The following is a 72089-nucleotide window of genomic DNA, read 5'->3' on the forward strand; positions in this document are numbered from 1 at the left end:
AGAAAGCCGAGTTTTTGAATTAGAGAGTGAGGATCAAGGTAAGAACTATGTTCTTTATTAATTTTTCTTATTAGAAACCCTAAAACACGAATTATGTGATCTTAAAAAGATGAAAGCTAATGTTTGATTTCATTTGAGATGTGCTTTAGGACTGATCTCGGGTTCTTTAGGATTCTCTTTGTTATGGAATCCTTAACAAGCCCAAGATCGTATCGTTTTGATTTTTAGAAAAGTTTGTCTTGAAGGGTTGAACCTAAAAGTTTAGATTATTTTTACAATAATTATATGTGTAAAATTCGATTGTGAAATTAGATTAGATGAATTCCTCTCATCAATACGATTCCAACGGATTTGACTGCGCGCGAATATGAGCTAAAACGAGAAAGTTATGGTACGTAGAAGTTTTGGTAAGACCGGGGACGAATATGGAATTATCGCAAAAATTTGTGAAACTTCGAAAAGTCATAAATTCTTCGTTTCTTGTCCGTTTTCGAAGCTCTTATACTCTACGGACATGCTGCAAACACGTACTATTTGTTAAAAATAGTTTCAAAATTTTTTGAAGACTCTATAATGAAGATAATTCTAAGATACTAAAAAGCACCCTATGACGGTTTACCGATTCTTTTTCAATGGGGCACCAAAGGGTGTCTTGTGTCAGTAGGAGGATATATATGCCTGATAAGATTGAAATTAATGATGAAACTCATGGAGAATATTTACTCTTGATTGTAGGTGATTATGAAAAGGAAAGTAGTTCGATATCAAGGTACATAATTTCGTACTACTTTAGTGATATGATTTGTCATTAAATGATATGCCCTTTAGATTTGTAACTCTCTATTCTCTTTGAATATAGGAAACCTCTGCCTTAGACTTTGATTTGGGTCTGGCATGCTTATCCCCCATTGACTATAATCTATTGAATTTTGTACTCATTGATGACCTACGATTTTCACTTTGAATATGTGACCCTTTTGATATAAGAACCTTTTAATCATTGTATACCCAACTATTCTGAAAAATCTTATGGAACCAATGTGACACACAATCTTTGGAACTTTGAACGTACCTTTGGACCTTTTGTACATGTGGACACATTTTTTGGAAGCTTAGGTTTATATGTGAACTATAAGGGCCCGCACCAAAGGGGTTTATATGTTGGCTTTTAGCTCCCGTCAGTGGGTGCTATTCGCTGACCCTATCGACAGGTATATGAACTTAGAAACTAGTTTCGAACTGCGGGCAGTCAGGTAAAATAACTTGCTTTTTGGGCTAAGCCGATGACCTTTGGTTGATTGTACCTTTTGATTGCTTTCAGTAATCTCTTGAGACTTTGTAACTTCCCTCTATTGGGACCCTCTTTGATGTGACTCTTTGAGATACAATTTTATGGACTTTGTTTCTCAGTTATTGTAATTGTACCAAGTACCTCATGTGTAGCTTTTGTCATCTTCGCTTATCTATTGACCCTCTCTTTGTAGCATGTTTGACCCCACTTTTGTAGTGCATTATTATGTACTGAGCTTTTCAGCTAACTGTGGTTATATTAACATTTTCAGAGTTTGATCCTCGTGAGATGAACGTGGAAGAAGAAGCTTAGCTTCAGAACCGTAGGAGCTTGGAGATTTTATTTAGCTTATTTGCTTTTGTTTCAGACAGTGAGTATTGGTAAACAAATGTGTAAGACTATGTTTATACTTGTTCATTTTGGTTCATGGGAGAGTTGAGATTGGATTTGGTTATCTTGGGTCCACATTATTTGAGAATTTGATATTTTAATTATAGAATGCCAGGTTTATTTCTGTTATTACTTTGTAGCCTTGTATACTTGTGGGATTTATCTTGCAGGTGTACGGCGCTGCCACATCCTACGCCCAGGGTGGGGTTTGGGGCGTGACAGAAAAATGGTATCAGAGCCTAGGCTTTAGGTCCTAAGTGTTAGAAATTTGAAAAGTGAGGTTGACTAGAAATTTTAGATGTTAGAACCTAGAAAGTTCTTAGCAGATTTTTGAGAGAATAATTTGTGACATTTTGAGACTTAAGGTGTCATCGATGACTTTGTAAGCCAAGAGAATCTTAGGCACGACCTAGTGCATTATGAAAACCTAGATAAATAGTAGATGAATCATGAACACAGTTGATGACACTAGAAAGTAGTGAGTTACTAGATTTGATTATGTACACTATGAGAGTTAAAACTAATAACCCTGTAAGCTATTGAAAGCTAATCTTTGAACTTTTATGGATTTTGAGGAACCGGTTTGTGACATTGAGGGCTAATAAGTCCTAATTTGACTCAAATAATTATCTGAGAGTGTAGAAAATGTGAAATGTTTATTCGATTATGGGAGAATCAAATAACTATCGACTATGATTTTGTAAAAGTTGAAGATCTAGATTTTAAGAAAATTATCGTTTATGTTGAGGATATTAGCATCAATGATGAATAACTAAGAGGATGGCATGATAGACTTGTGTGCACCGGGGACGCCTGGTTGCACATGAGTTAGTTGTGCTATTTAGAAACCACATGATAGACTCACGTGCACCGGGGACGCTTGGTTCAGCATGTGGGTTGGTCGTGTTAGAATGAGATGAGATGGTACGACAAGTTCGAATGCACCAGGGACGCTTGGTTCAGCATGTGGATTAGTTGTAGTTGTGTGAGATAGCATAGTCTCTCATAAGCATTTAGAGTCTTTGGTTTCACAAGTGAGTTGGCCGTGTTGGTATGGGACAACATGGTGAGCTTGTATGCATCTGGAGTGCTTAGTTCGACATGCGAATTAGCTATTTTTTGGGATAAGACAATATAGTCAGCTCATTTGGACTAGGGGCATTGGTGTAGCATATAAGTTAACCACGCTGGTATGGGACGATATGGTGAGTGGTGTGCACTAGAAGCCGTTAGTTGAATTTGTGATTCAGCGTATTGGTGTGAGAAGATATCCAGTGTTCTAAGACAAAGCTAGAGAATGAGAATGAGTTAAGAATTTGACTTTATCTGTGACAGGCACCGTTTGATTTTGCTCTATGATTTCTTCAAATCACAAATATACACCTTATTCATCTTGTAATCCTCTTTGATTGGGAATCTAGTTGATTTGCCCTATCTTGAGTACATCCTCGCCAAGATATTGTTAATTGTTATCCTATTTAGCGAAACATCACCGATCCGATAAGAATTTTGAATCTTCCTTACATTTTCCTACCATACGTGGTACAGTTTCGATTGGTTTTCGATAAACCTCTTTAATCGAATAAGATCAAAGATCATTAGTGTGGCATCTGAATAAATTCCGTGAAAATTTTGCCCTTGAAATTAGGGAAACCGAATTCGGTTCGTATCAATCTCATGTGATATTATGTGTGTTACTGTAATATGAATCTGGCCCTAAGTTTTACCTCAACCTTAGTTGGTCAAATTGAAAAGATAAATTTGGTACTCTGTAAATCTGACGTATATGTCTTTCGAATTTCAACTTTAGAGTAAGTCATTGTAATACGGCAATCGTTACACTCCTTAGGTAGCCATTTTGTCTTCGCTTGTCAGTGGAAAATTTCAAGATAAAAGAAACCTCAGGATAAATAAATTTAGTATTGAACTTGTTTTACAAAGCCTCCAATTTGAAAATTTCAATACTCAGCTACCCAAAAAAAAAACTCAGCTCCCTTGAGGAAACTAAACAACTTGCGCAATTGTACATCGTCATCGATTCTAAAACTAGAAGAGTGCTTCGATTACAAGAGCTCATTGGCAGTCGAGTCTTAAACTATATGTAATACTAATGATCACCAAAATTTTGTTTGAAACCTATAAGTGCATTGTCAAACTGTACGTTTGAAGGTTGGAAATAATTACCTTAGCAAAGGAATTAAAGGAAATTGAATAGAGCAAACTCAATAAATATCATATGAATCCTAGCCTAGGGCTACCTATTATCCCTAGGATATCATATGTCGGCCTTATGATAAGGCCCCCTTAGTAATTGTCCAGTGTGTGAAGTGAATAGGAAAAAAAAATCAAGTATGGAATTATACCTACTTGTCTATTACAACTTAGCTTAAGAATTGTTCAAAATAAGAAGCTAAAGTAGTGAGTAAATTTCGAAGACGAAATTTTTGTAAGGAGGGTAGGATGTAAATACCCGAATTATCTCCTTTCAAAAATTCATTCCCCTCTAAAAATGAAGGGCGTTTTTGTCCATGAGAATTAGACTAAAATTAGGGCTTCTTTAAGAAAGCCTATAAATACACATCTTAGAAGAATTTATAGCCATTAAGAAACCCTAAACTGTTTTTCTACAGCCCTAAGAGAAAATTTTCGTGTGGGAAAAGAAGAAAGCCAAGTTTTGGAATTAGAGAGTAGAGATCAAGGTAAGAACTATGTTCTTTATTGATTTATGTTATTAGAAACCCTAAAACATGAATTCTGTGATCTTAAAAAGATGAAACCGAAGGTTTGATTTCGTTTGATATGTGCCTTAGAACTGATCTCGGGTTCCTTAAGATTCTCTTTGTTATGGAATCCCTAACGAGCCCAAGATCACATCGTTTTGGTTTATAGAAAAGTTCATCTTGAAGGGTTGAACCTAACAGTTTAGATTATTTTTACAATAATTATGTGTCGAATTCGAGCATGAAATTAGATTAGATGGATTCCTCTCATCGAATCGGAGCTAAAACGAGAAAGTTATGGTCCGTAGAAGTTTTGGTAAAATCGGGGACGAATCTGGAATTATCGCAAAAATTTGTGAAACTTCGAAAATTCATAACTTCTTCGTTTCTTTTCCATTTTCGACGCTCTTATACTCTACGGACATACCGAAAACGCGTACTTTCTGTTAAAAATAATTTAAAATTTTTTTGGAGACTCTATAATAATGATAATTCAAAAATACTAAAAAGCATCCTAGGACGGTTTACCGATTCTTTTCCGATGGGGCACTAAAGGGTGTCTTGTGTTAGCAGGAGGATATATATGCCTGATTAGATTGAAATTAATGACGAAACTCATAGAGAATATTCACTCTTGATTATAGGTGATTATGAAAAGGAAAATAGTTCGATATCAAGGTAAATAATTTCGTACTACTTTAGTGATATAATTTGTCATTGCATGATATGCCCTTTAGATTTGTAACTCTTTATTCTCTTCGATTATATGAAACCTCTGATAGCCTTAGACTTTGATTTAGGTCATGCATGCTTATCCCTCATTTGCTACAATCTATTGAATTTTGTACTCATTGATGACCTACAATTTTCGCATTGAATATGTGACCCTTTTGATATAAGAACCTTTTGATCATTGTATACCCAACTATTCTGGAAAATCTTGTCGAACCAATGTAAATCATAATCTTTGGAACTTTGAACGTACCTTTGGACTTTGTGTATATGTGGACACCTTTTGTGGAGGCTTAGGTCTATATGTGAACTATAAGGGCCCGCACCAATGGGGGTTATATGTTGGGTTTTGAGTCCTGTCAGTAGGAACTATTCGTTGACCCTGTCGACAGGTATATGAACTTAGAAAGTAGTTTTAAACTGCGGGCAGCCGGATAAAATAACTTGCATTTTAGGCCAAGCCAATGAACTTTGGGTGACTTTGTACCTTTTGATTGCTTTCAGTAATCTCTTGAGAGTTTATGACTTCCCTCTATTGAGATCCTCTTTGATGTGACTCTTTGAGATACAACTTTGTGGACTTTGTTTCTCAGTTATTGTAATTGTACCAAGTACCTCATGTGTAGCTTTTGTCATCTTCTCTTATCCATTGACCCTCTCTTTGTAGCATGTTTTGACCCCACTTTTGTAGTGCATTATTATGTATTGACCTTTTCAGCTGACTGTGGTTATATTGACATTTTCAGAGTTTGATCGTCATGAGATGAACGAGGAAGAAGAAGCTTAGTTACAGAACCGTAGGAGCTTGGGGATTTTATTTAGCTTATTTGCTTTTGTTTCAAACAGTGAGTATTGGAAACAAATGTGTAAGACTACATCTATACTTGTTCATTTGGTTCATGGGAGAGTTGAGATTTGATTTGGTTATCTTGGGTCCACATTATTTGAGAATTTGATATTTTAATTATGGAATGCCAGGTTTATTTCTGTTATTGCTTTGTAGCATTGTATACTTGTGGGATTTATCTTGCAGGTGTATGGCGTTGTCACGTCCTACGCCCAGTGTGGGGTTTGGGGCGTGACAGTATTAAATCAACATTGGAAATTGCAATGAGTTTTCATGAAACAAGATACAAAAACAACCAAGTACTCACTAATCATAGCTATGGCCACTGTCACCTCCTAACTAATGGACAAGTAGACTCCCGCTTCACATATCCTATTAGCAACAGGTTGGCGATCAGTCCAATGTAGTCACAACCAGTTTCACAGCCCCTACTGGCAAAGGTTGTGTCTAGTTTCATAACCCCTACTAGACGAGATAAAGATCCAATTTCATAGCCCCTACTAGATGAGTTGGGGGACCGATCTCTCGTGATCATGCACCAGTTTCATAGCCCCTACCGTCGGACCCAACACATGTCCACGGAAAAGCTCTCGAAAACATCAACACTATTAACAACACGCAACCATGCACAACAAAAATCATACTTGATCCATAATTTTAAGAAAGTAAAGCTATGCTAAGACATACATTCAAAAGAAACTCATCAACATATGAGAATTCCAAATAACTTCCAACAATCCATAAACATCGTTTAAAAACATGACTCATATGCAAGAATAAAAAATGTGGGAAAAACACCAATATAGGAATACAAGTTACGTACGTAGATCAAATTTCTCCACAATGGATATCAAAATTGATTGACGGTGTATGCCACGCTACAATCAGACACTACAATCAGATTACCCTTAAATCAATATTCAACTACAAATACATAATATTTAGCACGAGATTGTGCCCCAGAAACCACCCCTCAAAAGTCTGAATCGTGAACAAAACAAAACCGGGTTCGATCGACCAGACATGGCTTGATCGACCGGCTTCGATCAACTAGGACCTCGTCGACCAACGTCAAAATTCTGGAAATTTTCGAGAACCCATTCGGTAGGGTTCGGTCGACTAACCCACAATTTTGGGTTTTCTCCCAAAACACGGAGTTCAATTTTTCTCTCCCAAAACCCTGAGTTTCATCATAAAACATATGAAAAACACTCTAAATATTAATCTTCCTCTCCCCAAGTATTCCCTTTTCTAATTGGGGTAGACAAACATGGATTCACCGGATCTTTGAAGTGCAAAGATCCCCACGAGTCCATCAATGCATCGAAATCTCTTCAGACTTCCGTCGTCAATATAACTACACCGTTAATTATAGTTTATAATATGGAAATAACTTTTTATGTTAACTATCATGGTTTTCTTTCCTAAACTAGGAATAAGTTGGAGTTTTCTTAGCTCGAAGAACATTCTCTCATGTGCCAAAACCTCCTCTGGCCCAGGATCTCCCTTCTTCAAGGTTCCCTCCGGTTTGGAAGGTACAAGGGATTATTATTCTAGAAGTATGAGTAGGGCCAATCGTTTATGACTAATGAATCAAGTATACTTAAGCTCATTCGAGTGCCACTATCAGTAATTAAGTGAAACCTTCTTCGGGCAGCGGAGTTTCAGTTACCTACTCTCATTGTGTTCGCCCATCACACCTGGACCCACTAAAAAATATTTTGCATTACAGAAGCAAAATATTCACCTCTTTTTCTACCTTGGCCCATCTCACTCTAGTTTATTTGACTGTTCTTTTCACAATGCAAGGGGTGGTCCGGGGAAGATAAGGAGTGAATATATCATTGCACTTGTATTAATAAACAATTATTGCATTGCTTTTCTTTTATGGTTCTTCCACAACTAGGGCTGCAAACGAGCCGAGCCAAGCTTTGGGGTGTTCGGGCTCGGTTCGTTTAGTTTTTATGAAGGCTCGTGTTCGGCTCGGCTCGTTTAGTTTTTGAAAAGGCTCGGCTCAGCTCGGCTCGTGAAATATTCGAGAAAGCTCGGCTCGGGCTCAGCTCGGCTTGTTAAGTGGAACGAACCGAGCTTAAGCTCGACTCGGCTCGTCTCAAGAATGATGAAAACATACATCTGTGGGATTTGAACCCAAGCCCCCTTTAAATCCAGCGCCTTAACCACTCGGCCAAACTTTCATTTCAGATAAACAACCCACATTCTTTTATTTTATATATAAAAAACAAACATAATCCAAGCTTTAAAGCTCGGCTCGGCTCTGGAACCAAGCCTAAAAAGGTCGCGAGCTTTTTCCGAGCCGAACTATACAAAGCTCAAGTTCGACTCGTTTATTTGGCGAGCCTAATTTTTAGGCTCGGGTTCGGCTCGTTTAGTAAACGAACAAGCCCGAGCCGAGCTTTTAACGAGCTGAACCCAAACATGTCCGCGAGCCGGCTCGGTTCATTTGCAGCCCTATCCACAACCCTCCGTCTTTGTTTATTACTAGTAAAAAGGCACGTGCACTGCACGTGTGGTGTCTTAATGAACTGTTTCGATTGCATATGAATTTAATAATAATATTTAAGGAAGAAAGGCAACTTCATGAAGCTGGCACAATTTTTGAAAAGTATGACTACCGGTTTATAAAAATACAAGGACCTATTATTATTTTCATAAAGGAAATAGAAGCATAGAGCTGTACAAATTTTAGTTTATAACTATACTGAGATTTCAAGAATGTTTGAGTGTGAAACGACAGTTCATGTTACAATGTTCAATATATAAGTAGTAAACAGAAGCTTACATGTTGTAGCTTACATGTTGTAGTAAACACAAGCTTACATGTTGCTCCTGTTATTATTTTTTCATTTTGGGCAATAAATATCCTTAACTTTTTTCTTCCATACTTAAGCCTAAATCTCATCCATATCCCACTAACTTTCCCTTATCTCATCATGTTCTTTGTTTGACATTTTATTTTGGGAAATGATTTATGCGCTCCAATGTTTTGATAAATATGCGCTCCAAACTTTGTCGTGTAGTATTTAAACGGCTGTTAGAGGAATATTATGGTTCTCGAAAAGCTCTTCAAGCCCTTTAAGCACTACACAACAAGCATGTGGAGCGCATGTTTATCAAAACATTGGAGCGCAGAAATCGCTTCCCTTTATTATTAGATTAAGAGTATTCTTGTCATTTTACGTCAACTTTACCCCTCAAGAGATGGTCAAAACTTGCCTCAGTTGTAGCCATTCCATGTCTCACAGTTGTAGTCTTCACCTTACAATCCAGTGTACAATTGTTCTCAAAGCTTTAACTTTTTTTATTTCCTTCTTTGCACCTCAAAAGATCCATTCATTTCCTCTTTTATGTTGACAGTCGTACATTCAAGCGGCAAGCCATTTCACGGCTCACTTTTGTGAGTTTTATATGGTGTAAGCCCTTATAGTCTCGTATTTTTCAAAAATTATTGTATAGACCACATTATAGGATGATCCAAATCGTCCATCTGATGGGACGAAAGGTAAATAGGTTGTGCACAAAAAATCATTTCTATAGGATGAATCCAACCCTCCGATCTATAGAGGAACTACATATTATGAAACCTTTATAGATCGGAGGGCTAGGATCATCCTATGGAATTGATTTTTGGGTAACAACCTATTTACGTTGTGTTCTATACTTCTATTAAATGGACAGTTTGGAACATCCTATGTGTGGTCCGTACAGTACTTTTGAAAAATTACGGGACTATTAGGGCTTACACCATATAAAATCTCAGCTCTTGCATATGACAACAGCCACCTCAGATGAATTAACTGACTAAGTCAGAAACTGTCAAAAACTTAACCTATGTGGCTATTGTGATCTACAAAATTCATAGCGAAATAGCTTCCTCGCTAAATTGCGTAGAAAATCCCTAAGCCATTACACGGCTCGCTTTTGCATGTGAGAACAGCCACCTCACATGAATTAAAATAATAAGACAATATTTAGGAAAGAAAAATAAAGAAAGATCAAACCAAGTAAAAAAACCCAAGAATGATATGAGGAGTGCTTTTTTCTGTTTTTTTTTTCATAATGAAATTTATCTAGGGTGATGATAAATTCGAACCCCCTTAAGGATAATGCACACCCCTTGTAATCTGATTGGATGTCGAAAAGCATTAAAGTCTGCAACAACGGAAGGGGTGCGAATTTATCATCTCCTTATTTATTGCCGAAAAATGCTAAATGTGAAAAAAGCTAAAGTACGGTTAAGGAAATAGCAACAGCTGGCATTTTGTTTTTGGACGCTTGCACAGGGTATTTGTTGCCAAAATGACAAAAATACCCTAAAGAAGCACGAAATTTCATAAAGGTTTATCTTAAAGGACACGCATAATACAAATGGGATATAGTTGGGATTTAGGCTAAAGGGGGGAAGAAAGTAACCCATGATTTGGACACTTGCACAGGGTATTTGTTGTTGTTGAGAGAAAGAATTAGAGAAGAGAAAGTGAGTTAGAGAGATGATCTCCCCCTCACTAATATATTTATTAATAATGGAGAAGCATAATTACTTCTATGCCTTCAGGCTTATTACATATATCCAACTATATCCAACACTCCCCCTCAAGCTGGAATGTAGATATTGTACATTCCTAGCTTGCTACAAATATCATTCAACTTTGACTTAGGCAAGGGTTTCGTAATATATGTCAGCTAACTGGTCCACAGATCGAGTAAAAGAAACCTGTATCTCTCCTTTATGAATTTTTTTACGAATAAAGTGGCAATCCACCTCTATATGCTTGGTTCTCTCATGAAAAACAAGATTGGTTCTCTCATGAATTGCAGCTTTATTATCACAATAAAGCTGAGCGGAAGAAGAATAAGGAAAACCAATCTCTGCCATGAGGAAACGTAACCAAAGGAGCTCCCCACTAGTATAGGACATAGCTCGATATTCTGCCTCAGCACTTAACTTCGAAACTACTTCTTGCTTTTAACTTTTCCAAGACACCAGATTGCCCCCAACAAATGTACAGTAGCCAGTGGTTGATCTCCTATCTGCTGGAGATTCTGCCCAATCTGCATCACAATAGCCTTCTATTCTGACATGTCCATTTTTCTTGAATAGTAGTCCTTTCCCTGGTGCTCCTTTCAAGTAACGGAGAATCTGAACTACTACCGCAGGAGGAGTCGAAGGCCCAAAAAAAGGTTCTGATTCAAAGAATGTTAAGTCAGCGGAGACAAACCATCGTCGTAAACGATGACTCTAGCAACGATAACATTTCTGAGTTCTAGAATAACCAAGAAAGACACAACGCTCTGACCGAGGATCAAGTTTGTCCCTACTAGGTCCAAGAAGGTGAACGAAACAGGCACACCCAAAAATGCGAGGGAGGAGAGGAAACGACTCCTGTTGAGGATACAAGATGAAAAGGAGAGGAACCACGAAGGACAGAAGATGGGAGACGATTTGCAAGAAAACATGACGTCAACACGGCCTCTCCCCAAAAAGATTTAGGGACTCACATTTGAAACAAGAGCGTGCGAGTAACTTCAAGTAGGTATCTCAATTTTCTTTCTGCGACACCATTTTGCTGCGATGTGTAGGCACACGAAGATTGATGAATAATTTCATGACCTGTAAGATAATCCTCAAAACCATGTGTAGAAGAGAAATATTCGCGAGCAATATCAGTACGGAGACATTTGATATTGCAATTAAATTGGTTATTTATTTCAACATGAAATTTCTGAAAAGCACTGAAGACCTGGGAGCGGTCTTTCAACAAATAGAGCCATGTCATACGTGAATAATCATCAATAAAAACAACGAAATACCTAAAATCATTATTGGACACGACCCTAGAGGGCCCCCATACATCAGAATGAACTAAACTAAAAGGACTATCGACACGACTAAGGACTCGAGAAGGAAAACACACCTGGTGATGCTTCCCAAGTTCACACGACTCGCACTGGAATGGAGAAATAGAAGATGGAACATAAAATGTCTGCTGAAGGCGCTGAAGAGACGGATGACCAAGATGGCAGTGCCACTGAAATGCATCGACGGATGTATGCAGGACTGTAGGAGAACGACTGCAGTCAGGGCGGTAGAGACCATCTACCTCACGACTCGATCCAATCGTCTTCCCAGTCGAAAGATCCTGAAAAACACAACACGATGGATAAAATGAGATGGAGCACTGAAGATTTTTCATTAATTGGCTAACAGACAATAAGCTAAAAGGAGATTTTGGAACACATAAAACATATGATAAAGAAATATTATGTGAAGGACAAATTGTGCCAATACCAGTGATGGGGGAAGTGGACCCATCAGCAAGAGTAATGGTCTGAGTTCCTGTCGAAATGGAATGAAAAGAAGCAAGTTGAGAAGAGTTACCAGTAATGTGATTGGAGGCTCCCGAGGCAATAATCCAAGACCCGGAGCTAGAAAGTAAGGTCGTGGGTGAGCTACCTGGCTGAGCAAACCCAGCAATATGATGTGAGGCATTCTGTCTGAACCGCTGCAGCTCCTCATAATCTGATATCGTGAATGTGAAAGGTTCATCAGCAGAAATAGAGACAGGTAAAGAGGGCACACTGTCAGACGGACCGGTCACAGTGAGATGAGCTGACCGGCATGTGCGAAGCTCTGGATGTAGAGTGTAGCATGTTTCAATCTGGTGGCAATCCCTATGACAATAAGTACAATAAGGATGACCACGGGCAGCACCAACCCGGCCACCGCCACGGCCATGGACATGAGCCCAAGTAGAGTAGCCACCTCCTCTAAGTGGTCGAGACCCACCAGAACTGTCAGAAGAAACTAGAGCTGCATTCTCATACAGAAGGCTGGGAGATGGATCATCAAGACACTATTGTGCTCGTAAATAAGTCTTCGTAATGAGGGAATAGTGCCCAAGCCAAGGACCTGCTGACGGAAGGAAGCAAACTCAGGGCCTAAGCTCTCAAGATAGTGAACAACCTGGATCTGCTCTTGCTGGTAGCGAAGAACATTAATATCAGACGTGAGGGGTAAGTAGATGTCAAGCTGCTGACATAAGGATAGAAACTGGCCATAATGAGTCTCTAGGGATAGATCACCACGGCGAAGACGCATCCACTCAGAGTAAGTAGAGCAAATACGTCGGATATTCTCAACCCCAGAGTAAGTGTCAGTGGTATGATCCCAAATCTCCTTCGCAGTGGGAAGGAGAATCATTGTGGATGAAATGACAGGCGTCATGCTCTGCCATAGAAGACTGCGAATCAAGGCATCTTCTATTTCCCAACGGGTGAAGGACGGGTCCGTACATGGAGGGGGGTCCTAACGAAGAAAACTGACCTTACCTCTCCCAAGGAGATAGGTTTCAATTGCAACTTTCTAGGGGAGGTAGTTAGTTCCATCAAACTTGGCAATATTCAACTGTGGGTATGAACCCTCCACAGGTGCCAAGGTAGGGTGAGACGATGAAGAAGGAACCGACGGTGTGGTAGAAGCATGAGTCTCAGTGGTCATGCCAAGAGATGGATCAACGATGACAGGAGGTTCCATCAAGACAACAAAGATCAAGAAACAAAGAAACCACAACCAAGGGCTCAAACGAGGAGGCGTAGAGAAGAAGAATAAGAACTAACTAATCCACCAGGAAGCTCATAGAAAAAGCGCACAAGAAAGGACCAAGTGCATAGAGAGACCCATACAGAGACTAGAAAGATGCCGAAGATGTAGTAAGAAGAGAGACATCTAACACATCAAAGAAATAGGGTAAGCTATAGGACTTTTAACAAAGAAATCCAAACACTGCTTGGGTTTCAGGGGGTGCGGGTGGGCTTGAGGGGGGGCAACATGCTGGACTGATTAGGTTTTCAGGGGCGCGAGTGGGTTTGAGGGGGGGCAAAAAGATGAAATCTGTTTTGGATATGGGGAAGGTTAGGGTTAGATTTAGGGCGTGGGAGAGATGAAGATGAGAATAAGGAAGGGGTTAGGGAGAGATGAAGATGAGGATGAGGAAAGGGGTTAGGGTTAGGGTTAGGGTTGAGGAATAGAGAAGATGGAAGCTAAGGGGTTTCCCTAGGGATAAAAAATCATAGGGCTTTGATACCATGTTGAGAGAAAGAATTAGAGAAGAGAAAGTGAGTTAGAGAGATAATCTTCCCCTCACTAATATATTTCTTAATAATGGAGAAGCATAATTACATTTATGGCTTCAGGCTTATTACATATATCCAACTATATCAAACAGTTGTCAAAATGGCAAAAATACCCTAAAGGAATCGTGAAATTTCATAAAGGTTTATATTAAAGGACAGATATAGTTGGGAATTAGGCTAAAGGGGGGAAGAAAATAACCCATGATTCTCGCTTTATATAGTATAAGGATTAACAACATGAACTTATAGAAGGTATATTTTTTTTAGTTTTGTATCTCTCATTTTACACGTGCACACCTACCGGGTAGATTTATGAGTCAAAACTCCGTATTTCCACAAAGTTTTTAAGGGAATTAAGGGAATGATATTTTCACCCCTTTTCATCTTTCCAGGAGAAACTAAAAATGGGGAGAAATATGCAGTCATTGTTTTAGTGAAAATACTAACTGAAGAGGGTCTAAGAGAAAGGGTGTAAATATAAACTAAGCAATGCCTAAGTAATTAAGAGGGGCACGATGAAGTTTAATTTCTAAAAGGGTAAATGATATTTCCACTCACTTAAAATACGAGAAATCAGAAATACAATAATTCTTAGGAGAAAACAAACCAAAGTGGGTCTAAGAGGAAATGGCTGTTAGGAAAGAGCCTAAAAGCCACCCATCTTTTCACATTTTTAAAAATTCTACAGAAATGCCATATTCAATCCCCCCTCTCCCCACCCCCTTCTTTAGTTGGGACAACCTCCTCTAATGTAAAAGATAGTCATAAATACACTAGAGGGGGCTGTCCCACGATAGAATGCGAATAAGTCACTTCCCAAAATCTATTGCATGAGAAACTATCCTAGACGTTTGTCTCCTTTTGGCATTTTTCTCTCTACTAAGTTCTAACTTCTAAATAGGGGTGTAAACGAGCCGAGCCGAGCTTGGCCAGGCTTGGCTCGGCTCGTTAAGCTCAAAAGCTCGGCTCGGGTCGAACCAGGCTCGGGCTCGGTCAGGCTCGCGAGCCTTACCGAGCTTGGGTTATATTAAGTTCACACCCCTCATCTTCCCTGGACAGCCCTATATAGTGTAATTTCACTACTTTTTTTACACTATGGGGGGTGGTCCAAGTAACAAATGGGGTTCCTAAAATGAAGTGACATATTTTGCCTCCCCTTTCACTCCCTGGACAACCCTTTTAGTGTGTATATTAATATATAATATATATATTTAAATATATTAAATTATTAACGAGCCTTAGCGAGCCGAGCCGAGCCTGGCCTAAATCGGGCTCGGCTCGGCTCATTAAGGATTCGAGCCGAGCTCGAGCGAGCTTCCGAGCCAGAGCCAAAATTGACACCCCTACTTCTAAACATAGCAACGCAATGGGCCTACTAGAAAGTCGAGAAAGATCAACTACAGCTTCTCATTGTGATTTTGATTTTTCCACCCCTTTATTTAGGGAAGGTTCATTGATTGAAGATAAGGTTTTTGGGGAACGAAGGCCACACACTAACAACTTGAAACGCTCAGCTTTGGATCTATCTATCTATCCAATCAATATTTTTTTGGCATACCTAAGTATAAAGGTACATTTTATATATTTTTATGGGTGATGTTAAATGCCTCCAATATTTTTAATCATGAACGCTTTTTTTTTTTTTTAGTTTAAGAAGGGGTGTTCCCCCCAAACAAAGGGGGCACATTTAAATTCTCTCTATTTTGAAAAGGGAATGATACATCTTTCCCTTTTTCTTCCCGGGACAGCAGCCAGCCTCTAGTGTATTTATGAAACTCTTTTTAGTTTTTACTCTCAAAGGGCTGTCCTGGTGAAGAAAAGGAGACGAATATATCATTTCCCTTATAAAAATGCTAAAAAGACCGGTTGTTATGTTCTTTCCTAACAACCACTTTTTGGGCGCCACGTGTTGCATGTAGAAGCGTTGAGATCCATTGATCAGATCAACCATAATAAGTTTAGCTATTGATGTAGACCCTACCTTAATCCAATCTTTCGGAGCCTCACGGACTTCCGTTTGGTTGCCGTTTTTTTTTTCTTTTCCTGGGATTTATGTGGGTAAAGGTAGGAGACAAAAGAGGGGACAAGCATAAATTAGAGAAAGATATTATGATGAGGGGAGAGAGGGTAGAGGGTAGAGAGAGAAAGAGAGACCACCATTTTCAAGACAGGATTTTGCTGATGTCACCAAGAAAAAGCTGATGTGACCACTAAATATTCTCCCACATAAATCCTAGGAAAAAAAAAAGCCAGCAACCAAACGGAGCGGGGCCAAGAAAATTCACATCGTTGATTTGGTGTGTACATTACAGATTAGTGACCTCACTCAATTGATTTGAATTATTCATCTAATAGGCTTTACTTGTACTTTAAGAACAAAATACAGTGGGATCCACATAACTTTGATGGTCAAACCATTCATTTCTTGGGCCCCAACTTAGATAATTCTTGCCCCCCGAAACCATCTCCTTGGGATGATCCTAATCCTCCGATCAATAGAGGTTTCTATAATGTGTCATCCATCTACAAATCGGAGCGTTAGAATAATCTTATGGGGAGGATTTTCGGGGCACTATTGTTTGAAGAAGTAGCCCCGAAAATAAATCGCTTGGAACATTGAACCATGTGGCACCCACTAGTAAAAAAAAAAAATTGATCCCACCAACAACTAACTTTGGATCACCAAGGATCCAAATGTTATGTCAATCATTTAATTCTAACACCTGCGTTAAAGTTCAAATTTAATGACAAAAAATACACAATATTTGATATTACAATCACATGGTTAGTTTCATTTTTGGCTAGATTTCTTACTCAACTCAACTCAATAAAGCCTTTGTCCAAACTAGTTGGGGTCGGCTAAATGAATATCCTTTAGAAAAATTTCATGAAGAAGGTAAAAGGAATTTACCCGGCTCTAATTCTAGTTCTAGTTGATATTACAATTACATGGTTAGTTTCATTTTTGGCTAGATTTCTTACTCAACTCAACAAAGCCTTTGTCCAACTAGTTGGGGTCGGCTGAATGAATATCCTTTAGAAAATTTTTATGAAGAAGGTAAAAGGAATTTACCCGGCTCTAATTCTAGTTCTAGTTGGATTCTTCTACGTAGATCATTTTCTTTCATTCTATCCTGTCCAAGGCTAGATCTCTTAAGAGCCAAAAATGAAGCTTACCATGCAAGAGATCCACGAGACTAAGCCGAGTAAATCTTTTCACATTCTTCATGAAACTTTTCTAAATGATTCATTAGCCGACCCCAACTAGTTCGGGACAAAGGCTTAGTTGAGTTAAGTTGAGAAGAGATGTCCAAGACTACCAAAATCAAGGGTTTAATTTTTCTTAGTAAAAACGTAAATTAGACTTAATTAATGAAGGGCTAGGATCATCTGATCGACAGTGAGGTCAACAACAATGGCAGCCAATTTGTAATGCGGGTCAGATCATTGTATCTAGTCAAGTACATGTGGGGCCCAAAAGGTGACTGTCAGGAACGAGCCTAACAGCCACCATATTTTTAACAGGTATTCATTTCTCCTACCATTTTTGATACGTACACTCCTACTTAATCTCTATACGACCTCACCCTGGAATCATCGATTCCGGGTAAGGGGAAGAGAGAGGTGTGTTTGTTGGTGCAGATTTCTTGTGTATGGTCTGAAAGAGTTGAGAAACCAAAAAACATGGCTCTTAGGATAGGAGTGGGAGCCACCCCCGTCACTCCTCCGCCCCTCTCCACCTTCTCCAAATCCGATATCTTCCTCTTTCGTAGCTCCCCAACTCGAACCCATAGCCCCTTTGGTTCCCTCTTGGGTCGGACCCACCGACCCATTTGTTCCTCTCTCACTGTGGACTCGGACGAGGTCACCACCTCTTTAGGTTACCCATCTAATCTCTACTACTTTTTTTTTTTTTTTTCTATGTCTCGATTTTTGCTTTTGTTGTTGTTATTCTATTTTTTTCTTCTTCTTTGAATGGTATTGTTGTTCCATTTGTTGTTTTTCTGCTTTTTGGTGTCTTTATTTATGTAATTGCTTTGGTTGTTATTCCAATTTCTTGAATTATAATATGGAATTATGTAGGGGCAGACCGAAAACAACTTGGGTAGAAACAGTGAGGAAAGACTTGATGGCTAGGAACATAACAGAGAACATGACCTTGGATAGGATAGAATGGAAGAAAATGATCCATTAGGATGAACCCAACTAGTGTCAGGCTTAGACTTAGTTAATTTAAGCCGGGTAGATTCTTTCACCTTCATCATGAAATTTTTCTAAAGGATTCATTAGCCGACCCCTACTGGTTTGGGACAAAGGATTCATTAGCCGACCCCGGGTATATTTCTAAAATTTCTTACTTTTTTTTACACATGAAAATGATAACTCGAACCCCAGAATCTGGAATTTCTCACTGACTATTCCTCAAGGAAATGAAGACTTGAAGGAATTTCGAAATAGTACAAATGATTGATGGATGAAACTGACTCTCGAATCGAGAGTTTCTCACTGGCGCGAAAAGGATTTGTTAGTTAGATGGGTCCCTGATACGTCTCACCATGCTAACTTCAAGAAAAACCTTATTCTATTTTCTTTTAGAGGGACCTTCAATTTATGGTGATATTCCTCAAAATTAACTATAATAATACTAAATTGTGGAAAGAAAAATTTCCTTCACAAATGTTTTTCTTGCAATCCAAAAAGGGCCTAAAGTAATAAGTAATACCTTCCCTATGAATTGGGATTCACCCACCCCGACAGTGTTACTTCATTCGAATGTTTTTAATATGCAGAAAGAACTACGTATGTCCTTTCTTTGTCTGTAATTTAACATGGGTTTCTATCGCAGAAGGTTTTGATGGGGTTGGGATCGTAATTTGTCAAATATTGTTAAAGTATAAAAGAATAAATAACGCCTTTCTCCAATAGCTTAAGCTTTTGGAGTAACTGGTAGTTTCACATGGTATCAAAGCTTTAGGTTTTAGAGAAGAGCTACGATTCTCTTCTCCTAGACAAAAGTCCTTTTCTCTTCCAATAGACGTTCTTCTCGTTCTTGCTCGCATTGGAGACGAGCCGATCCATTTGACCATTGTCTTGGTACTGCTTCCAAGTCTTATAATTAGGTATTTTCTGTTAGTTTCACATGGCTCTTGTACCAGTAGACTCTATTGAAAACAATTCCCAAGTGGATTCTTCATCTCTATCGGATACCACACAAGGTACCCCTAGTATCGATTCTTCTTCCCCTTATTTTTTGCATCATTCTGATCATCCGGGAAATGTTCTAGTTTCTCAAGTTTTTAAGGGAGGAAATTTTTCACATTGGTCTAGAGCCATGAGCATGGCTCTAGAGGGCAAAAAATTTTCACACCTCGTATTTTCCAAATCCTTCGTTCTCTTACGAATCATCATCAATAGTCTAGCTCCATTGTTGCTTACTACACCATATTGAAATCTCTTCTTGATGAGTTTGATTCTTATAATACATTCCCTGCTTGCACTTATGGATCCGTTAAAGTCATCCTTGAATTACAACATCGTTTGAAAGTCATGTATTTCTTGATGGGACTGAATGATACTTACTCAGCCATTAGAAGTCAGGTTCTGCTCATGAATCCTTTTCCTACTTTATCTAAAACTTATGCTCATCTCATTCATGAAGAGAAACAACGAGAACTGCATATTCCACGACAATCTTTTGTGCATTTTTCTTTCTTTAGTGCATTTTCTTTTATTATGGTATCAGAGCAAATGCCTGGTTTCAAACCTCCTTGATAGCTAAATCCACATGCAATGGCCAAACCCAAAAGAGGGGCCACATGTGACACGTGTAGGCCGACCCTAAAAAGGAGGGGCCACACGTGAGAGGGAGTGTTAAAGTATAAAAGAATAAATAACGCCTTTCTCCTATAGCTTAATCTTTTGGAGTAATTGGTAGTTCCACAAATATAGAACTATATGGTCCTTTCGTTGTCTTCAATTTGATGGAACAGGGATTACTATTGTGTATTGTTTGTGACTGGGGGTTTGGGATCGTAATTTGTTAGACCATATTGAATCCAACGTAAACTATTGAAGGGAGAGCTTGCTGTTTTCGTGGACCTTGCTGGCATGTTGCTGCCCCTTTCAATATTTTGGAAATGGATTCAGGCGTCTTTGTATCCTCAAGCTCCTTCCATTGAATGACTTGCGTTTCCACACTAAATTGGAAGTTCTGGATGAGTATGCCTGGTTTCAATTCCCTTGCGGATTGGATGGACAAGGCATGGATGAATCAAGTCATTCTCTTCTTTGGAGAATGGCTTGTTTGTTGTTTAGATTTCTAAATCGGGGGAAACGATTGTTATTGCTGCTATAATTCTTCTAGGCATGAGATAGGAGATGCTTTTCCTTTCAATGTGGATGAAAAACTTTTCGTAGTGGGACTCGGACTCTTGTCATGTTTGTTGTTTTTACATCAATGGGCTTTAAGGTTGGTATAGATCAATTGCTATCCTGTTCGTGACCGTTATTTGTGTTGATCAGTTGTTACCCTGTTTATGATGATTATTTGTGTGGATCAGCTGTTACCCACCCTATTTGTAGAATCTCAATAATGAGTAGAACTAAACATAATTTCTCAAACACTGTGGATATATCAGGTATGCAGCTTACATCTAATAAATTGAATGGACCCAATTATCTCATATTGGGTCAAGACGTGTAAGTTGAATGAACCCAACTTACATCTCGGTGCGAAGGAAAAGTTGAATTTGTTTGGTTGAAAGTGGACCTAGTGAAAATTTAAAGAATGACTTAGAGAAAATTATCAAATTATGACTTGGTTGTGGAATAATATGGAAGCACAAGTTAGTGCAAGTGTGATGTTCCTTGACATGACTAGAGAAGTATAGGAAACAATATGTCAAATTTACTCTTCATAATAAACATATCACCGTTATATGATATGTTTGCGAAAATATTCTTGTTTCAGCAAGTAAATATTATCTTGTGTGAGTATGATTATACTCGTAGAGTCATTTGGGAAGAGTTGAATAGGTACAGACCATAGTTGTCAATTCCGTTCCCTGTAAGCCGAAACAGACGAAACATTTCATTCCGGTCCGGAAAATGGAACAAAACACTATATTATTCTGTTTCATCACGAATTCCAGTCGGTTCCAGTCCAGTCCACCCTATTCCACCCTGTTTCCGCTGGAACTCACTAATTTTTTAAATTACAAAATTGACCTGCAATGGATGTATTTTGTTTCTTGACTGTTTTACAATTAATTTATGTCTGTTTGGACCATTATATAGTCGTTTGAAGGGTATCTTTCATCCTTTTTGACTCAACAAACTATATTAGCCTATCTAAGCCTCCCATTTTCTTCACTTCTACACATTATCTCTCTCTCAATCCCTTGTAAGTTCTACTCATCACTACTCATCTCACTTCTACTCATCTCTTCTCATCTCTGAGGGTATTCAATATCCAAAAACTTCTGAAAGTATTTTCAACATTCTTAGCATTTTTTATGATTAACATTTCTTACTTTTATTGATATATTATAATAAATGAGAAAAAAGATTAGACGCTCAAGCGTTCCTTCCTTTGGTATGCTAGAGTTTTAAAGAGAGATTCTATTGGCTGATATTTGGACCCCACAGAAGCCTTACGATTGAAAAAAGAAAAGACTGAAAAGGAAGGTCGAAACCTAAACCCATTCTCTCTTCTCCGACTCTCTCTTCTCCACTTCTCCCCGACGCTCTCCGCCGTTGACGTGGGCCCCATAGGGCTCCGCCACTCACTTCTCCGCCGCTCTCCGCCGCCGAAGCTCTCTCTTCTCCACACAGGTATGCTTTTTGCTTTTTTGGGTAACATGCTATCTAGGGTTTTGTTTTTTGATTTTTTATGGATTAAAGACATGTAGTAACTAGATCTGTGTGGATTTGAGGTTCTTCTTACTGATTTTGTATGGATTGAATACATGGATTGAAACAAATGACATATAGGGTGTCACAGGGACCCTAAACCATTGAAAAAAATGCTAAATAGGGTGTGACAAACTGGAACCCTAAATCCAGCCCTAAAAAAATGCTAAAGAAAAAGGAAACCTAGATTTTTAGGGTCTCTTTTGAAAACAAAAACCCTAAATCTGTGTCTTCAATCCATACAAAATCAGTAACCCTAAACAATCAGTGAAGAAAAAGAGTAAGAAAACCTAGATTTTTTGGGTTTATTGTGAAAAAAAAAAACACTAAATCCATGTCTTCAATCCATACAAAATCAGTAAGAAGAACCTCAAATCCACACAGATCTAGTTCCTACATATATCTTTAATCCATAAAAAATAAAAAAACAAAACCCTACATAGCATTTTACCCAAAAAAAAAGCAAAAAAATACCTGTGTGGAGAAGAGAGAGCGTCGACGGCGGAGAGCGTTGGAGAAGGGAGTGGCGGAGCCCTGTGGGGCCCTCGTCGACGGCGGAGAGCGTCGGGGGAGAAGCGGAGAAGAGAGAGTTAGAGAAAAGAGAATGGGTTTAGGTTTCGACCTTCCTTTTCAGTCTTTTCTTTTTTCAATCGTAAGGCTTCTGTGGGGCCCAAATATCAGCCAATAGAATCTCTCTTTAAAACTCTAGCGTACCAAAGGAAGGAATGCTTGAGCGTCTAATCTTTTTTCTCATAATAAATTTAATATTTTAATTAATAAATATGCTTTTATTAAATTTGGTTGCTATAATGGTTTTTACATTTTTTTTTAGATTCTTTAAATTTCAACTATTAATTTTTTTTCTCCGTTCGTAGTAGTTTTTTCGAAATGGTCAAAACACCGGAACGTCCTGTTTTACTGACCAAAATGGAATGCCGAACAAAACAGTATTGACAACTAAGGTACAAACCCTTGATACTAGACTTAGTTCTATTGAAAGCTGTAACAAGAATAGTTTAGGGTTGCAAAGTTTCTTTCGAGATTCAATCTAGAGTTTTATTCAGTATGTGGACAGATTCTTCGTAGTAAATAGCTTCCCTCTTTGAATAAAATTTATTATCAGCTGCAGCATGTTGAGATTTTTATGTCCTCACATCTCAGTGCTAGAGAGAAGGCAGGCGTGAATTGTAATGGTTTTGGCAAAGGACTTGGCCACAATGTTTCAAAATGCATATGCGGGGCAAAATGTGGCCAAAGCAAATCGTAGTCGACTTGCCACGACGTGATCGAGTACTCAGTTGATGCGGTCATAACTCGGGAGAGTCAAATGACTTTTGGTCGACTTTGTAGTGCAAAATGCGGACTTGGACAAGAATGCGACCAAGGTAAAAGGGGGACTTGAGGAAGTCCACGATGACACGGGGGAGTTTCGAAACTATGCGTGGCCATGAGTCGGGAGGAAAATGTGGTGGTGGTAGACAACGTGGTGTTGTGGGAGAGCCAATCACACTTCTAAAAAGTGTTGGGACATGTTTGGAAAATCAAGGTGGGCTAATTGGGTTTCATATACAATTACAATTGTTGGAGATGATGTATCTTAGAATGTTCCCATTGGAAATTAGCTGCGCAGTCTCCGTCGGATGATTTAGTTTTTATCTCACATGAGGATAATAAAAGGTTTATGAAAAGTGCCAACAAAAGTGAATTGTCCTTCCTCATCTGTTACTACATTAGCTCATTTAGGTAATAACTCTTTTCTTGTCTATAGCTAATCTTCTCCTTTGGTAATTGACTGTAGAGTCTACGCCCTTACAAATTTAGATACGTGTAACTCCTCACGTTGCTTCCTAAGTAGCTTCAAGTTGATAGAAAGAGGCTGATATATATGTAACTCTTCCCACATCCCCTTGAGGCTGCTATAGTACTCACTCAAGGATTTGTCTTGTTGTTTTAGCATAAGAATATCCTCGTAGAACTGATAAATCCTAGAAATTTTTTTACCTTGAGAATATTGCTCTTCCAAGACTTGTCACAACTTTAGCAGTGGTACAAAAATAACCGTGGAGCTAATTGAGGGCTTCATACTATTGAGCAACCATGTCATACTCAAATAATTATTGTTTATGGTGTTCTGTATGCTGCAAAGCAATATGCCTTTCTTTTTGCAGTGCTGTTTTTGAAGTCAACCATGCATCTTTAATATGTGTAATGTTGATTTTAGCTAGTTATAATTTCCACCATATCTTATATTTGATTTTTTTCCATGCGGCTACTATACAGTCTAATACAAGTGGAAAGTTTGTTTGCATTGCAGTTACAGGTAGGGGTGTTGAGAATTTGGTTATCATAGGTTCTGGTCCTGCTGGATATACTGCGGCTATTTATGCTGGACGTGCCAATTTGAAGCCTCTAGTATTTGAAGGGTATCAAGTAGGTGGGGTTCCTGGAGGGCAGTTGATGACTACCACTGAAGTTGAGAATTTTCCTGGGTTTCCTGATGGAATAACTGGCCCTGATTTGATGGATCGGTAAGAAATTATGAGAACAAAATTCCTATTTCCTTTGCATTACCCTCATTTCACATCTGTATTGGCTTTTCTCCATGTCCTTGTTGAACCCTATGTCACAAATATATGTGATTTTCAAAATTTAGCAATTTTATCGCAACATTTTGATAAAACAACAAAATCCCCAAATAATTCCAAGAATTTAAAATATAGCGATATTTTCATTTACCACGATAATATCATGATATTTTTTATTAGGAAATGATACCAGCACAACCATGTTTTGTTATATGCATGGTCCTAGCTTGTTTTTTCTTTATTAATTGGCTTGTGATAGCTTTTTGGGAACTGTAATAACCTTTTGACGGCTCTTTAAATGCTAAAAGACAAGCTAGGACCGTGCATATAACAAAGCATGGTTGTGCTGATGTCATTTCCCTTTTTATTTTATCTTGGTTTATATATTTTTATTTGTTTTTAAATAATTTTATTTTTATCGTTTTTTTCCTGATATAAACCCAAAAAAATAAAACAAATTTAATATATCCCGAGAACGATATTTGTGAAATAGGTTGAATTTTTTTTATCCAAATTCAGTTATCAAAATTTTTTACTTTCTACATAACAGTTTTGACAACATTATGTTACTAGGATGAGACGGCAGGCAGAGCGCTGGGGTGCGGAGCTTTTCCAAGAAGATGTAGAATATATTGACGTGAAGAACAGCCCTTTTACTGTACGGAGCAGCGAACGTGAGGTGACATAATAATTTATGGTCAAATGGTCGACGTATGTTGTGTTGAAGTTCTCTTTGCAAGAACATGGCTTGAACACCTTAAACCTGAATTGAACTAGAGCCATGGCAGCAAGAATATATACATTTGTTGTCTTAGAACTTCTGTTTTCTGCCATATCGTAACCTTGTGCTTTCATTTTTATGATATTGAAGATTTTAAAGCACAAAAAATTTAGAATTTGGATGTTTGCTTGCTTACTTTGTACTTTTCAGGTAAAGTGCCACAGTCTTATTGTGGCCACTGGAGCCACAGCACAAAGGCTCAGGTTACCACGTGAAGAAGAGTTCTGGAGTAGAGGAATAAGTGCTTGCGCAATCTGTGATGGTGCCTCACCGCTGTTTAAGGGGCAAGTTCTTGGGGTTGTTGGAGGAGGTGATACAGCTACAGAGGAAGCATTGTATCTCACTAAATATGCTCGCCATGTACATTTGCTTGTCCGTCGAGACCAACTACGGGCATCTAGAGCAATGCAAGATAGGTGAGTCAATATTTATTTTATTTTTTAATTTATTTTTTGTATATGGCATTTGCCTTTGGGTCATGATGGTAATAGGTTATAGTTATTGATTCATAATGTATATGGTTTCATATTAGTTTTACATGTCAATGCAATTTTACACAACAGAATGGATGAAGAGTTCATGCATTTTTTATAGGGAAAATAGTTCTAAAAGTTAATTTCCCATTCTAGTATCGTTTTCGACAATATGATTCCCCCTATTGTAAATCAAACTATTGGGAGTTGCACTTTCTACCCCAAGGATAATGTTCTCAAGAGTAATAAAATCACAAAGATATCAAGGCCACACAAATGCTAATTGATGATTATTAATGAACATACTATCATATTTTATGTTCTACAATTTAATTCTTTTTTTCCTTATCTTTTTGTATCTTCTAATTTTTCCTTTTTTTTCCTTTTCTACCCTATCATGTTTTCCATCTTTTCAGGCTGTTATGTTTCTTACCGTTTCCGTATGTTATTAAGTTTTTAATCTTTTCATTATATTATTTGGATCATGATATCAACATATTAATTCCATTCTCCTTTTTTCTCCTTTCCTCCTTGTTAATATAAAATGAAAGGATGAAGAAGTCTCAGGGAAAGAACCCAAGCCAAGAGAAAAGATAGAAGAGGAGAGAGAAAGGAAAATGGAGTTCATGGGGTTTGGAGATCATATTAACAAATATTACAAGTATGCCACTTACCTTCTATGTAATAAGGGTATAAAACTGAAATGGAAACTATCCTATGTTTTAACGCCCCCTCAAGCTAACTGCTAAAGTATGGATATCATCTATTCCCAACTTTAAATGAATAGTATGAAACTTCTGACGACCAAGTGCTTTTTTGATGAGGATTGTTAGCTGATCTTTGGAATTTACATATGGAGTGGAAATCTATTTAGTTATGATCTTTTCTCAAATACAGTGGCAATCAACCTCAATATATTTAGTCCTTGAAGGATAAACTGAAAGCTCGCTATATGAGTTACCTCTTGCTTGTCATAATGCATCTCCGTAGGTCTGTCACAATCAAGGAAGCAAGATTCTTCCCTGGGAGTGGGGAACCTCGATTCCCGGGTTCTCGAATCCGAAACGAGAATCTTCTTGAATCCAAAAAACTGGGAATCCCGCTTCGGATTCGTCGGAAACCCGATTCCCACTTTTGAGAATCGCGATTTATGATTCCCCGGAAACCCGATTCCTACTTTTGGGAACCACGGTTTAATGTTATGTGAAACGCGATTTCCCGGCGATTTCTCAGAGATTCCCTAGCGATGCCCAACTCTCTAGCGATTCCCTGACAATTCCCCGGCGACTCTCCGGTGACTCTCCGGCGACTTCACGATTCCTGCTTCCGACCATCCCGGGAGCCTTCGATTCCGGCTCTGGCAACCTTGGTCACAATACATCTCTGTAGGTCTGTCAACCTCAAAACCCGTTCCAGATATAGGAGTTTCGACCACATTACCTCACAAATCGTGTGACCCATCGCCTTATACTCAACCTTTGCACTTGATATAGCAATCACACTGGGCTTCTTGCCGTTCCAAGTTACCGTGTTTCCTCCAATGAAGGCATTATAACTGGTTGTAGACCTATGCCAGAGGGAAATCCTAGCATCATCATAAGAAAATAACTATCAATAGAGTATTGATCTTAATAATCCCTTTATGTGGAGAACCTTTCAAGTATAGTAACATTCACCTAACTACTTGCTAATATGGAATACTAGGTGAATGCATGATCTTATTTACCATACTAACTGCAAAAGCATGTGATAATTAGATAAATAAGCTTCCCTTTAAGTTCGTAGGTATGTTAACCTTAAAACCCGTTCCAGATATAGGAGTTTCGGCCACATTACCTCACAAGTCGTGTGACCCATCGCCTTGTACTCAACCTTTGCACTTGATCTAGCAATCACACTGGGCTTCTTGCCATTCCAAGTTACCGTGTTTCCTCCAATGAAGGCATTATAACTGGTTGTAGACCTAAGCCAGAGGGAAATCCTAGCATCATCATAAAAAAATAACTGTCAATAGAGTATTGATCTTTAAAATAATCCCTTTATGTGGAGAACCTTTCAAGTATAGTAACATGCACCTAACTACTTGCTAATATGGAATACTAGGTGAACGCATGATCTTATTTACCACACTAACTGCAAAAGTAAGTGATAATTAGATAAATATACTTCCCTTTAAGTCGTATGTATTTTCCTTGATCGTCAAATAACCCTCATTGATCCCGTGAGAACTTCATGTTTGGATCCATAAGAGTATTAACTAACTTAGTTCTCAACAACTTGGTCTCTGCCCATAACCCTGTCATATTTTTATTTTGACAGAATAATACCGTACTTAGATCTAGCTACCTCAGTGCCAAAAAAATATCTTAGCTTACCTGAGTCTTTTGAATGGAATTATTGTATAAGATATTTCTTCACCTCAATGATTTCTGTACGATTATTGCTTGTAACAACAATATAATCAACATACACTGCCATGACAATTATAATATAAGATCTCAAAATAAACATAGACTGATCCGTATGGCTCCTGAAAAAAACATATGTAGTGATAATAGTGCTAAACTCTTTCAATCACGATCACTTTCCTCAACGTACAAAACTTATTTGTCTTCCTCAAAGCAACAAACCCAGGTGTTTGCTCCATATACAATTCTTGCAGGTCACCATTTACGAAAGCATTTTTAACATCAAGTTGCCACAACATCCAATGGATATTATATGACCGCACGAATTGAATTGAGTTTAGTAATGTTAAATGTAGTGACGCCCAAGCAAGGGCATCTTGGTCTTTTCCATATACATATTAATATAATATGTGTATTGGGGAGAGAGACCTTTTTAGAGCGTATTCTCTCTGTCTCTCTCTCTCATTGACGTCTCTTTTTTCTCCCTCCATAATTTCTGTCTCTCTCTGTCTCTTACTCTCTCTCTCTCATACTTCTTCTCCCCTCTTTCTATCTGTCAACCATCATCATGTATATCTCTAACATAGTATCAGAGCGATTGGTATGAGAGATCCACATCAACAATTAAGATCCTTATTCTTCTTCGTGCCTCCTTTTTTTTCAATTTTTCATTGGGTTTTTTATTTCAGCCCTAACCGTTTGGAGTGTCCAACCCAAACTTTAAGCAAAAATCCCATACCCCATCCTCTTCATTTTCGCATAATCATTTCCCCAATTTTTTTTTATTTTTTTGTCTTATTCACACAACCCTATTTTTTGTCCTATTAAAAAATCAGCACTTTCGGTTCTTTTTCTCCAAACCCTACACCAATTCCTTCTTGTCTTTCTTTCTCGTTAGTGATTCCGATCCTTACATCCCCTTTACGCATGATCTAAATCATATCTTATCTCTTTATTATGAAACTTATGGTTTGTGGTATTTGTGGCTCTCTCCGTTATCCATGATCTAAATCAGCACCATAGTTGTTGTTGGTGGTGGTTTGATGAGGTTAGATGGTTCATCTGTTGCTTGTATTGTCGGTGGTTGTGTTGGCACAATTGTGGTGATTTACTTGTGGATGGTTGGCCACGTGTGTTGTAACCTCTCTTTGGTCGTTTCGTCGTGGGGGTGCTGTGGTGGTTATTGTTGGTGATCGCCTTCTTGTGTTTGTTGGCTGAAGTATTGTTGCCTCGTTGTGTCTGTTGTTAGGGCTACTGTGGCATTGCAATAGGTTGTTGAGTGCCTTGTGGAGGTTTTCGATTTATTTATTTTTCGGTGGTGATTGGAGTATACTTGTTGGTTGTTTTGTTTGTCGGCTGTTGTTATGGATCCTGTGGGGCCCTTCGCTCAGCAACTTACGACTCTCAAGGTTGCTGAGGGTCGTTCTTCGTCGTATACTGCTCAGTCTAGCTATTCCCATGTTGAGCCTCCCCTTCAGATGACTTCAATAAAACTGGATGGGATATAAGTTACCCCCCGTGGAAGATGGCAGTCTACACTTATGTACTTGGTCGTAGAAAAATAAGTTTTCTGGAGCGCTCTCCTCCGATTCGTATTGACTCGACATATGATTAGTGGCGTGAGGATGATGTCATGGTTCGCTCTTTTTTATGAGGTTGTATGGACCCCCATATTGCTTCATCTATGATGTATCTGCAGTCTTCAAAGGAAATCTGGGAGCATGTGGCTACAATGTATTCAGGAGTGGATAATCTGACTCGTATCTATGATCGTTTTTCAGATTGGTTTAGACTTGAGCGAGAAGACAAACCTGTAGGATCCCACTACAGTGATTTCCTTGCACTCTGTCAGGAGCTTGACTTATTGTTGCCCTTTACTGTTGATCCTGAGGTTCTCAAAAAGCGTCAGGAAGAGATGCGGGTAGTTCGATTTCTTGATTCTTTGGGCCCTGACTAACTCTAGATCCGTCAGCAGCTTGTTACTTCTGGTTCGCTTCCCACACTTGCAGAGGCTTTCTCTCGTGTCCAGCGTATGCGGGTACCTCAGTCTGGTGAACTTTTAGTGGATGGATCTGCTCATGTTTCATATGGAGGGGGGTGATCATGGCCGTGGTGGCGGTCGCTTTGGGCGCGGCCGTGATGGTGGTTGGCGTGGTCATGGCCGTAGCCGTGAGTCAGGGGGAGGCAGAGATGGTGGCGGCCGTGGTCGTGTGGGTCGTCATTGCACTCACTGTCGGTTGGATGGCCATACTGTTGATTATTGCTACGATTTACATCCTAAGCTTCGTCCATACAGGCTTGCGAATGCCTCTGCTGCTGCTTCTGATGGTATTTCTTCTTCTGTGGCTCCATCTACATCTGAGTCTCTTGTGATCCCTCGTGCGGAATATGAGGAGCTTCTTTGTGTTCGGGACAAAGGAAATGAGCCAGTAGCCACGTTTGCCCATAAATGTAGTCCCTCCTGTTTTTTATCTACTTCTTCTTCTGGGACATGGCTCATTGATTCAGGAGCATCCCACCATATGACTGGTAATCCTACAATTCTTTCTTCTCTCCAACCTCTCCCTTCTATGGGTCCTCGTACTGTTACATTGGGAGATGGGACTACATCCCCTGTTTCTGAGATGGGTGCAGTCTCCATCTTGACAAGTCTTCAATTGTCTTCCGTTCTTTATGTTCCGTCCTTTCCTGTTAATTTGTTATATGTTCGCCAATTAACAAAATCACTGAATTGTACTGTTTCTTTTTTTTTCTTCTTATTGCATTTTTCAGGACATGAAGACTGGGACGAGGATTGGGGTGGGCCGTGAGATTGATGGTCTTTACTACCTTGACCAGGCCGGTGCTGGTGTAGCTCTTCGTTCCTCTGTGGATGCCTATCAATGGCATTGTCGTCTGGGACATCCTCCTGCGAATACGCTTAGGAAATCTTCTTTTGTTTCGGAGCCTGTTCCATATTTTCATTGCGAGTCGTGTGAGTTAGGGAAACACCATCGTGTGTCCTTCCCTTCTCGTTTTAGTAGTAGAGTGTCTCGTCCATTTGAACTTATTCATTATGATGTTTGGGGTCCAGCTAGAACTACGTCATTAAATGGACACAAATATTTAATTATCTTTGTTGATGATTATTCGAGAGCCACGTGGTTGTTTTTACTTAAAGATAGATCTCAAGTATTTAATGCATTTCGTCACTTTTATTTTGAAGTAATCAACCAGTTTAAATATTCTATTAATTGTTTACGTACTGATAATGCTAAGGAATATTTCTCTGTATCTAATGGCTTTCATAATTTTCTTTCCTCCCGTGGTATTATTCATCAGTCATCCTGTGCTCACATATCACAACAAAATGGTGTGGCTGAAAGAAAACTTCATTATTTACTGCTAAAATTCATTGGGGTGATGCAGTCCACACAGCATGCTTCCTAGGTAATCGTCTTCCTTCTTCAACTCTATCTGGGAACACGCCTTTTTCAGTCTTGTATCCTCTCGGTGACCCATTTCCATTAGTGCCCCGTGTCTTTGGATGTACATGCTTTGTTCATAATCTGTCTCCAGGACTTGACAAGTTGGAACCCAGAGCTGAAAAGTGCCTTTTCTTAGGTTACTCTCGTACCAAAAAAGGCTATAAATGTTATAGTCCTCGCCTTAGGAAGACATATGTCTGTGCGGATGTGTCACATTCTTTGAGGACCAGCCTTATTTGTCTTCCACAGGCTCTCCAGTACCTGCTGACATCACTAACCTGCATGTTCCTGTTCTGATGGGTCCTTACCAACCAACCCCTGTGGCTGTTCCTGATATGCCAACGGGTCCTCCTGTGGCTTCTAAGGGTTCTGAACTGCAAACTTATACTCGGGGACCTCGCCAGGTTGTTCATTCTACGATTGAAGAAGTGCCATCTCCGCCTACTGCTCCTCTTCCGCGGTCGGATTGTCAGCCTTCAGGTACTTGTTCTCCACCGTCTGATTCACCAATTGCATCCCATACTAGATCTCGTGGTGTTGCTCATCCTATAACTAATTTTGTTTCTTATGTTCATCTCTCACATTCCTTTCAGTCCTTTGTTTCTAGCATGTCTTCGATTAGTTTGCTTAAGTCTGTCACATATGCCTTGAATCATCCGGGATGGAGGGCTGTTATGGATGCTGAGATGGGTGCTCTTCACTCAAATAAAACATAATGGCCAGTTCCCCTTCCTCCTGGTGCATAGACTGTTGGGTGTCGCTGGGTATTTGCCATTAAGTACATTCCAGATGGGTCTATTGATCGTCTCAAAGCTCGCCTTGTCGCTAAAGGATACACTCAAACGTTCGGTGTCGATTATCAGGAGATGTTTTACTGAGTGGTTAAGATTCCATCGTTCGTGTATTGATCTCTCTGGCAGTAAATCGTGGTTGGCCTTTGTATCAACTTGATGTAAAAAATGCATTTCTTCACGGCGATCTGTCTGAAGAAGTTTATATGGAGCAACCTCCTGGGTATGTTGCTCAGGGAGAGATGTTCTCATCAGTATGCCGTCTTCAGAAGACGATTTATGGACTCAAGCAGTCATATAGGGCTTGGTTTGGACGATTTAGTGCTGCGGTTTTGCGTTTTGGGTTGAAGCAGTGTGCTGTTGATCATTCTGTGTTCAGTTACAAATCTAGTTCTGGATATATCCTCCTAATAGTCTTTGTTAATGACATTGTAATTACAGGGGATGACAAGTCTGGGATACACAATCTGAAGTCCTTCCTCCAGGGTGAATTTTCTACTAAAGATTTGGGTCAGCTCAGATATTTTCTTGGTATTGAGGTTGCTCACTCTCGTCGTGGTCTCTCATTGTCACAAAGGAAATATGTATTGGACATTTTAGAGGAGACAGGCTCAATGGGGGTGAAACCTGCGGCTATCCCTATGGATCCAAATGTTAAACTTCTTCCTGATCAAGGAGAGTTGCTGAATGATCCTGGTCGATATAGAAGATTGGTTGGGAAACTAATCTATTTGACTGTCACCCGTCCAGGCATATCATTTGCAGTTGGTATGGTTAGTCGCTTTATGAGTGCTCCACGTACCTCCCACTGGGCCGCTGTCATTCAGATCATCAAATATATAAAGGGTACGCCAGGCAAGGGTCTGTGCTTCAGAAAATATGGACATGAAAAGGTAGAAGGATTCAGTGATGCTGATTGGGCAGGATCTCCTGCTGACAGGAGATCAACGACAGGATATTGCACATTTGTCGGAGGTAATATGGTGTCGTGGAGAAGTAAAAAGCAAGATGTTGTATCCAAGTCAAGTGCAGAAGCTGAGTATAGAGCTATGTCATATACGAGTGGGGAGCTAATATGGCTTCTTATCAGAGATTGGGTTGGCATCGACATCTCCAGCGAAGTTGTATTGTGACAATAGAGCGGCAATTCATATTGCAACGAATCCAGTGTTTCATGAACGAACCAAGCATATTGAAGTTGATTGTCACTTCATTCGTCATCGAGTTCAGAGTGGTGAGATTTGTACAACGTTTACCCGATCCGCAGATCAACTTGCAAATATGTTTACCAAACCATTGGGATGTGCCAAATTGAAAGATTTTTGTAACAAGCTTGGAATGTATGATATATACATTCCAGCTTGAGGGGGAGTGTTAAATGTACTGATGCCCAAGCAAGGGCATCTTAGTCTTTTCCATATACATATTAATATAATATGTGTATTGGGGAGAGAGAGCTTTTTAGAATGTATTCTCTCTCTCTCTCTCATTGACGTCTCTTTTTTCTCCCTCCATAATTTCTCTCTCTCTGTCTCTTACTCTCTGTCTCTCTCATACTTCTTCTCCCCTCTTTCTATCTCTCAACCATCATCATGTAGATCGCTAACAAGTAATAAGAACAGAAGTCCTCAATCGCAAGGGTTTTAGTATATCCTCTTACAACAAGTCCTTGTGATCGGGGAGATTATTAAGTGCACAGACCCATCTGCATCCTACTCCACATCTTTTTGGTAACTCGGTAAGCTCTATTTCATCCATCATGAAGAGCTTCCTAACGCGACTTAGGAAAAGATATGGAAGATAGGCATGGTGATTTTCTTTTCCATGGTCAGAGTCGTGTCGGTAGGGTGAGGGGAAGATGTGTAACCCTTTTGTCTGCTGGTCGAAGATGGAATGGACGTGGCACAAGTTCTCATATGGGTTTAGGTGGAATAGAATAACCCGGTTGAATCGTAATGATCACACGTCTGTAATGCATTGTATGTCCCATAATAGGTCCCATTCTTCTACCCTTTCCTTGGTGTCGATGACTATTCATAGCTATTACCTTGACACCAAAGAAGAGTTCGACCCAATGCTTTATTTCTGTCCTAGTTGACCCTGATTCGACATTAGAAGTATATTGATTGTTCCCCAATAGCCGAATACTTTTTTCTGTAAAGACTGCATATTTGATTCCATCCATAAATCCATTTTCTTCCTCCCTATGAGTTCCAGTATTGATAAGAATTCTAGTTTTTACTCTTCATATGTTATGGTATGAATATACCATACCAATTCGTTATGTATGGATGGAAAAATGGATCCCTTGGCTCGGTGGGACAATCTTGATCCATGGATCGAAGATGGGCGGAGGTTTGATCAAGAAGGAATTGACAAGCCATGAAGGCGATGAAGTTTCGCAGAAAGTGGGGCATGGAGATTGGTTTTGTTGGAAGGGTAATTTCAAAAACTTCAAGTATCATTCATTTTTCCAATCATGCGGGAAGATGCATTCAAAATCCGGTCGGAATGTTAATGATCCAGAACCAAAGGGCAGGAGTCTCGGTAACTCGTGCGATTTAGTTATTGTTGAGAAATGAGAGACCTCCAATTTCTCGAAACAGGATCAAACTCGATGTGCAGCCAATGACAAGATGGGATGTAAGAAACACAAATACACAGAGAAAGAATGAACAAGATTTGCACTATTTCGATTAGGGTTACAAACTCTCTTTACTTTCCTTTCAACCAAGAAAGGTGATGAGTCACTTCCATAATACAAGACATTTGCACACCAGTTTTTACAACCCTGCTTCTGCACAACAACACAAAATTTGGGGTTCTACTCGCTCGTTCAGGCGTAGCTAGAGTCGACAGTTTTGCGTGATCACTTCTATCCTCGAGAGTGGTGGCTCCCAGATTTGCTTGTTCTTGTTGCTTTTATTGTATCCTCTTATGTTTTGCTCTATATTTTCCCCCTTTTTTACTTTCTGCATGAAAATTTTCTAAAGGATTCATTAGTCGACCCCAACTAGTTTGGGACAAAGGCTTAGTTGAGTCGAGTTGAGTAATTCTTTGCTTTGACCATCTCAGTCATTGTTTTTGCTTTTTAATAAAATTCCTGCGTCATTCCAAAAAAAAAAAAAAAAAAACAAGGGTGAGTAATCATTGAATCAGTTCTTTCCTCGTTCCGAGTTCTCCTTCAATACTTGGGGTGGGTACTATCTTTTTTTTTGGGATGTCTTGTGTTTTTCAAAGTACGTGGTAGGTATAGGAAAGTTGGATTTTAAAAGTCTTCAGCGCCATAGGTGAAATTCTTTGGAAGGTGGCCTTCTATTCTTTCATTTGGCATATTTGGGAAACAAGAAACAATAGGATTTTTGAGGGAAAGGCTAGATCAATTGGTAGAATAATTAAGGATATCAAAATAGCTATAATTAAGTGGGCTAGCAATGTGGAATTTTTTGGGGGTTCTCTAGTCAATAGTATTTTGTAAAGATCGAGGGATGTTTCCATTCCTTGTGTAGGTTGCCGAGACCAAGAGTAGAAGCACGGTGCTCTCTCTCTCTCTCTCTCTCTCAGACTGAATTTTCATGGGAATACTAGGGGAAACCCGGTGTGTTTAGTTAGGTTCCTCTTAGAAGCGCGGGGGCGGGGCGGCCTTTTGGTTTAGTAGGACTGTTTTAATTGTTCTTCGGGCTTTTCAGGTAAGCCTTGGCGACATTGTTGTTCTTGGTTATCTGTTTTCCTTTGGTTGGGAGTCTTTTGGCAACACATCCCTTTTTTCCGATTTTTTTTGGCTTGAATAAATCTATTGTTACAGCTACAAAAAGAATACACATGGCAGTGGGCCATGCCATGCCTGTCCAAATTAATTTGGACAGGTGGTCCCAAAAGTTTCCTCTACTCCTCCTTTTGTTATTTTGTTTGTGCATGACCTTGAGCACCACATTGAGAGGTTTCTTACTAGATATTGAGATATCTGGAGTCATCACCTAGACATCAAATTACATTCAATACTCATGGTCATGATTTTGTTTCAGCCTCCACAAATGTTACTTAGCTGAGTCTATTATTCATAGCCTGTCCACTTCAAGGTATTGCTCACTCATTGGAGGAAAGTTATTAATCTGGAACTGCAATAAGCAGCTGCTTGTTTCCAAATCTAGTTTTGTTCTTTGAACAAAAGCAAGCCAGATCCTTCCTTTTTTTGGAATTTGGTTTTTCATCCTATCCCATTTTGTTGTGACTATTAGGATGCTATACACATCGCATCTAATCCAGTCCTTTGTAGGAGAACTAGACCTGTAGAGAGATGTGCTCCAACTTAAATTCAAATAAGCACCTACCAGGTGTGTTCACAAAAGCCATGGCGAGAATACATATTCATGGGGTCCTTTACAAGTTGGATCTTTAACGATATCTTAGCCCCAACCTAATGGGAAGTGTTGGAAGTGTAAAGAGCTAGGGGCATCTTTCTCTTCTTTGTTTTGTTCTTAGTTAAGGGTATTTTGGGAACTCTGGCTTTATCACTTGTCAGAAGCATTTCTATAATTTTTTGGAAGTGGCTTAAGTCCTACAATAAAACATAAGGGTGCAGAATTGTCTGTTGTGCCTTACTCTCTCCTATCTCTGTTGTCGTATCTTGAAGAATATTTCATGGCTCAAAGTTGTATGTTTTATACAAAAGGAATGATCAACCTATCATTGATCTCTCATATTTATGTTTAGATTGGTAAAAAATTTTGTGGTGTAAAACATCTTCCGCTACTGTTTTAATTTCCTAGGAAACCCTCCATTGAATTTATTTATTGTCACGAAGCCTGAAAATCTTGGTTTATACAAATCGAAACAGTAAACCTCTATGTTTAATATAATGGAATAGAGAGCCCATGTAAGGTTACTATAATAATTCAATCTAGTAAACTGCATGTCTTGTCAAGTTGAATGAATTAGGTTAATTTATGTAGACACCTTATTAATTTCTGCAGAAGGCACATTAAAGGATCCCTTATATTTTACTTGACGCCCATTAGTGATACTGAAATCCCCTTTCACTATTTATTGCATTGCATGCCCATCATCAAACCTGTGTTATATAGTTTAACCATGAAAACCTACGACTTTATTCACATTTCTTTGATTGAACAATTTTTATGGTTGCTTTACAAGCTCATGAAAGTCTATTGTCCTAACCATGGATTTAAATTTCGGTTTTGGTAATTTCGGCCGAAATCCTGTAATAAAAAAAGTATTATTTTATTCTTCCGGTAATTTTGGCTGAAATTTCGGGATAATACTATATTTAAAAAAAAAACAATTTCTCGAAATTTTGGCCAAAATCCGAAATTTCAGTTTTGGTCCCAACCGAAATCCGAAATTTTGTATTTCGGCCCAAATTTAAAACCATGGTCCTAACCTCTTTTTAATTATGCGACATGTGCTCATGTTTATTATCATGTTTGTATGAGGTGCATTACCATGTATTATTCAGAAAAACTTTGCGTGACTGATCTTGTTTGGGGTAATGAAATTTCATGCTTTTGTTTGGGATAATTAAATTTCCTGAAAAGTATTTTCCTTTTGTGTAACAGTTACTATGACTAATGTGGAAGGTAAATTTTCAACTCCTTGAGTGTTTGTTTAACAGGATGATTATGGCGAATGTTTCAGAGTTTTCAACAATCCAAATCTTACCGTGCACTTCAATACCGAAGCTGTGGATGTCGTCAGCAATAGCAAGGGACAGATGTCGGGTATTTTATTGAAAAGGGTTGATACCGGGGAGAAATCGGTTCTCGAGGTGAGAGGTCTATTTTATGGTATAGGCCATACTCCGAACAGCCAGTTGTTGGAAGGCCAAGTTGAACTTGATAGGTCAGGTTATATTTTAGTCAAAGAGGGTACGTCAAAAACTTCTGTAGAAGGTGTCTTCGCTGCTGGAGATGTACAGGTAATTCTATCTAAGCTGTTCCTTTTATCCCTCTTGCAGTTAGTAGATTTTTTTTTAGTGCTTGGCCATTCACAGCTTATACTCATGCGGGCTAGTTAGTAGAATTATACTTCGCATTGAGGGTTATTAACTTATTAGTGAACTGTATCATGCGCTGTTACCCAAAGTAATTATCCTATACCACCTGCTTTAAAGCTTAAATCCACACCTAATAATTTGAAAACCCAACGGACCTTAGAAAGTGAGCTTTACTTATTCAGAATGATCTCTTCTTGCCCTCAACTCCCTGGATTAGGATTCCCGAAAAACAATGGTCAAAACGAAGTTCACTGTGATGAAATGGAGTAAGGGATATGGTTTATTTATTGCTTCAACTGACAGCAAGTTCCGTTTACTATTTCTCAACACCTCACGTCTAAGAGCCTGGAAAAGAATATGGTGTGTTCATTTGAAAACAAAAAATTAAGAAGTGTGGCCTTTTAAATAGATTTTTTCTTCATAATCACTTCTTTGCATTCCCACAAATGCCTCTATATTACCTTACAATTTTATTATCTATCTTTCTATAAGGACTATTGAAGTGTGTGTGCAGGGAAAAAGGTTTATGAGCTCGAGCGTAGATAGCTTATCTGCGCTCGAGTGCTGATAAATCATGTGGGCCCACATTTATGGGGTGATCCAAAGCATGCATTTGGAAGGCCCTTCCATAGATAGGGTGTGTACCAAAATTCAGATCCATAGCATCATCCTAACCTATGTTGCATGGATTCGGATTCGCGTGTCGGGATCCGACACGGATTCGAGGTCTTGGATTCGGCAAGCCTCCAAAAGTAGGATTCGGATTCGGTAAATTTTAAATAAATAAAAATTTCAAAATTAAAATTTTTAATATATATATATATATATATATATATATATATATATATATATATATATATCTGTGTGTATGCATATGTATATATATTCATGAAAAATTTGAGGGTAGTGTTGCGAGTTTTGTATTAAGAGAGTCGAAGGAGGATGGGGGGTTGTGCACTGCGGTTTTTATTAAAAGAGTACATGTTGTGCTTTCATATTAAAAAAAGTTAAGAAAACACATTTAAAGGGAAAATATATTGGATGCACATTTTAAAAGAGACAACGATGAATCGGATTCACCCGAAAAAAATAGGTTTCATGTGGAAAAGAGACAACAACGAATCAGATTCGCTTGAAAAAAGCAGCATTCGTGTGGGACACGGCTACGACAAGAATCCGGGTGTGTCCCACGTGAATCCATGCCCGATTCGCATGTGGAGACGTGTCGACACGGATTCAGCATAGGGGGCAAAGAATCCATGCAACATAGATCCTAACCCATAAAATAGTGGAGGGGAAAATGGACAGACACTGTTTGTCCACAAATCTGCCCATTTTTTCCCTCCACAAATGGAAGGGTTAGGATGATCCAATGGAGCTGATTTTTTTGTGGACACCCTATCTATGATAGGGCCTTCCAAATGAATGCTTTGGATCACCCCAACAATGTGGGCCCACCCTGTTTCTGCACTTGAGCGCAGATAAGCTATATATATATGTGTGTGTGTGTGTGTTCCTAAGCTATAGCTTATCTAAGCTTATCTAAGCTATAGCTCAAAAACACATGTGACCTCACATTTTTTGGGGGATCCAAAGCATTCATTTGGAAGGCCCTTCCATGGATAGGGTGTGTACCAAAAATCAGCCCTATAGGATCATCCTAACCCAATCAAAGGTGGAGTGGAAAATGGACAGACACTGTGTGTCCATGTTTCTGCCCATTTTTTCCCTCAACAGATGGCAGGGTTAGGATGATCCTATAGGGCTGATTTTTGGTACATACCCTATCCATGGAAGGGCCTTCCAAGTGAATGCTTTGGATCCCCCAAAAATTATATATATATATATATATATATAGAGGAAAGTGTTGGTGAGCTTAAGCTCACCAAACTTATGGTGAGCTTAAGCGCCCCAATCACATTGGTCCCACATTTTTAGTGGTGATCCAAACCATTCATTTGCAAGGCCTTATCATAGATAGGGTGTGTACCAAAAATCAGCTCCATAGGATCATCCTAACCCCTCCATTTGTGGAGGACAAAAATGGGCAGATTTGTGAACAAATAATGTCTGTCCATTTTGACCTCCACAAATGAATGGGTTAGGATGATCCTATGGAGCGGATTTTTGGTACACACCCCATCTATGTAAGGGCCTTTCAAATGAATGCTTTGGATCATCCTAACAAAGTAGGCCCCAGTGTGATTGGGCGCTTAAGCTCACCAACACTTTCCTCATATATATATATATATATATATATATATATATATATATATATATATATATATATATATATATATATATATATATAGAGGAAACTGTTGGGCTCACCAAACTTATGGTGAGCTAGCTTGCCCAATCACATGGGGCCCCACTTTGTTAGGATGATCCAAAGCATTCATTTGAAAGTCCCTTACATAGATGGGGGGTGTACCAAAAATCAGCTCCATAGGATCATCCTAACCCCTCCATTTTGGAGGACAAAAATGGACAGACACAAATCTGCCCCATTTTGTCCTCCACAAATGGAGGGGTTAGGATGATCCTATAGAGCTGATTTTTTGTACACCCCCTATCTATGATAAGGCCTTGCAAATGAATGGTTTGGATCACTCCCCAAAATGTGGGACCCATGTGATTGGGCAAGCTAGCTCACCAACAGTTTCCTCATATATATATATATATATATATATATATATATATAGAGAGAGAGAGAGAGAGAGAGAGAGAGAGAGAGAGAGAGAGAGAGAGAGAACGGTTTCTACACACAGGTGTAGATAAGTTATCTATACACTAGCTTAAAACACAGTGGAGGGCATATTGTTTGGGTGATCCAAACCATTCATTTGATTTGCCCTCACATAGATAGGGTGTCCACAAAAAATCAGCTTCATAGGATCATCCCAACCCTACGATTTTTGGAGGCAAAATGGACGTGTATAAACCTTCACAAATCTGTCCATTTTTTGCCTTCACTACCATAAACTTCTTAATATATTACAACTATTCTTTTAATTATGATGGGTCAGTCCTGAAGGAGGATCTGATGTCCTTCTTGATCTCAGTTGACCCTTCCTAAATTAAATTCTGAGTATTTATCTTTAAGGACTAAACATTCTTCCAAGGGGTAACTCATGGACAATACTTAGGGTCATCAGTCTTATTAGAGATTCTAAAGAGCTTGATAAGCCCCATTTGCAAAACCTCATAAAGTATGTGGTTAATACGCTTCACATTGAAGTCTTATTTTTAGCTGTCCTATCTCCAATTGTCTTGGGTCGAGATTTGTCTTAAGCCCCATTTGCAAAACCTCATAAAGTATGTGGTTAATATGCTTCACATTGAAGTCATATTTTTGAGCTTTCCTATCTCCAATTGTCTTGGGTCGAGGTTTGTCATTCGGTCATTGTCAGGTTGCTTCTTCCCCTCTTTACGTCTTGCTTGCGACACGATGACTTTCTGAGTGACATGGACTGTGGTCAAGCATGATCGAGTTGCCAAGAACTTTCCCTTCATCTCTTCTCTCTAGATGGCCCATGAATCAAGGAACGACCTTGGGCCGAATCCTGAGAAAGATAATTATCAGTCATACGAGGTAAAATGAGCCGGATGGTCCTTTGGACAGCCCATTGCATTGAACATGGTAAGTTCTAGGTTATTTTAGCCTGTCAGGGATGCCACATCGTCAATGCACAGAGAATATGGATTTTGATTGATCACAGGTTGCCCGGTATTTGCTAGTCGTAGCTCATGTTGGTTTTCAGCAATCAACTTGTATTTATTTTTACCTTTTTATTAAATTTGTTTCTAAGAAAGGAATTACTCTTAATCACATGTGACAATAAACATACCAAGATAACCGCATACAATTTCTTCTACTAACTACTGTTTCATTCATTTGAGCTTTGCACAGTCTATTATATGATCCCTTTCAATAGGTTCTAGTCGATGTTTTAAGAATATCTTCTTATTCCAGTTTCTTGTTTTGCTGACAGGATCATGAATGGAGGCAAGCCGTAACCGCAGCTGGGTCAGGATGTGTGGCTGCTTTGTCTGTTGAGAGGTATCTCGTGAGCAATGATCTCCTTGTTGAATTTCACCAGGTATTTATTTCTAATGAATGGTATTCTTGTTAGTGACTATTTTTATTTCATGCTTCTGTCACTCCAGTATAAATTACATTGAAAAATCTTTTATTTTATATGTTTTCTCCCTTTCATTGGACTCATATTTGTTTTCGTATTTTAACCCGGCACCTTAAATTTTATTGATATGATGAAAGAGTACAAAGAGGGGGACATACAATCCACAAAACTAATACAAAAAAATGTACTTGCTACAAATACTTGGAATACCCAAGGAGTCACAAAAGTACATGACGAGGACATATAACCTTATCTCAGGAAACAAAAGACCAACAAATACACAAAAATCTTACCTGCTATGAATGCTAGGGATTCCCAAGAAATCACATCTCACAATTCCTGAAAAAAAAATAAAAAAAAAAATAATAATAATAAATTAAAAATATAAAAATATATATATATATATGAGGAAACTTATGGTGCGCTTAAGCGCCCCAATCACATGGGTCCACATTTTCTATGGTGATCCAAACCATTCATTTGCAAGGCCTTATCATAGATAGGGTGTGTACCAAAACTATATATATATATATATATATATATATTTTACACTTACAAGCATAGTTAGCAAGGTGATCTGCAGGCTGATTACGCTCTCTGAACTGATGTGTCATTCTAGGCTTCAAATGAAGGATAAGAGAGTGAAGCTCCTGCCAATAGTATTTAATTGACTATGGAGGATCCTTGTTGTTGTCTGATTCCACCAAAACATTCTAGGATCCAAAGGCCTAACAGTATCTAAGGCCATCAAGAATGCTTCTAGTTTAAATGAAACTAGAAGCATCTTCTTAATATTTTATATCTATAAGAATAGATTCACTGAGAAATAGCTTCGGGAACCTAAACATGTGGGGGCTCACAAAAAATTCAAAAGCATTAATATGCATCATACAGTGTTGAATGAGTTGTAACATGTTTGGGCCCACATGCATCAATCACACCTCCTACAGCAGTTCATTGAAACATATGCACATGTATCTATGTTTATGAAAAATATGAGCACCAACTGCTTTTTAACCAGTGGCGAGACATCCTCTCTTCAACTCTCTGTGGGTATGCATGCATTGTTTATCTGCCCGCATGTGGGATAAACAGTACTGCCATGCATGGATTTAAATTTTTGTTTCGGTCAAAATTTCGGCCGAAATCCGTTAAAAAAATAATTAATTAATCATCCGAAATTTCATAAAAATATTTTTAAAAAAAGAAATTGAAATTCTCAAAATTTCGGAAATTTTGGCCGAAATTTGGAGAATCCGAAAGCGAAATTTCGGTTTTGGTCCTATTGGGTCTGAAATTTCGGATTTCAGACAAAATTTAAAACTATGCCGTCATGCTGCATTTTGATCATGCATCTTAACCCTCTTATTTATATGTGCTACATCTGTCAACAGCCCAAAACCGAAGAGGTGAAGAAGGACCTCTCAGACAGGGATGTACAGATGGGTTTCGATATCTCTATTACTAAGCACAAGGGCCAGGTATTATTTATGTTCCATATGTTGGCATTTAGACAATATTTCTAAATTGCTCTGTCATGCTTTTAAATACAAGTATTTCATCTGTTTGTTTGGTTTTCCAGTATGCGCTGCGAAAATTGTACCATGAAAGTCCAAGGCTTATATGTGTGCTATATACATCACCCACATGTGGTCCATGTCGGACCTTGAAGCCCATTTTAAGCAAGGTATTATATATGTAACACTATGACTTCAATGTGGCTATTTTTGCGAGAAATTTATCCTCCTTTAACTTCATAGCAGACATTTTATTACTGTGGTTGGCATGAAACTGTTAAATAAACACGATCAATTCTGCTTTATGGCTCGAGATGAATATGTGAGAATCCGTATTTACAAAATTGACTTCCTTTTATGGCAGGTAATTGATGAATTTGATCAGAATGTACATTTTGTTGAAATTGACATTGAGGAAGATCCAGAAGTTGCGGAGGCAGCAGGGATTATGGGCACGCCATGTGTGCAATATTTCAAAAACAAGGAAATGCTAAGGTTGGTTAGTTTGTACATGTTTACGCCATTTTATAATCCATATATACATGATGATTCAAAAAAAATTCCATATATACATGTGATTATTGAGCCATTACATTTCATTAAATCACTTTATGATAAGAATAACTATTTTTTGAGCCATCAGTTGCAAGCTATGTTGATTCAATGTTGTAGAACAAATTGTTTCTTCCCTTGAAGAACCTAGTTACGAAAGTACCGTTTTTAAAAAAAAAAATAATCGGATCGTGTATTCGTGCCGCTTGGCATTTGTGTGTGTACTTTTGTATATGCCTTGATCCCCAGAATATGCCTTCCCCAGATACTTGTGGATGCTCAACGTATCATGTAGGACACGATACAATACCCATCGTTTTTGTACATCTGAATAATGGAAAGATACACATGCACTCCAATCATGTGATTAGAGGCACCAAAATCTAAGCATAATGATGGATAGGAAAATGAGGTAGGACAAGAAACTAAGGAACAACCAGAATTACCTGAAAATCCATTAGCTGAGAGCCTGAGAGAACTGTCAAAATGTCACTTGGAAAGTTGATCTAATGGTCTTTTGAATCGTCTGGCATCAGAAGAGGTATGAATCACCGCCGCCGGTGTTTTCTGGTCTACACCCATACAATATGCAGTAGTAGCCTGAAAATGCTTGTTGAGCTGCACCGCCGCTGCCGCCGCAAGGATGCCCCCGAGTAACACCACCTCCTCAAGGATGCCGCCCCTAAGTACCAATATCTTCTGTTCTCTAGTTGTTTTAGAAGGAGAGGAACAAAAGGGTCTTTCATGGTAAAGGTAACCAGTGTCTGTGGTCAGAAATGGAATGTTTAATCCTTTCCTTCAATGGGCAATGGTGTCTAAGGTCTTCAGGGGTTTTTCCTGCTCTGACCTAAGACGCATATGGGATTTTGGGGGATCAAGTTGTGTGAACAGGGTGATGGCCCCCAGATGGGTTTGCTCGCCATTAGGTATAGGTTCTGTCAAGTTGAATTTTGATGGTTCTAGTATTGGCAACCCAAGACCAGCTAGAGTTGGGGGAATATGTAGGGACCATGAAGGGGCAATCAAACTTCCCTTCTTAGGCCCGATTGGGGTTAAACACTAATGAGGCAACCATTTTGGCCCTTTAGTGGCCATCCCTTTTGGTCTACTTCTCGTAGGAGTCCGCTTGTCGTAGTAGGCGATTCTAGCATCTGATCAAATGGGCTCAGGCCAAGAATGGGTTTCCTTTGTGATTCGTCGATTACTTCGAAGGAATCATTGATCTCTTGGATGGTCATGATGTCTCATTCCATAACACCATCGATCAGCTAATGACGCTGCTGATTTGCTAGCCAAGGGGTCCACCAGACTTTCATTGTGTCGTTATTGGTACTCTTTTTTTCTTTTTCTTTTTTCTGAAAATTAACAAAAATACTGTGATGTTAACAAGTTGTACTCTTCTTTTTCTGACAGTGCAAACCTTTGCCCAACCTTATGTGATCATTTGGCTTTTATTTATTTTTTCGATAAAGGGGGACCTTATCATTCAAAATAAAAATTGGGGGAACACTTGAATATATAATATCAATACTAGTTTCAGACCATTCTGCCTCTTTTCAGTTGCCACATTATTTTGAATTGTCCAGCATATATTCTTGTATATCTGTATTCCTCCCCTTATCACAAGTTCCATGCTAGGTACTTATGCTTTCTAGGGAATACATGAGAAGTCAAGAAAAATATTAATGGTTAACATATTTTAATGTCGGGCCTCTTTATTTCTAAATTCTGGCAGTATTTCAATAGTTTTGCATTACATATCACAATTATGGAGCCCGTATCAGATTCAGCAAGAGAATGACTTTGCTAATGATAAAACCTTTCTTGAATGTGGCCTTTTGGAATCATATTTAGTTATTATTTCTTGTACGCCATTGACGCCTGTGTGGTTGTATGTGCAGGACGGTATCGGGTGTGAAAATGAAGAGAGAATACAGAGACTTCATTCAAACAAATAAATGAGTGAAGTTGAGGTTTTATATCTTTTGCATTCATATTCAGATTCAATTTTGTTCCTTCTGAATGGGCATGTGGAACAATGCCATCGTTGTATTTTTGGGTGAGCCCCTACAATCTGGTTTCAGATATGCATCATTAGAGAACATGATTTTGATATTCTATTAGCTTTCATCTGTAAATCTGGATGCAAATTTAAATTTAAAATTCAGGATGCATTACAAACTCGTTGACAATGGGAATGTGGTTAGTCCAGCTAATTTACTTTACTTTCTCTTCGCATTCCCAAATAATTGCTAGATCCTCTCTGTACATTGTCAAAATTGGGAACCTAATTGTTCTTCTTTGTCCTTCAAGGATTCTTTTTTGGAAGGAGAAAATAGGTTCTGTGCCATTTTTCAGTTCCATAGTTTGTTTGCACATGCTTACACACAAATCTACTTCATTTCTATTTGCTCAGCTCAACCAGTTTATTAAGATGTTTTTTAGAGCAATGATTGAATGAAGGGCGCCCTTGCAAAAACCACCTTCAAGGGCGCCCCTATTGGTTGATTTTCTGCAAAATGCATTTATGGTGGCGCCTTAAAAAGTGGAAAACATGTCGACTTTGCAGAAATCAACCAATAGGGGCGCCCTTCATTCTATCATTCCTCTTTTTTTTTATTTAAAAAAAATAATAACTTTTTTTTTATATTATGAGTAACCATACAATCTCATGAAGGGGACAAGTTGTCCTCCATGCCCTCCAGAAAGCGAACCAGGTCGGTTGGCACACTTTTTCTTGTCTAAAAACTGGAGCTGGGCGCACTCTCCCTAGGCGAGGAGTTCACCGAGCCAGAGTGGGGAAAGGTTTACGAATCAATCAAACAAAACATAAAGATAAACATAAGCTCTAGTTCGATGTGGTGTAGACGAGCCCCAACGAGGTTTCCTGTTCTTCGGGTCTCATCTGACCGGCTCGCTGCCTCTTTAGTTACTTTCTTTGTTTGGATTCACTAGATGGATTACAGTTGCAAGACAAGAAACAAGTAAACACCTCCCAAAACCCACAATCTAGGGCACCTGAACGAGTGGATTGAAAATCTTCCATACTGTGATTCTCTACGCTGGCTTTTGCTAGCTCATAGGCCTTTTCATTTGCTAAACTGGAAGTGTGCAAAAAGAGATGTTGAAAGGCCTTGCAACAGTCCTGAATTTCCAAAATGATATTGGAGTGTTTCCAAGGGCCTGCGGGCTTTCGCTTCCGCCCCATTGGATTTGCATATCCAAGTTGGACCAGAATATGAATATAAGAAGTTGCCCTCTGCATCATGAATAAGCCGTCCAATCCTCGCAGACCCAATTTACCTTTAGCAGTTGCATCGAGATTGAACTTGAGCCAACGACTAGGGGGCGGCTTCCAAGAAGGGGCAGGGCAGTCTGACTCTATTATCCCAAATGATCGCCTGCAAGTTTCTCAAAATATCAGCCGTTGAGTATGTTTTTGCCCAAGCTATGAGATCAATCTTAGTCTCCGAGGCGATGCTTTTCCCCTTGTCTTAAAACATTCTCTTGTTCCACTCTTGCCAAATATGCCACAAAGTTGCAACTTCAAAGGGATCGCCAAAAGGGGAATTGGGCCAATAAAGCAGAATTCTTGAGATGAATATGTGGAAAACCCAAAAGAATCCAAAGCTCTTGATAATATCCTTCCACATGGCAGATGAGAGGGGGCAATGCAGGAGGACGTGATTCAGGGATTCTTTTGCCGCCTTGCAAAGGATGCATTTACTTACAATTGACACTTTGTGCCTCTTGTGGTGGTCACCTGTGTTTGTCCACCTACTATCCAGTTCAAGTGATAGCCACCACCAAGGGGCGGAGTTCACCAAATGATGGAATATTTGGACTCCTGTCCGCCGCTGCACACCAACCTGCGAAAGATAACACACCAGAGAGCAGTACTGGGACTAAAGGAGAAATAGAAGCTGGGTTAGTATGACTACCTACTGTTTATTAAAATAGTTATTGCACTGTGATTTAAATTCATATATTCTTCCTTGTTTAGATGCCATCATTTTTACTCTGGAGTTGCTAATCTTTCATAGCTATGGATAACTTATTCTTTTATCCTAATCATTTATTCTCTTCCATTGATTATCTCATTAGAACTTTTAGGTTGTGATTTTATGTTCCTTGTGGTTCTGAGGGGGCTTTTCTGGTTGGCTGTTGATGGCTTTATGAGAAATATAGGGGCATTTGGATACGCAGATTTTAGAATCTTGGATTTCCTCAAAATTGAGGATCGAAGACAAGAGAAGAAAAAGACCGTCCGTCTTTTTCTGATTTCTCGGCCTTCTTTCCGTCTAGCGAGAGAGTAGCAGATCGTCCTGTATTTCCAGGTTTTAGAAATCTCTGGATTGGAGAGAGATTTCTAAAAACTGGATTTCTTACTTAAATTCCAAGATAATGGATTGTAAAATCCAGAATTTTACGCCGCTTTCAAACTAAAACCTGAATTCTAAAATCCACGCAACCAAAAACAGCTCCAAGGCTACTTTCACTGCTAATTAGAAAAGTCCCAAAAGAAAGGAATACCATAACTAAATCAGGGGAGTGTGGGTCTCATTTTTCTATATTCAATGTATAACATATGATGCTAATATGTGAGATTTCTATAAACAGTGTATAACATATAATGCTAATATGTTTGCTTCACAGACTTATTAGCATTTGTTCAAACATTTTGGACTAAATTAGCCACCCCCAGTGTAAATCCTGGCTCCGGCCCTGGCGAGGGGTAGATATCTTCGACTCCCTGGTTTTTTTTTGCTCTAATTTTACAATGCATTACACTTGGGCCCTGTTACGTGCCTAATCGGCCGTAACGGAAATAAACAAAATAAAAGAGAAATAAAGGGGGGGAATGGTTGATTCGAGGCAACCGGACCTCCTAGCGGCTCAATTCGAGAGGAACCATGACTCTCCAAAACAAAGTCTCATTTGCTGTAAATTATCTTCTCTTTTTTTTTTTCCTTTCATTAGATTACTACTACATAAATACAAGCAAGAAATAGTGCCACATCACAAGCACACTTACCCACTAACAAGACACATCACAAATAACTAACACCCAATACTTAACACATACACCATAACTAACACCCATAACTCTAAAAACACATTCCCACAACTAACACCCACACCATTATTATTATGCACATAATATTCCTTCCCCCTTAGAATCGACCTTGTCCTCAAGGTCGAATTTAGAAACTATTGTATTCCGCTGGGGTCTCAAATCTTGTTGGGCACACTTCGATTGAGAAACACAATAAACTTTAGACCTCTGTATTCTTCAAAAGTAACGAGCGTGATCTTTCGAACACTGCTTTTAAAATTTGTTGCTCTCAAAGTTGGAATGGAATAAAAATTTTCATCCTCATCACCATTGATTTTCACGATTTTCTCTACGTGAGCATCGACTTTCTCAAGATATAACTTTGCTCCTTCTTTACGCATTTCTTTGATCTCTTCGCTGATTTTTTCCAAGCCTTCCGTGATTCTCCAGTACTCCTCCATCATTTTAAAAAATTCACTTTGATTTGCCGGAAATCATCGCGTAGGGATTCCAAAAGCTCTAACGGCACAGCCATGGCGTAGGATCTACCGCTTTGATACCAATTGTTACGTGCCTAATCGGCCGTAACGGAAATAAACAAAATAAAAGAGAAATAGAGAGGGGGAATGGTTGATTCGAGGCAACCGGACCTCCTAGTGGCTCAATTCGAGAGGAACCATGACTCTCCAAAACAAAGTCTCATTTGCTGTAAATTATCTTCTCTTTTTTTTTTTTTTCCTTTCATTAGATTACTACTACATAAATACAAGCAAGAGAGAGTGCCACATCACAAGCACACTTACCCACTAACAAGACACATCACAAATAACTAACACCCACTACTTAACACATACATCATAACTAACACCCATAACTCTAAAAACACATTCCTACAACTAACACCCATAACTCTAAAAACACATTCCTACAACTAACACCCACACCATAATTATTATGCACATAACAGGCCCGTTCCTTTTGAATTTTTAAGTCCAAAAGTGGACTCAAAATTAAATTCAATTGAGTCGAATAATGAGTATTGGACTGAAATTCAATTCTCAAAATCCAAACTGAAAAGGGCCCTAAAGTTATACTTCACAAGACCAGTCAAATCCTCTAAATAAGGAAAGTTGAGACTCAAAAGTGGAAGGTCAGAAGCAGCATTGCAACTCGGGTCGGTTTTTCCCGAATCTACTCTAACCAAGAAGCTATCTCGGGTTGGGTCGGGTTGGTTTTTTTAACAAAAAAACTCAAGATTTGTAAACCCAACCCTACCCAAGATAATTTCTTGGGTCAGGTCGGACCGGGTTTTTCTATATTCCCAATGTATGCAACATAAGTATGGATTACTTTATTAAACTATAATTGCAGAGCGATTTGCAGAAGCATACCTCCGGCCATGGCAATTAGATTATGAATCTACGAATTCTGGTGATCCGCCTGATGAATCTCTGGATCTCCACATGCACCATGAACACTGAAATGAGTTGTTTTGGTCTGATGAAGGCTTTATAGCTTTATTGATATAATCAAAAGCTCTTTCCCGTCTTAGACTAGGTACCACTTTCGATGATAATTAATTTTTATCTCTTAATATCTCTCTCCTCCCATGAAGATGAAATAGATATTTATAGAGTTCTTAATTTGATTAGAACTAGGAGTCCTAATCACACCACACCTCTAATTCTTTATTTATCCTTTTAATTAAAGATATTGGGATATATCTCTAAAACTCCTTTTTAAAATAAAACACTTAGTGGGAAACTTCTAGAATTGTTAGGCATCCAACTCAATGTTTTGGTCCCAATGTGGGCCACACTAAATTAACGCTTACATTCCCCCACTTGGTCCACATTGACATACATACATTTAAGTTTTAAAAGACACTTGGAGTTTTAGATACTTGTTTTGAAAAGACACATGGTCATATAATTTTGAAAAGACACATGGTTCCACATTTATCTATCCTCACGGACGGTCCATCTTATCATACCATAATGTGTACACACTATATATAAAACAGAATGCATATGTATAAAACATATATATAAACAAAATCATCCACTTTATATTGCACCTAAAAGTGACATAAATGTAGTTAAGCACCAAATACAAAAAGACCCGTACGATCCACATATTCCTTGTACAACTTTGGCGGAAGTCCTTTAGTCATGAGATCTACTATCATATGTAGAGTAGAAATGTGCTTAATAGCCACTCAATGATTCACAAAATTCTCTGTAACTTTAAGGTACTATATGTCGATGTGCTTACATCGACTACCACTCTTATTGTTGATAGAGGATAAACTACAGCGTAATTATCACAGTGAATCACTAAAAGCTTAGAGATGGAATCCACGATCCTAAACCCAATGATATAATACTGCAACTATAATGCTTGTTTACTTGCCCCATAACACATAATGAACTCCGCCTCCATTATAGAAGAATTGGTCAACAGTTGCTCCATGCTTTTTCATTAAATGGCGCCTCCAAAAAGTACAAAGATATACCCCAATGTCAACTTCCTAGACTCTGGGCACACAACAGAGTCTGAATCTGAATATCCGATCATCTCTAAGTGATCCGACTGTCTATATGTGAGCATGTAATCCTTCGTACCCTAAGGTACCGTAAAACCTTCTTTGCAACTACCCAATGATCCATCCCAGGGTTACTTTAGTATTTGCCTAGCATCCCTACAACATATACGATGTTAGGTCTGGTACAAACTTGTGCATGAATCAAACAACCAACCACTGAAGCATAAGAAATATTCTCCATTTGCTCCTTTCAAGATCATTCTTTGGGAAATGTGTTATACTGAGTCTGTCACCGTTAAGGATAGGTGCTATAATGGGGGAACAATTTTGTATCCTAAACCTTTCCAAAACTTTGTTAATGTAGGCCTTCTAAGATAATCACAAGATGCCTTGAGATCTATCTCTTTGAATATCAATACCAATGACATATGAGGCTTCAAACATATCCTTCATATCAAAGTCCTGTATAAGGAAATGTTTCACTTCACATAGCATTTCCAAGTTATTGGTAGCCAGGAAGATGTCATCTATATATAGGACCAAAAAGATAAATTTACTCCCACTAACTAAAGATATTTACATTGGTCTCCAATATTTTTTGTGAATCCAAATGAGGATATCACGTCATAAATCATAAGGTACCACTGACTGGAGGCTTGCTTTAGTCCATATATAGACTTTTTTTTTAACTTGAAAACCATATGGCTACAATTTTTAGATGGGATTCCTTCAGGTTGATTCATATATACCTCTTCCTCTAGATCACCATTGAGAAAAGATGTTTTCACATCCTTTTAATATAGCTCTAAGTCAAAATGGGGTACTAGAGCCATTATAATCCTTAACGAGTCCTTCGGCACTGGTGAAAAGGTGTCATGATAATCTATGCCCTCCTTCTAAGTGAATCCTTTAAGCACAAGTCTAGCTTTTTTTTGAAAGATGACAAATTTTATTAAAACTATGGAAAATACATTGGGAACCAGAGGTCCTAACTTGCAATACATAGAATCAATTAAGGATGGCCAGGAGCATAATCCTAGACCACATAAAAGCAACGATGAAAATCTACTAATTCATCCACTACAGTAACATTCCCCCGTTCAGGCACTACCTGCCTGCCGGATAACTATTTTATCTCCCTAGGCACAAGTCTAGATTTATATCTTTCGATATTTCCGGCTGAGTCTCTTTTAATTTTATAGCCCCATTTATAGCCAATAGCTTCAGCTCCTTTTTTGCAATTTGATAAGATCTCAGACTTGGATCCTGGCCATAATGTAGTTCATCCTCCATGGCTTCATGCCATAAATTAGAGTCCTCGCCACTCATGGCTTGTGAAAACGTAAATGGATCCTCATCATACTCACATTCCTCGTCAATTTTCTCAAGATACATATGTAGTCTGAAGGGATGGTCGACCTCCTTATTCTTGATGATCTCCTTAATGCCACTACATCCTTCATTTCATACTGATTTTGGTTGACATTTTTTAGTGACAGCAGCCTCATAGGGTCACAAACCATCAATTGGCTCGACCTCCATAAGCGCGTCATCTGGAGCGTTATGAATTCCGACTAATTGATCCTCATGTGAAGATGCAATAATTGTAGCTCACACTTCCTCAAAGACGGAGTCTCAAGGTGGTTCACTCCCACTGTTGTCACTCTCATCAAGAAAGACGGCATTCTTTCCTTCAACAAATCTAGAAGTATGATCTGGACAGTAAAACTTATAACCTTTAGACCTCTCAGTGTAGTTTATAAAATTGACACTAATGGTCTTTAGGTCAAACTTCCTCTCATGTGGATTGTAAACCTTAACCTTAGTTGGGCAACCCCATGTCCGTAAGTGTTTTAAATTAGGTTTTCAACCATTCCACAACTCAAATGGAGTTTTGGGAGTTGCCTTACAAGGAACCCTATTTAAAACATACATGGCCGTCTTCAAGGCTTCACTTCATAAGCTTAACAGAAGAGATGAGTGACTAATCATACTCCCAACCATGTCCATCAACGTACGATTCCTCCTTTCTGCCACACCATTTTGTTGTGGTGCACCCGGTATGGAATACCGGGCAATAATACTATCTTCCTGAGTTTGAAGGGGCCTACATATATCCGTATGTACGATTTCTAATTTTCTAAACACATCTTGACACCTTTCTTAGACTTGTTGGTCTACTTTCCCTTTATGCAATCCACACAAGTCCAAAAATTAGTAAAATCAAAAGTCTCTAGGATTCCGTCTTTTGCTAATCTTTTAATTTGCTCTATGGAGATGTGACCTAATCTCTTGTGCCATAACGTAGAGGCATCCAAGTCTTTATGGCTACGCTTAATGCCAACATCATTTTGTACAGTTAGGGTATTATTATAAAAGGCATTCAAGTTCAAACAATATAGGCTATCAATCAAGATACAATTACTAATAATAACAGAATCTTTAATCAAATCAACGTAGAAGAATGAAAATTAAGGTTCATGTCATGGTCCAAAAATCTAGAGATAGATATACGGTTTTTAGAAATGATGGTATGTAAAAGGTCCTTTTTAAAAGAAAAACAAATCTACTAGAAAGTTCAAACTCGTAGGTCCTTACAGCCTCCACTCGTGAACTTATCTTGTTTCCTGAGAAGATAATCGTTCACTTTTCGTCAGGGTTCACTAGCTGACCATTCCCTACAAGGTGTTGACAATATGGATTTAAGAACTGAAGTCAATCACCCATTTGTAATTTTGAACACCAACCATATTAATTTATAACATACTAAAGATATGAGATTACCTCTCTTTTCAAGCCACCTTTTGTACTTAGGACATACTTTATTCTCGTGTCCCTTCTTCCTACTGAAGAAGCACTTCACCTGAGTGTCCTTAGCGCCAATTTTATTAACTGAGCACCTTTTGTACTTAAGACATACTTTCTTCACGTGTCCCTTCTTCCTGCTAAAGAAGCACTTCACCTGAGTGTCCTTAGCGCCAATTTTATTAATTGATGGTTTCTTGTACTTCTTCTTTATTGGAACACTTCTGTCATTCTTTGCTTGGTCCTTTCCTCATATCACAAGATTGGTTGTTTCTCGATTCTCTTGTTTTAACCTACCCTCCTCTTGTACGCACATAGTCAATAATTTATTGATTGAAAATTTGCCCTTATGAATATTATAGCCAATTTAAATTGACTATATTCGTTAGGAAGGGAGTTGAGGATAAAGAACACCGAGAAAGTCCCAAAGATCTCAGTCTTTAGAGCCTACAACTACACAAAAATATTACGCATCTCCATAATGTGCTCTCGCATCCTCTCTTCCGCGTGTTTCAAGGATACAAACTTGTTCATCAACGTCGCAGCCAATGCCTTATCAAAACTTGCAAACTGTTCTTGAATAACTTCCATAAATTCCTTGACATCGCTGGTCTTAGGGAGAGATGTCTTGCTACTTTGGGCCATATGGCTCTGAATGGGCAATAAGCTTAAGTGATTCGATCTCTCTCACTCTTTACAGAGGTCCTTATGATCCTATGGGCTCTCACCAGTAGGAGTGAGTGGTTTATCCACTCTGAAAGCAATGATGTTAGTTCCAGTCCTTCCTCAAAGGTGAGCAGAGCGATTTCCCAAATTAGGTCCCTGACCTCGAGGGCTCTGGTGTTGTACCAGGTAACATAGCTTTTCACTGGTTCGCCCTTTTGCTGCTTGAGTGTTGTTAAGGAGGACATAGTCCCATGATGCGCTTGGTTGGTGATTATTGATTGACGAACAATGCACCCAGTTGTCGAAAGGAACTGATGGAGCCAGGCTGGAGGTAGGTGTACCGGGTATATGTCGCCCCCTAAAGGGTCAAGGAGAAGTTTCGGCATATCTTCCGTTCCGTCGATAGCCATTTCCAGGTGCTCCCTCAAGTCTGTGGAACAGTCGCACGGCCCTAGAAGAGGTAACCTGAGGTCTTTTGAGATCATTGTCTTCATAACCTTAGAGGTGAAGGGGCGGTCATCGGCCTTGACCCAAGTGTGGCTGGATGATTCTCCTTCTCAGGGGTCAGAGCGGGGTAGCACTCGTGCTGAGTTTCAGCCTCATGCTCGGAGCGAGCTGGCTCTGCCGCATTCTCCACCCGATGAACAAGGAGGGTTAGGTTCTTCACACACAGATCCGTGTGACGCACATGTCGAGACAGTGCTTCTATGCCCGGAATGTGGATAGAAGCTGACAGGAAGTGGACTTCGAGCGTGTACACTTCCAATGCATGGTCTGGATCTGGGATGATTTGGTTGCCCTTATCACATGCCCGTGTGGTGGATGCCATGGTGTTTACAAAGGGTCAGACTAGCAAGGAAAGCTCGTGAGAAGCATGGGAGAGGAGTTTTTGCAATCGTCACTTCCAGCCCCCAGTACGCTATCCATCGAGGCTGGTCCCATCCCTCTTCTATTGCAAGGATATTATCAGGCCACACGGTGGGCATCAATCTATTGCTGCTTAAATCCGACCAGGTGTATGAATGGCTGTGATTATGCTGGTCCTGCCTTCTGTCTGGTTCTAATGGCAGGAGGGTTGTCTTGACTTGTGGCCTATGATCACAAAGAAATGGTTAGAGACACTTGGAGCTTGGGACTCCGGGGGACCCTTCAAACACTCAAGTCAGATTGAGGCAAACATAATGAGAATTCAATACCTGAGGTTTGTGTGTTACCTTTAGTTTCTAGTAGAGGGTTCCCTTTTAATGGCAGAGGTTCCGTATTCTAGGGTGCGCTGTGATGACGATGTGGTGATGTGTCAATCACTGATATGGGGTGCCAAAATCTAGCGTTTTATGGCCACTAGAGAATGGAGGCTGATTGTGATATTAAATAACCGTAAGTTCACGGATCGTGTAAATACGGGTCGAACTCAGGGAAGAGCTTATTGTGATTTCTACTCTTATACTACTCATAAAATAAACTTATGATATATTATTGCCTGGAATGGACTCAAGATTTCCGTGGACTAAAACCTCGGATCCAACAATGTATTTAAATTTATAAACTAAATAGACAAGGATCGAAAATAATAAAGAAAAGATTACAACTTTTAATCCTTATATTTAGGCAAAGTAAACCAATAAAAGATTTCTATTAATTAATTGTCTAATCTAACTAGAAAACAAAAATCTAAAACCAAAATTGATTGGAAAAACTACTCTTAAGTGAATTGAAATTCTATTAGAAAAGTAATTAGAAATCTAATTGAAACTTTAATTCGATTAAAAGATTACTTATGGTTAGAATCCACCATGATTTTGGATTGGATTATTAATCAAACCAATTTTTGATTGTATTGAATCACATAATTAATAGTTATGTCTATGAGAGATAAGATCAAATGATGTTATTTCCCATGAGTAATCTATCAACTATACTATCCAATTTTATTGAATATATAAATATTTATAGTGTTTATCGGCAATTACTCAAACGGAAGGGAAAAGCCAATGGCATGAGTGATTGGGATCCAACAATTACAAATCCTTATATATGTTTTTTTTTTACTCCATTGAATTTAATAAAAGACCTTTCTCCGTCCCTATGGTTTCATCTAAACCCTAAGTAGGTTGGATTTAGTTATGCATAGAGAAGGGGAAAGAAGCAAAAATAGAAAAGAAAGATAAGAGAATTGCCATTAAAGAACTTAGAAAGGAAAAGAAACAAAGATAACACTTTTTAATTGAACTTGAAAACAAAAATACATCACATTAAAATTGAAATAAAAGACAAATAAAGAAAACTTATTCTTTTTCTCCTTCAATGGTTGAATCAATGTCCTCCTTCAAGCCTTGATCTCTCCTTAGATTGAATCTTGGATGGTTGGATCAAAGAGAAAAAAGGGATTCTCCTCGTCGATACGAGTCCAACGGATCCGACCACGCGCGAATCAGAGCTATAACGAATAAGTTATGGTCCGTTGAAGTTTTAGAAAAAAAATACAAAACTGCGAAGACGCGACGAGACGAGACTAAAAATTCAAGAATCATGGGAGAGACTTCAAGAGAGATAGATATATAAGATTTTGGGTGAGAAGGGTTGCTAAATTAAGGGATTGAAAAAGATGTAAGGTAGAGATTAAAAAGCTAATCTTATGAAACAAATGAAAGGACAAGATTAAGGCTTGAACGGACTTTCTATATCTTTTCTAAAAAAACATGGGTTACTTTCCTATTTATCCTCTTTCGAAAGTTGTGTACAAAACCTTCTAATTATATCCTCAAGCAACTTTCTAAATGTTGGAAAGAAAATAATGGAAAGTTTTCAAGTTGAGGGATATGTGCATGAAACGACCAAATTGTCCATATCCTTCGAATGAATCACAACCACGCCACATTAATTTGCAAATGGCTAATCTACCCATCCATGTAATAAACACAAATAATTATATTTGCCTCTCCCCTCTTGATCTCCAAGGAATGGTCCAAGCCAACCAATTGACGGTCCACTATGTAAATTAATTGCACCCATAAACCATTCCAATGAGATGATCCAAACCGTTGAATTCATGGATCCCAATGTAAATTTCGATCTTACCAATGGTTGCACTTCTTGCATATTTTTGTGGGCTGATCTTAACCATTCAATCGATGGTCAACAATGTAAAATTATTTGCGCCTTGCAATCTACTGTCATAAGACGATCTCAACCGCACATTTAGTGGGCCTTAAAATAAATTGCTTGTACCCCTCCAAATCATTTTCCAAGGCTATTCCGAGCCAACCAATTAATGAACCATAGATGATCTAAACCCTTCAAATGATGAAAAATTCTTTGGAATTTCATCTCTTTAGCTCCTTTTTCCATGAAAATTCAAGAATAACCCTAAAACACCAAAAACACACAAAATACCTTAGCAGTACCGTTCTAAACATAAAATATGCATGTTTTTCCTACCTACAATTCACACATAAATGTGTTCATCAGATTCCCCCATACTTAAGCTCTGCTTGTCCTCGAGCAAACAAAAAGAAAATAAAAGAAAATAGAAACAAAAAACAAAAACAAAATCCTAACTCACTTTCGTAGGAATCACGATTGCACTTAGCACGTGCAACAAGCCTTTAAACCTCTAGGTTACCCTAGTGGTAGAGTTGTGTCTCGTGAGTGTTTGCAGTGAATATACACACAAAATTCCAAATATTAAAACTTTCCAAAAATAAAAACTTTCATTGCAAATCCTTAATATGGAATAAAGCCAAATATAACTCTTCCCCTTTACTTTAATATTTTACTCAAGATAGAAACTTCTAGAATACCCCCATACTTGATCTTTGTTATCCCATTCTAAGTTGTGAAATTCGACATATATCTTAATGAAGGAATTATCCTTTATATTTTTCACACTTTTGTCCTCATAAATTAGATTCTAATGTCATCTATGTTTCAAAAGAGTTTGAATCAGAAATTTGATAGATATTTGGATACTTATATGATTCCAGCTTTGATTCCACATTCCCATTATTTCTAAGAATTGAACTCAATTATTCATTCACTGTCGTTGGCGTGAATGATATGCAGGGCTTGCACCAGACACCCAAGTTACTGAGCAGCGTTGGAATTATGTTTTTGTAATTTTGCATATATCTTTTAAGAAATTAATGCAATATGAGTTCAACCTTATTTTGATCCGTTGATCCGTGCAATGTCTTGACCTCTTAAGCTTTCTAGATGACCCATGTAACGAGCTTTTTGTCAATTACTCTCAAACTATATAGTTTTAAGGAACTAGGTGTAGAACACCCCTCGGACTTACTTGCTCGAGTAAAAAAGGCTACAAGTCAAGACTAGATAAAAAAGAATTTCTTTTTTTTTCTTCCACCTTTCTTTCCTTTTTCACTGTACCATATAAAAGCCAACATTCTAATCTCATCTTCTAATCAAATCTTTATAAACAAGATTCCAAAAGAAATCTAAACCTATAAGTAGAAAGTGTTCTTTTTACTTTTCTCAAATTCTAAAATTAGAATATAGACTAATTTCCTTTCCTAAAATGGGATAAAAATTTCTTTCCAAAAATATCTAGTTGTTTCTTTCTTTTGTAAAGATACAAAAAACAAAGAAAAAGGAAATATTATACTTTAAACCATAAAAAGAAATTTACAAATAAGGTTTCCAAATATACTAACCCCCCCATACTTAAATCATGAAGTGTCCTCAATGCATGCAAAAATAGAAATAAAAAAAACGACAATGAAAAAATAGGCGCACATGATATGATCAAGAAAATATAAAATAAAGAGGCTCATGGAATCCATAACCTCTTCCAAATTCTCATATTGTATTTCAATGTAGGCTTTTGATCTATGAAGGGTAACTTTTGGATGGCTTCTTTCAATACAGGATTTGACCTTCTTTGGGGTTCCCTTGAAGGTTTGGAACCCTCAATGAAGTCTATGTGGGGTTGCATAATAGGACTTATTCCTTTGATGTCGGCCATTATCCAATCAATGGCTTCTTTATTAGCTTTTAACAAGTTAAATAACTCTTCCTCTTCACTTAAGGTTCCGCAATTAATTCAGAAAAAGTTTGAATTTCACCTATAACCTCATATTTTAGATTTGAAGGCAAAGGCTTCAAATCTAACCGTGTGGCCTCTTCAATGAATGGCTTGGGAAGGGATGCAAATAGCGGTCCTCCTGGCTCTATTTGATGGATGCTAAGAGCATCAGAAAAGAAGTCTCCCCCTCCTACATCTCACAATTCGTCCAGGCACTCTTGATAGCCTGCATCAAAATCGATTTCAAAATTAGTAATAATATCTTCAGGAAGGAATGCAACATATTGATTTCTTCATGTAATTTCGGTTGCTTACCTAGCCTAAATATATTAAAATCTACAGACGTGTTACCGAACGAAAGCTTCGTTAAACCATTCCTACAATTAATTAAAGCATTGCTAGTAGCAATGAAAGGCCTACCAAGGATGATAGGAATTCGATCCATGATATTAGCAACATACTCCGTATCTAACACAATGAAATCTACTGAAAATAAAAAGTCTCCTACTTTAATTAATACATCCTCAACCATCCATTTGGATGTCTTAATTGATCTATCCGCCAATTGAAGAGTGACGGTGGTTGGTTTGAGGTCTCCTAGTCCTAATTGCTTATATACAGAAAAAGGCAAAAGATTTTCACTTGCACCCAAATCCAAAAGAACATGTTCAATTTTAGTGTTACCAATAGTGCAAGAAATAGTAGGACATCCCGGGTACTTATACTTAGCCACCATTTGTTGAGACAAGATGGAACTTATGTTTGCGGCCAAGAAAGCCTTCTTGGGCACATTAGTTGTGCGAGTGCACAAGTCTTTCAAAACTTTGGCATAAGAAGGAACCTGTGAAATTGCATCTAATAAAGAAGTGTTAATTTGCACTTGTTTAAACATATTTAAAATCTTTTCTGTGACAACCACCTTCTTATTATTAGCAAGTCTCCTTGGAAAAGGAGTCTCGGGCACATATTCTTTCTCAGGTGGTGAAACTACTCACTCTTCACTTACCTGTTCGGGTTTCGCAGTCGAACCAGTGTGAGGAGAACCTTTACTTACCTCTTCGGTTGTCTCTTGAGGATCTATGGAGGGATCTGACCCCCTCCTTGTGATAATCTCGACCACTCGTTAAAGCATACACCGCATTACATTGGTTGGAGGGCTCTTGCGACGGCGGCATTGGTTGAATGTCATTCAATTGATTTGGCGGTACCTGTGGATTCACATTCACATTCATGTTCCTTGGATTAGGAACTGGTTGACTTGGCATCATACCCTTTTTCCTTTCATGCAAAGCCGTAGCGAGTTGAGAAATTTATTTCTCCATGTTGTGTCGGCTTGTCATGAAGGTACTCATGAGAAGTTCCATATTTTTCTTTAAAGAAGCTAGCCAATTCCTCTTGTTTTTGAAAACCCGGAGGTTGCTGATTAGAAACATTATTTAAAATTGGGTTTTGAAAAGATGGGGGTGTGACTAGGGTTGGCCGAACATAAGTGGGAGGGAAGGTGGGTCTAGGCTGGCCAAATTGGCCTTGACCTTGGAAATCGGATGGCCCACCATGGTAGTTCCCTTGGCTCAAATACAAATTGGGATGATTCCTCCATCCCGGATTGTAAATACTACTATATGGATTATTTGAAAACAAACACTTGCATTTTCAGTATGATTACCAAACTTTGAAAAATTGGGGCACTCTTCCATGACCTGGTCAGGAGATTGGCACCAATTGCACATAGGGACACTTTGATTGATTTGATTGACTTGTGTAGGCCCCTTTACAACTATTGCCTTAAGCCTTTTGATTAGGCTATCCAATTGGGCCTCTTTGGCCACGGTACCCTCAATAAAGAATCTTTTGCTTGATGTGGCCCTTTCAGTTTCTTGAGTCGATTCCCACTCACGGGTCTTTTCTGCCAATCAAGCAAGAATTTCCAAGCTTCATCCTCATCCATATAAGATGTGAATCCTGTAGGGCATATGGACTCTAATAGTTGTTTGGTTTGAAAATCAAAGCCCTCGTATGATTTGGCATAAATGCCACGTATCTAAGCCGTGGTGAGGACATTCTTGGAGTAGATCTTTAAATCTCTCCATAAATTTTGAAATCGACTCATTACTGCTCCCAAGTGGTGATGGAGTTTGTGGGCAAACCGTAAAGCCATTTTTTGGCTCCCTCCTTGAGTGAGAAGGTGATAAACTGCAACTTTATGGCATCATCCGTGAGTTGTTGTAATTTAATTAAAGCACATACCTCTTCAAATTCTCATAAAAATAAATAGGCATCATCAGAAGGAAGCCGATGAAAATGAGGGAGTATCGTAATAAATTACGATTTGAGCTCAAAATTATTGCCATGAGCAGCTGACAATCGAATACAAGAAGGTTGTACTCCTCGAGCTGGGTAGAAACGATCGCGAAGGATTTTGGGAACTTCCCCTTCCGCCATGGCTATTGGAACTGGTTGAATGTCCGTTTGTGTTTCTGAGCGAATTACTCTCTCCAAACGGTTGACGGAGTTGCACACCCAACCTACACTCATGCACAGAAAATAGCCAAGTTAGAAAAAAAGAAGTAGCCAAAAATCAAAGTAAACAAACAACTAATTGAAACTAAAAGAAAAAGAAGGATCACTTCGAATAATATAAGAATTAAAGTAACCATACTCTTCCCTGGCAACGGCGCCAAAAACTTGATTGTGATATTAAATAACCAAAAGTGCACGGATCGTGTAAATACGAGTTGAACTCAGGGAAGAGCTTATTGTGATTTCTACCTTTATACTACTTAGAAAATAAACTTATGATATATTGTTGCCTGGAATGGACTCAAGATTTCCGTGGACTACAACCTCGGATCCAACAATGTATTTAAATTTATAAACTAAATAGACAATGATCGAAAACAATAAAGAAATGATTAGAAATTTTAATCCATATATTTTGGCAAAGTAAACCACTAAAGAAATCCTATTAATTAATTATCTAATCTAATTAGAAAAATAAAAATCTAAAACCTAAATTGATTGAAAAAACTACTCTAAAGTGAATTGAAATTCTATTGGAAAAGTAATTAGAAATCTAATTGAAACTTTAATTCAATTAAAAGATTACTTAGGGCTAGAATCCACCATGGTTTTGGATTGGATTATTAATCAAACCAATTTTTTATTGTATTGAATCACATAATTGATAGTTATGTCTATGAGAGATAAGATCAAAGGATGTTATTCCCATGAGTAATCTATCAACTATACTATCCAATTTTATTGAATATATAAGTATTTATAGTGTTTATCAGTAATTACTCATACGAAAGGAAAAAACCAATGGCATGAGTGATTGGGATCCAACAATTACAAATCCTTATATCTGTTTTTTTTACTCCATTGAATTTAATAAAAAACCTTTCTCCTTTCCCATGGTTTTATCTAAACCCTAAGTAGGTTGGATTTAGTTACGCGCAGAGAAGGGGAAAGAAGCAAAAATAGATAAGATAGAGAAGAGAATTGTCATTAAAGAACTTAGAAAGAAAAATAAACAAAGAGAATTATTCTTTAATTGAACTTGAAAACAAAAATGCATCATATTGAAAATGAAATAAAAGACAAAAATAAAGAAAACTTATTTGTTTTCTCCTTCAATGGTTGAATCCTTGTCCTCCTTCAAGCCTTGATCTCGCCTTGGATTGAATCTTGGATGGTTGGATCAAAGAGAGAAAGGGATTCCCCTCATCGATACGAGTCCAACGGATCTGAACACGCGTGAATCAGAGCTTAAACGAAGAGGTTATGGTCTGTTGAAGTTTTAGAAAATAAAACAAAAAACTGCGAAGACGCAACTAGACGAGACGAGACTAAAAATTCATAAATCATGGGAGAGAGTTCAAGAGAGATAGATGTATAGGATTTTGGGTGAGAAGGGTTGCTAAATTAAGGGATTAAAAAAGAAGTAAGGTGGAGATAAAAAAGCTAATCTTAGGAAACAAATGAAAGGACAAGATTAAGGCTTGAATGGGTTTTCTATATCTCTTCTAAAAAAATATGGGCTACTTTCCTATTTATCATCTTTCTAAAGTTGTGTACAAAACCTTCCAATTAATCCTCAAGCAACTTTCTAAATGTTAGAAAGAAAATAATGAAAAATTTCCAAGTTGAGGGATATGTGCATGAAACGACCAAATTGTCCATATCCTTCGAATGAATTACAACCATGCCATATTAATTTGCAAATGGCTAATCTACCCATTCATGTAATAAACACAAATAATTATATTTGCCTATCCCCTCTTGATCTCCAAGGAACGGTCCAAGCCATCCCATTGATGGTCCACTATGTAAATTAATTGCACCCATAAACCATTTAAATGAGATGATCCAAACCGTTGAATTCATGGATCCCAATGTGAATTTCGATCTTACCAATAGTTGGACTTCTTGCATATTTTTGTGGGCTGATCTTAACCATTCAATCGATGGTCAACAATGTAAAATTATTTGCACCTTACAATCCACTGCCATAAGACGATCTCAACCGCACATTTAGTGGGCCTTAGAAGAAATTGCTTGTACCCCCTCCAAATCATTTTCCAAGGCTATTCTGAGCCAACCAATTGATGAACCATAGATGATCTAAACCCTTCAAATACCTTAATAGTACCGTTCTAAACATAAAATATGCATGTGTTTCCTACCTACAATTCACGCATAAATGTGCTCATCAAAGGTGAATGGAAGCTTTTGAAGGGTGGTACTACCCCAGGAGTTGCAGGTATAAGGAATGAAGGTGATTGGAATGTTTCGGTGAAGCCCTTTCTTTGGGCAGGTAACTGATGTGACATGTTCCCTGTGAAGCAACGCGCGTCAGTGAGTTGACGAGCAATTGAGGAACGTCGGGTTGGGTTCGGTTGGACAATGCTCGGGTCAGGTTGGGTTCGGGTTGGAGAAAAGGAACGTTGGGTCGTGTTAGGGTTGATCCGTCGGGCAACCTGTTCCAAAGTAAATCCCATATTCTTTATTGTTTTTTTAGTAAGAAAGCTAAATGTTTAGATTGTGGCACACCATACAAGTTTCATCTAGTATTTTATTTTCCTCTGTTTGCATTAATGCCCTTTTCTTTTCGTCTTCCTTGTCCTCTACGTGAACAAGATTAGTGCAACTCCATCTCCTCTATACAACTCTAACCCTAGTTTCATTTAATCATACTATTTCCATTTTTCTTCTTCTTTTTTGAGAAATATCCGAAACTAGCTATCAAAGCTTTTCAAGATTTCCTCCAGATCAGCAACACCTAGTCTTTGTCTGGATTATTGTACCTAGGATTACTGAAGCCTCTCTAATGGCATTGGCCAAAACATATCACCAAGAACGGCTCCAGGATTACTGAACGCCTCGGGTTGGGTTCAAATTGGCCTCGTGTTGCAACCCCCTCCATCGTTTCAGAAGCTCATATTCCATAATCTAGCTTTTGTTTGATTGCACCAAGATAGTAGAACCTGAGGGGTTGCTATTGAGATTAAACTTTTTGGTGGTTTATTTTGTCAAAATTTTGAAGGAAAGTTTGGCAATTTCATCATAGAACTTCGTTTTGTGGTGCCTTGTGGTACCCAGAATGGACACATATAAACGTCCACGTTTATATGCGTCCATTTTGGACACGGTGTGCCCAACAAAATGAAGTTCTAGGATGACCCTTTGGTGCTGATTTTTTGGGCACACCCTATCTATGTTAGGACCTATCAAATGAATGCTTTGGATCATCCAAACAGCGTGGGCCCACTGTGTTTTTTTAAAGGGAGGAGTAGATAAGCTTATCTAGGGGAGAGACTAGAGACACTTTCCTCTATATATATATATATATATATATATATATATGAGGATCGAGTTGCTGCGCTCGAGCACAGAAAGAGGATGGGGCCACATTTTGGGTGTGATCCAAAGCATTCATTTGATGGGCCCTTTCATGGGTAGGGTATCCACAAAAAATGAGCTCCATTGGATCACCTTAGGGTGTCCATTTCTGGGGCAAAAAATGGACAAATTTGTGGACAAACAGTATCTGTCCATTTTTTGCCCCACAAATGGACACCCATTGGTGATCCAATGGAGCTGATTTTTGGTAGGCCCTCCATCCATGATGGGGCCTTCCAAATGAATGGTTAGGATCACCCCCCAATGTCCCCACCCCCTGTTTCTGTGCTCGAGCGCAACTAAGCTCACCTGCAGTCGAGCACAGCAACTCTTTTCTCATATATATATATATATATATATATATATATATATATATATATATGTGTGTGTGTGTGTGTGTGTGTGTGTGTGTCCATGTTTCTGCCCATTTTTCCCTCCACAAAATGGCTAGAAACAGTGTCTGTCCGTTTTCCCCTCCACCTTTGATTGGGTTAGGATGAACCTATAGGCCTGATTTTTGGTACACACCCTATCCATGGAAGGGCCTTTCAAATGAATGCTTTGGATCACCCAAAAAATGTGGGCCATATGAGTTTTTGAAGCAGTTGCTCAGATAAGCTATCTGAGCAGCTGCGCAAGAACACTATATATATATAGACACACACACACACACATAGATATATATGTATATGTGTGTGTGTGTGTTTAGATATATATATGTATGTACATATATGTATATATGTATATATGTATACATACATATATAACTATACACACACATATATATATATATATGTATATATATATATATACACATATATACATATATATGTATATATATACATATGTGTGTATGCGTGATACATATATATATATATATATATATATATATATATATATATGTGTATGTGTGTGTGTGTGTCCATGTTTCTGCCCATTTTTTTCCTCCACAAATGGCAAGGTTAGGATGATCCTACATGGCTGATTTTTGGTACACACCCTACCCGTGGAAGGGCCTTCCAAATGAATGCTTTGGATCCCCGAAAAAATATGGGGTCACATGGGTTTTTGAGCTATAGCTCAGATAAGCATATCTGAGGTATTGCTCAGGAACACTTTATACATATAGGTTTTTAAGCTAAAACTCTTTATGAGTTTCAAACCTTTGAACTTCTAATTTATGAGGCTCTAATAATGGTAAATATTCTACATTCATTAAAAATTAATATTTTAATAGTTTCAATGTATGTGAAGATTGTTTGGGACAAAGGCTTAGTTGAGTTGAATTGAGTTGAGTTAATGTATGTGGAGATTCATGCATGACTCTTGGGATTAAGAATTCATGGATGACTCTTCAAATACATTGAACCTACGAAGAGTCACCTAGAATTCTATGAACCCATGAATAGTCACATTAAATGAGTGTGCCTCTTCAAGGAGTTCCTTAGTTTTCCAATGAGACCTTTGGGTTGCTATTTGAACTCTATAAATAGAGCTCTCATTCTAGCATCTAGAGATACGTAAAAGAGACTACTTTAGAGCCTCTAAAATTATAAAAAGTGTTTAATTTCAAAGAGAGCTTCCCTTATCGAATTGTTGGGCGGTGCATTACAACAATCTATTCTCATGTTCTTGGAGGTGGTTTGGTCGTGTGATCCTTGCACTGCAGTTGGGCCGAATAACACTTTAAGGTGGGCGTTCAAGGATATACGGATGTATCGCAATTCAGATTGTTTGTCATCCTCTATTCAAGTCAGTAAAGTTTTATATTTTTGCGCTAATTTTCTTAGTAAGATCTATTGATTTCAGCCGCTTGCTCCAACAATCTTAAAGTGTTATTCGTTGGAAAGCAATGGATAATTCTACTATGGGTTTTTGCGACTTGAAATTGGAAACATTCTATGGTTCTAATTTCAATGCTTGGCGCCTAAAGATTGTTTTTGGCATGCAATTGCTTAAAATTTATTATGTTGTGACCAACGCCAAACCTATGTTTGGTGAGGATGATGCTGCCGAAGATGCTCAATGGGAGCGTGACAATGACTTCTGCAAGAGCTATTTTTTTAATAGCCTTTCTAACCATCTAGTAGATGTCTACACCCAAAAGGATTCCGCTAAGGATATTTGGGATGGTTTGGTCCAACAATACCGAGATGAGGAGAAGCACTCCAAAACCCACCACATCGACAAATTTCTTGACATGAAATTTGAAGATGACAAGAAGGTTCTACCTCAAGTTAAGGAATTGGAGAAACTCGTTCAGAAATTAAAGGAAGAGAAGGTGGAGCTCGACAACGTCTTTGTTGCTGGAGAAATTGCAAACAAGTTGCCTCCATCTTGGATGTCTCTCTCCACCGAAATGCACCCCAAAAAGAAGCAAGTGCCACTTTCTGATTTGAAGCGGTTCATCAGGATTGAGGATGAAGTAAGGATTTGTTTCAAAAATGAATTGCTTGCTAATTAAAAGGCAACTAGGAACATGGTCGTTCATAACACTGGTGAAAGCCAGAAGAAAAAGCAAACCAAGTTCTAGAAGAAAAAGGCGGTAGACCAAAAGTCTAACTTAAATGTTCAGAAGAAGACTTTCAAGAAGGGAAATTGCTATAACTGTGGAAAGCCTGACCACTTTGCTAGTAGATTGCAAGGCAAAGAAGAAATAGTCTGTAGGTTAGTGGAGAACTTCGTTGAAATTGTTTCGAAGGCAGTGGATCCCTCTAATGTTACGGCCTGATGGGTAGGCACAAGTGCTACATGTCATGTCTGTGCCAACAAGTCCTTATTCTCCACCTACATTGCACGACCAGAATCAGTGGCTATGGCAAACCGATCTTCAATTGCTGTACTCGGGGTCAGAGCCGTGGTAGTGAAGCTTACATCTGGCAAAACTCTTACACTCAAAGATGTGAAGCATGTCCCTTCAGTTGCCAGGAATCTGGTATCTAGGAGTTTGCTTTGTAATGCTGGGATGTGCCTGGATTTTCAAGGTGGTAAGGCGGTGCTATCCTTTAAGAATTTGTACTTTGGCAATGCGTACAAGACTAATGGTATGTTTAAGATGAGCGTTGTAACTCATGCCCCTGAATTAACAAATGAAGTTTCTGTTTACTCCTCTGAGTTGTGGCACAATAGGCTAGTTCATATTAATTACAGAAAGTTCATGGCATGTGTAAGTGAGCTCTTTTATCCAACTGTGGGGGGAGAAACAAGGCAAATGTGAGACCTATGCGCAGGCCAAGATCACATGGAAGCCTTTCCCAGCGTCACTAGGAGTACAGAAGTGTTGGACCTAATTTACTCTGACATATGTGACTTCAAGAGTTTTGTTACGAAAGGATGCATGAAGTATTTTATTACCTTCATAGATGACCGAACAAGGTTTTGTCATGTCTATCTACTGAAGTCCAAAGATGAGGCTTTCGACAAGTTCATCGAGTTTCGAACTCGAGTCGAGAAGCAGTTGGGATGTTCAGTCAAGAGGCTTCGGAGCGACAGAGGAGGTGAATATTGCTCTAAAAATGCTGAGGCATACTTCAAAGAACATGAGATTGTCGCTGAAACGATTGCCCCTTATTCTCCTCAGTCAAATGGGATAGCATAAAGGAAGAATGGAACTTTGACCGAGATGGTGAATTCTATGTTTCTGAAGTCTGGACTTCCAACATGTTATTGGGGTGAGGCGCTTCTTACGGCCAACTTCATCTTGAACAGAGTTCCTTATGCCAAGACGAAGATCTCTCCGCATGAACTATGGTTCGGGCATCCACCATCTTTGGGGATGCTCAAAGTGTGGGGGTGTTTGGCTTATGTTCAAGTGCCAGATGTTAGAAGGCCAAAGCTTGGAGCCAAGGCGAACAAGTGTGTTTTTATTGGATATGTTGTGGACAGTGACGCCTGCAGATTTCTTGATATCAGCACTAACTCTATCATTGAAGCTCAAGATGCTGAATTCTTTGAAGACAAGTTCATCAAGGACAAGTCAATCCTTTAAATGACTCACCTGAGAATGTTAGAGAAGAGGTTCAAGCTAACCATGACGCTCCTGCTCCTCCCTCTACCTCTTAGGAAAATGAAGTCTATGATGAACCTGTTGATGTTCCTGTAGAAGAAGCTGATGAGCCAAGGCCTAAGCGATAAAGGAAGCCCACGTCCTTTGGCAATGACTTTATCACCTTTAATATTGAGAGTGATCCTCAGACATTTGAAGAAGCCATGCAATCCAGAGATGCTCTGCTTTGGAAAGAAGCTGTGGAAGACGAAATGAGCTCTTTGATGGAAAACAATACTTGGAAGCTCGTGGATCTTCCAGAAGGTGCTCGATCTATTGGCTGTAAGTGGATTCTCAAGAGGAAGCTGCGTGCGGATGGTACCATTGAGAAGTATAAGGCAAGACTGGTTACTAAGGGCTTCACTCAGACAGAAGGCATTGACCTCTTCGACACCTACTCACTAGTCTGTCGGATTGCAATCATTCAAATTCTTATAGCGATAGTTGTAATCGAGAAGATGGTGATACATCAGATGAATGTAAAAACAGCCTTTCTAAATGGTGACCTAACTGATGAAGTCTACATGAAGCAGCCAGAAGGGTTTGTGGTCAAAGGTCTCGACAACAAAGTCTACAAGCTTATCAGGTCTCTTTATGGTTTGAAGCAAGCTCTAAAGATGTGGCACGAGAAGTTTGACAAGGTTGTCCGTAGGTATAGCTTTCGAGTCAGTGGATGTAACAAGTGCCTTTATTGTAAAATTGACAAAGGCAAGGTGGTGATCATATGCCTGTATGTTGACGATATGCTCATAGTTGGGAGTGACTTACAGATTGTAACATCTATAAAGAAGTTTCACTCGACACAATTCAACATGAAGGATCTTGGCGTTGCTGACACACTCCTTGGAATCAAGATCTTAAGGACTGAGTCTGGGATTGCTCTATCTCAATCTCACTACATAGAGAAGATGCTGAAGAAGTATGGCTACTTCGACTTACCAGAGTTGTATGTGATGTATGATTACTATTACATTAGATGATGAGATTGCAGATATTAAGAAGAGAGATAAGAGATACAAGATAGTTTGGGAAGGAAGCGTGAATGAGACAATCAATCGTACAACCCTCCCACACGAGATATGATATACATGTGGTGATATAGGGTAACACAAAATGACTAAACTGACTCGTAGACCAATACACACTACTCTTAACACTGCCCCTCAAGCTGGAGTGTATATATCATACATTCCTAGCTTGTTACATAAATCACTTAGTCTCACTCTGTTTAAAGGTTTTGTGAACATATCTACTAC

At 38.6% G+C, this 72089-nt stretch overlaps 2 protein-coding genes across 2 annotated transcripts; both read left to right on the forward strand.

Moving 5' to 3' along the window:
• The first annotated feature begins 17710 nt into the window (after positions 1-17710).
• On the forward strand, positions 17711-46999 carry NTRC (NADPH-dependent thioredoxin reductase C). The gene is made up of 10 exons (XM_077392271.1): positions 17711-18011; positions 24357-24570; positions 25201-25306; positions 25559-25824; positions 38203-38482; positions 42556-42663; positions 44100-44186; positions 44288-44392; positions 44587-44717; positions 46676-46999. The coding sequence occupies exons 1-10, from the start codon at positions 17816-17818 to the stop codon at positions 46734-46736; spliced, it is 1554 nt and encodes a 517-aa protein (XP_077248386.1). The 5' UTR covers positions 17711-17815; the 3' UTR covers positions 46737-46999.
• A 21641-nt stretch (positions 47000-68640) lies between these two features.
• On the forward strand, positions 68641-69252 carry LOC143889526 (uncharacterized). Its single transcript, XM_077393774.1, has one exon. It carries the CDS (start codon positions 68641-68643, stop codon positions 69250-69252), a length of 612 nt encoding a protein of 203 aa, XP_077249889.1.
• Positions 69253-72089: the final 2837 nt, after the last annotated feature.

This window comes from Tasmannia lanceolata, unplaced genomic scaffold (genome assembly GCF_043159265.1).
Source record: "Tasmannia lanceolata isolate RefF3 unplaced genomic scaffold, GAP_Taslan_0.1 ptg000002l, whole genome shotgun sequence".
Taxonomy (NCBI): domain Eukaryota; kingdom Viridiplantae; phylum Streptophyta; class Magnoliopsida; order Canellales; family Winteraceae; genus Tasmannia; species Tasmannia lanceolata.

Coding starts and splice junctions, on each gene's coding strand:
- NTRC (XM_077392271.1), top strand. CDS start 17,816: ATGGCTCTTAGGATAGGAGTGGGAGCCACCCCCGTCACTCCTCCGCCC. Junction 25,307..25,558: donor TACGGAGCAGCGAACGTGAG/GTGACATAATAA, acceptor TGTACTTTTCAG/GTAAAGTGCCACAGTCTTAT. Junction 44,718..46,675: donor AAAAACAAGGAAATGCTAAG/GTTGGTTAGTTT, acceptor TTGTATGTGCAG/GACGGTATCGGGTGTGAAAA.
- LOC143889526 (XM_077393774.1), top strand. CDS start 68,641: ATGGATAATTCTACTATGGGTTTTTGCGACTTGAAATTGGAAACATTC.